The sequence below is a fragment of the Quercus suber genome, unplaced genomic scaffold (assembly GCF_002906115.3).
Source record: "Quercus suber isolate HL8 unplaced genomic scaffold, Cork oak 2.0 scaffold_302, whole genome shotgun sequence".
Classification (NCBI taxonomy): domain Eukaryota; kingdom Viridiplantae; phylum Streptophyta; class Magnoliopsida; order Fagales; family Fagaceae; genus Quercus; species Quercus suber.
In genome coordinates this window covers 461,114-533,202 of record NW_027069758.1, presented here as the reverse complement: position 1 = coordinate 533,202, position 72,089 = coordinate 461,114, and the positions used below count along the sequence as shown (strand labels likewise).

At 34.7% G+C, this 72,089-nt stretch overlaps 4 protein-coding genes and 3 long non-coding RNA genes across 9 annotated transcripts; 4 read left to right on the top strand and 3 right to left on the bottom strand.

Moving 5' to 3' along the window:
* Nucleotides 1-4,214: 4,214 nt before the first annotated feature.
* Nucleotides 4,215-7,041, bottom strand: LOC111986229 (uncharacterized). Its single transcript, XM_024017864.1, has 4 exons — nucleotides 7,009-7,041; nucleotides 6,510-6,935; nucleotides 4,911-5,483; nucleotides 4,215-4,856 (listed from the first exon to the last, which is right to left on the bottom strand). Exons 1-4 carry the CDS (start codon nucleotides 7,039-7,041, stop codon nucleotides 4,215-4,217), a joined length of 1,674 nt encoding a protein of 557 aa, XP_023873632.1.
* Nucleotides 7,042-21,799: 14,758 nt separating this feature from the next.
* On the top strand, nucleotides 21,800-22,285 carry LOC136071317 (secreted RxLR effector protein 161-like). The gene has a single exon (XM_065782433.1). It carries the CDS (start codon nucleotides 21,800-21,802, stop codon nucleotides 22,283-22,285), a length of 486 nt encoding a protein of 161 aa, XP_065638505.1.
* Nucleotides 22,286-35,292: 13,007 nt separating this feature from the next.
* LOC111986230 (UPF0481 protein At3g47200) lies at nucleotides 35,293-36,720 on the top strand. Its single transcript, XM_024017865.2, has one exon. The coding sequence runs from the start codon at nucleotides 35,293-35,295 to the stop codon at nucleotides 36,652-36,654; it is 1,362 nt and encodes a 453-aa protein (XP_023873633.1). The 3' UTR covers nucleotides 36,655-36,720.
* Nucleotides 36,721-37,784: 1,064 nt separating this feature from the next.
* LOC136071321 (uncharacterized) lies at nucleotides 37,785-39,921 on the bottom strand. 2 transcript variants are annotated; one of them, XR_010632600.1, is made up of 4 exons: nucleotides 39,663-39,919; nucleotides 38,803-39,122; nucleotides 38,049-38,120; nucleotides 37,785-37,871 (listed from the first exon to the last, which is right to left on the bottom strand). It is a non-coding gene; the product is annotated as an uncharacterized LOC136071321 (long non-coding RNA). The 2 variants fall into 2 exon arrangements; XR_010632599.1 differs by lacking the exon at nucleotides 37,785-37,871 and having other exon boundaries at nucleotides 37,909-38,120; nucleotides 39,663-39,921.
* A 5,499-nt stretch (nucleotides 39,922-45,420) lies between these two features.
* Nucleotides 45,421-48,106, top strand: LOC136071320 (uncharacterized). The gene is made up of 3 exons (XR_010632598.1): nucleotides 45,421-45,505; nucleotides 46,297-47,272; nucleotides 47,392-48,106. It is a non-coding gene; the product is annotated as an uncharacterized LOC136071320 (long non-coding RNA).
* Nucleotides 48,107-61,689: 13,583 nt separating this feature from the next.
* LOC112018573 (xyloglucan O-acetyltransferase 1) lies at nucleotides 61,690-63,881 on the bottom strand. Of its 2 annotated transcripts, none has more exons than XM_024051098.2 (2): nucleotides 63,404-63,881; nucleotides 61,690-63,272 (listed from the first exon to the last, which is right to left on the bottom strand). In XM_024051098.2, the coding sequence occupies exons 1-2, from the start codon at nucleotides 63,657-63,659 to the stop codon at nucleotides 62,167-62,169; spliced, it is 1,362 nt and encodes a 453-aa protein (XP_023906866.1). In that variant the 5' UTR covers nucleotides 63,660-63,881; the 3' UTR covers nucleotides 61,690-62,166. The 2 variants fall into 2 exon arrangements, with proteins under 2 accessions (XP_023906866.1, XP_023906867.1); XM_024051099.2 differs by having other exon boundaries at nucleotides 61,690-63,269; nucleotides 63,404-63,877.
* A 635-nt stretch (nucleotides 63,882-64,516) lies between these two features.
* LOC136071325 (uncharacterized) lies at nucleotides 64,517-65,312 on the top strand. Its single transcript, XR_010632613.1, has 2 exons — nucleotides 64,517-64,705; nucleotides 64,945-65,312. It is a non-coding gene; the product is annotated as an uncharacterized LOC136071325 (long non-coding RNA).
* Nucleotides 65,313-72,089: the final 6,777 nt, after the last annotated feature.

The window sequence follows — 72,089 nt, the reverse complement described above, 5'->3', positions numbered from 1 at the left end:
GATGTGGAAGATGCAGAGCATGCTTTATGGTTATGTTTGGAGTTAGATGTGGTGTGGGCTGATCAGGTACTATGGAGTTTCAGGCATGAAGTTGGGTTCTTAGGTGTGAAGGAGTTGCTGTCATGGATGGTTGACAAAGGAATGCCCCTAGAGCTACTTGCATTTACGACTTGGAGTGTTTGGAGTCAGCAGAATAAAGTCCAGTTGAACCTTCAGTCCAGTCTGCTTCATCAGGTGGCAGAACAATCAAGGACCATGTTGTTGCAATACCAGGTAACCACACGGATTGCAGAATTGCAGCTTGGGAGCAGTGGCATCAGAGGAACAAGGTGGAGACCTTCACACAAGCTGGTTTTGTCAAGGTTAATTTTGATGGCGTAATGTTCAAAAATTCAAACTCGTCGGGTGTTGGAACTATAATATGGATTCATAATGGAGATATTATGGCCCCTTGTGTAGAAAAATTAAACCAAGCTTACAAGGCAGAGGAGATAGAAGCGTTGGCAACACTTAAAGCATTACAGTTCGTGTACGACCTGGGTTTCCAAAAAGCCATACTCGAAGGGGTCCCGCTTGGTGTAATCAAAGCTTTAAAGGCAGAAGACCATAATATGTCCTCACTGGGTTTATTGGTAGAGGATGTGAAGTTGGTTGCATATAATTTTGTAAGTTTGTTGTATTCTCACATTAAGAGAAACGGAAATATTGTAGCTCATAATCTGGCGAAACATGCTATACACATACCAGATTTTCAAGTATGGATGGAAGATGCCCCATCACATGTTGTTTCATTTTTACATTCAGATGTAGTTCATTTACCTTAATAAAATCACACAAGTTCATTCTAAAAAAAAAAAAAAAAAAAAAAAAAAAAGAAAAAAAAAAAGAAAAAGAAAAAAAAAAGAAAGAAACGCATTACTTCCTAAAATAATAATAACTAAATAAATAAAATACATCACTTACTAAAATTTTATTAGCAAATATGGAAAAATAAATCCATGTATGTCGTTGACACACTTACAACAAATATAGAGGAGACTTGAACTGTTTCTATGAATTTTCGTCTTCTCCAAATTACTCTCTCTTTTGACATAAATTAAACTCTCCATGTAAGTAATTGTCTGCAGAGATTCAGGTACTTCATCAATTTGAAGATTAGTCATCTCTTAGGTAGTGGGGTCATACATGACCAATTGGCCCTCATCATTTCCCAAGAACATGATGTCATTCTTCCAAAATCCTAATGGTTTGTTGATTCCCATAAGAGGTCGTCCAATACAAAATTCAAGCAACGACCAAATATAAAACAAGTCTCCGACTTTTTTCTGTCTTTGATAAAATTAACCTTTGAAAATAATTCATTAAACTCAAAAAAACTTGTCCAATTATCATAAGATATGCTCATACTGTTATCATTTGGTAGATGTGTTGTTAGGAATACCTCATTGCGAATATCAAATGATAAAATGCTCTCGAGATCACCACAAACTGCCCACCAAGAAAACATCCCTTTTGTGTAAGTCTTGATGAAGTGCAGATTCATCAGTCGTTGTAAGTGCATCCAAATGGAGCCGAGTGTTCGTCCGTGTCGTTGTGAAAATGGTAAGATAGCTCCCTTAAGGTGGTCACCAGTGTGGTGCCTACCACAACGTCTCCGATGCCAAAGTTAGTATAAGAAAGCTTATAGGAAATAGTAGATTATGAGAATACTAGTAATGCTCTTTAGTGTGTCTATGTACCTTGTATTGGTGCTGCGAGAGCTTTATATATATTTCCATAGCTCCTAGCCATTGTGGTTGTTAATGTGGCTTTAATGTCTCTCTTGGTAACGCCTCATGCTCAATAATGTGCGCCTTAATGAGGCATCCAACGGTCTGTACAACTAGTCTTGTAACTGCTCGAGACATTATTAGCTGTATTAAATGGCTTCGCTATTCTCGTCAGTGATATGGACATGTGGTTAGCTCGTCTCAGAGGATGGCCTCGTCGGTCTTGACGAGATCATTCAGGGAGGTTGAATTCGTCAGTCCTATTAGCTGCCCGCAGATTCTGTGATCATCGTGATGTGTCATGACGATCATAGAAGATGAAAGGTTTTTGGGCTGTACATGACTCTTGGGATTTCACTCCGCATTAAATGCGTAGTGGCGGCGCCATACGTGTTGTGGCCACGTGGCACGTTATGATCAATGGAGTTAATGCTCCAATTGGTATGACTCTTGGGTTTCTCGCTGAATTTCAGTTTTTTGAGCCTTGGTTTTTAAACTTCTCATCTTCTCATTTTCCTTTTCACTTTTCCCAAACTCCCAATCATTGCTTTGAGTATTTTCTTCTCCAACCTTTCTCTGCAATTCTTCTTCAAGCTGGTGCGTGGCGTGGTTGAGCTTTCTATATTTCCCCTTTTTTGAGGTACGCTTCTCTCCCTCTTTCTTGCTTCTTTTTTCTTTTCGTCATAGTCATAAACTATGATAAGTTTCTGATTTTCTTTCCTTTTTCTTTTGTGTTTGTTTCTGGGTTTTGGGGTTTTTAGGATTCATCTTTTTCCCTTTGTTTTCTAGTTTTTCCATGGCTAGTGGCTCTGAGGTTAGGATAGCTTTCCCATTGGACCATTCTCTCGACTGCCTCAAGCTTGTTCATGGACTTCCTGATGGGTTGGTCTATGATTACCAGGATGGGGTTTGCCTGAAAGTATGGTCGTAGCTTGCGTGAAGCAACTATCAGCGCAAATGCGATATTTTCGATTCTGGGATACTTAGCTTCTGCCCCTTGGAAAGCTTGACTAACATAGTAAACTAGGAGTTGTTTCTTATCCTCTTCCCGAATTAGCACTACGCTCACGGTTGTGGTTGATATTGCCAGATACAAATATAGATTTTCTCCTTCCTTGGACGGACTTAGGAGGGGTGGATTACTTAGGTAGCGCTTGAGTTCTTGAAATGCTGCCTCACATTTGTTAGTCCAGGCAAAATCTTGCTTTAGTGTCTTGAAGAAGGGCAAGCATTTGTCCATCGCTTTAGAGACAAACTTGTTGAGTGTTGCTATCCTTCCTGTGAGCTTCTGGACATCTTTGACGGTTTTGGGTGATGCCATATCGAGTATGGCTTGTACCTTCTCCAGGTTTACTTCTATCCTCCTTTGGGATACCATAAATCTGAGGAACTTCCCCGAGGCTACTCAAAAGACGCACTTGCTGGGGTTCAATTTCATCTGGTACTGTCTGAGTGTGGCAAATGTTTCCTTGAGGTCTTCTAAATGGGCAGGCTCCTCCTTGCTCTTGACAAGCATGTCATCCATGTACACTTCCATATTTCTCTCGATCTGCTTGCTGAACATTTTATTCACTAACCTCTAGTAAGTTGCTCCTGCATTTTTCAGTTCGAAGGGCATTACTTTGTAGTAGTAGAGCCCCTAACTTGTGATGAAAGCGGTTTTCTCCTGGTCCTCTTCAACTATTTTTATCTGGTTGTACCCTGAGAAAGCATCCATGAACGTCAGTAACCTATGCTCAGCGGTAGAATCTACCAGTTGGTCTATCCTTGGCAGAGGGAAACTGTCTTTTAGACAGGCTTTGTTCATTTCACATTTGCTTTCTTCACTAGGACGACGTTAGCGAGCCACTTTGGATAGTAAACCTCTTGAATAAAGCCAACTGATAACAACTTGTTGACCTTGTTTGTAACTACTTGGTTCCGTTCTAGAGTGAAGACTCATCATTTTTGCTGGACGGGCTTCGCCTTCAGGTCCACACTTAGTTTATGTTGGATGACTTTTAGGGATATACCATGTTCTCGTGACTTCATGCGAAGACATCTAGGTTCTCTTTAAGGAGCTAGATGAGTCTAGTCCTCATCTCGGGACTTAGTGTCATCCCTATTTTGGTCGTCTTTTTTGTCTCACCTTCGACCAACTCCACTGTTTCTAGGGCTTCCACTTTATCTTCCTCATTCTCTTCGATCATCCATGTATGGTTTTCTTTTGCAGTTAACATTGCCTGGTAGCATTCTTTGGCCAATACTTGATCTCCTTTCACCTCGCCCACACTATTCTCTATCGGGAACTTTACCTTTAAGCAAAAAGTAGACGTGGCTACCTTCCAACAATTAAGAGTGTGTCTCTCAATGATAACATTGTATGATGAAGGAAGTCTACCACCAAAAGGTCCAGCTGACGAGTCAACTGTCTAGGGTGAGTCCCCACTGTCACCATCAGTGTCACTATGCCTTTAGGATACACTCTATCTCCACTGAAGTTGAAGAGGGAGAGTCAAATGGGCGTAGCCTTCCTGGATCTAGATTCAGCTGCTGGAAAGTAGAGAGGTAGATGATTTCTGCCAAGCTACCATTATCCACAAGGATTCTTCTGGTATTAAATCCTTCTATCACGAGCATCATGACCAAAGGATCATCATAAGGTTGCTTCACCCCTCTAGCATTTTCTTCTGAGAAACACATGTTTCGGTCCATCTGTCTTTGTTTAAATGGGGGCATCCTGTGGACGCTGTTCTCTTGCCTCTGATACACTTTCTTAAGAGATTTGAATGACCCACTTGTGGATGGACCACTTATGATCGTTTTAATCTCCCTGATCACATTTGGTGGGCGTTGGGACGTACAATCCTCGTTATTGGGTGAGAATTTGTGATGGTTTTTGTTATCATATCTAAATTTACTAGATTCCCCATTTTTCACATACTTCTGCAGTTTCCCTTTCTGTATAAGGTCCTCTATTTGTTCCTTTAGGTCCCTGCAATCCTCTGTGTAGTGGCCGTGATCCTTGTGGAATCGGCAGTACTTCTTCATGTCATGGACGTTGGAGGACGAATGTAATGGCCTTGGCCATTTGAGGTAATGCTCATCCTTAATTTACGCCAAAATTTTGTCAATAAGCATAACTAAAGGAGTGAATTTTACCATTCGAGGAGTTTTTTCATCTTTCCTTTTACCCCCATCGTTAGTTCGATGATCTGGATGCTCCCTTTTTTGTCCTCTATGATTGCCTTCCTTCCTTCCCATATCTCCCAGCTTTTCTACATCCTTTATGGCGGCTAATGCATCTTTAGCGTTCATGTACTTCTGTGCCTTCAAGAGCATCTCTGCTATCGTTTTAGGATGAATCTTCACGAGTGAAACCACGAACTCTTTGGACTTCAGCCCCGCTTTAAAGGTCGTTAACTGCACCTTGTTGTCAGCTTCGTCTACCTCCAAGGTCTCGCAAGTAAAGCGTTTCACGTACGACCTTAAGGTTTCTTTCTCCCTTTGTCTAATGGTGAGTAAGTGGTCCACGGGCCTCTTAGGGCGTTGTCCCCCGACGAAGTGGTGTAAAAAGGCGTTGCTCAACTGCTCGAAGTTATCGATGGACGAAGTTGGTAACTTTGTGAACCACTCCCTTGCAGCTCCTTTGAGAGTGGTGGTGAAGGAACGACACGATATCTTGGGAGGAGGTTGTTGAAGGCCTAGTATTGTCTTAAAGGTGTTAAGGTGGTCCTAGGGGTCCTTAAGTCCATTAAATGCTCAAGCTGTGGTAGACGAAACTTTAATGGCACAGGGCATTCCAAGACTATCGTGGTGAATGGCGAGTCTGTTGCCTTAACCATTCTATCTATACTTTAGTATGTTTTCTCCTTAATGGCATTCCTCAACTCATCCATTTCCTTTCTTATCTCCCGGAGAAGGTCTAAATTTTGTTCGTCTGGAGTAGTTGGACTTCGACGGTCACTCCTCCTATGGCTATCCCCCTCATCCTCTTGGTTGGCTTTGGAATGATTCTCCTCCTGTTGAAGCCGTAGCCTCATTTCTTGATTCTGTCTGGTAAGCTCTTCGACGGTGGCCTAAGAGCCTAGACTTGCTGAGCTAAGGCTGCTGAATCCTGGTTGGACTCCATCTGAATGTAAAGGTTGATTAGAAACTACATTTTTGAACTTGAGTATGAAAGAATGTCCTCTCCACAGACGGCGCCAAACTGATGAAATGCAGATTCGTTAGTCGTTGTAAGTGTGTCCAGATGGAGCCGAGAGTTCGTCCATGTCACTGTGAAAATGGTAAGATAGCTCCCTTAAGGTAGTCACTGGTGTGGTGCCTACCACAACATCTCCATTCCCAAAGTCAGTATAAGAAAGCTTATAGGAAATAACATATTATCAGAATAACTAGTAATGCTTTTTAGTGTGTCTATGTACCTTGTATTGGTGCTGCGACAGCTCTATATATGTTTCCACAGCTCCTAGCCGTTGTGGTTGTTAATGTGGCTTTAATGTCTCTTTTGGTAATGCCTCATGCTCCGTAATGTGTGCCTTAATGAGGCATCCAACGGTTTGTATAGCTGATCTTGTAACTGCTCGGGACATTATTAGCTATATTGAATGGCTTCGCTATTCTCGTCGGTTTTGACAAGATCGTTCAGGGAGGTTGAATTCATCAGTCCCATCAAGTCCTATTATAACTACATGAAACAGTATAACCGGCACCAAACTACTAACCTTTTCTCCATGAATCAATACTCAAACAATATACCTCAGCTTCGTAAAAAAATTCCAAATCATAATTGGTCAATTTAGGATTACGGTCATAGATTTCTAAGATCTTGACTACCTTGTACTCAGTAGTTTTGACTTCCAAACCAATCCCAAGATCTCGAATTTGAGCACCGCCTTGGGGGTTGGATACGTGGGACTCAGGAAAAACTTTTGCTTCTTTTGTTGCCAGGTTCCATATAGCAATATTCAAGGGGAAGAGACCAAGAAGACAAACAAGACCATTGGATGAGCCTACGATGTCAAATTTTACAAGATTATCAATACCAAAATACGGTGAAGAAACAGGTTGTGTTGATGATATTTCAAGAGTTTCATATAGAAGCCTGGAGAAAACATAATCATTGGAAGTTTTCTTGCATTGAAGAAGGAGGACACTGACGTTCTCGTTCTTGTTCAAGGTGGTCTGGTTATGGAGAAGGTGTTTATTGATGAAGTTTTGGCCATTAATGAGGACATACCATGATTTACAAACACACTTGAATCACAATAAAGACATCACCAGCAGCCATAGCAAAATTTGTATCTCCAAGTCTTTAGGCATTTCATTAGTCGTCAAATTGTGTTTCTTCCTTTCCTAGGTTATAAAGAGGAAAATTAACAATAAACAAACACAAAGATGAGAAACTATTTGGTCTTGGGGGAAAGCTAAAATCACTTGAAAACCATGATCAAAACAAGTTGTTTAGTCATGTTTAGACTTGCTCAAAATTGTATTATTTATGTAAAGTTGGAACAAGATGATTCAGGAATTAATAGTGCTTCTCAGCCTTGTTCGATCGATCGAAGCTTAGGTTCGATCAATTGAAAATCGGGTCAGATGCGTTTTTTCTGTAGAATTGTAACTCAGCCCTAACTCCTAAAATGTTTAGGGTTTTATGTTTTTGCTTTAGGTATATAAGGCAAACCCTAGCCATATTTTAGAGGTTGCTCATATTGCTATTTTGTGTAAATCTCTTGTGAGATCTAGAGGAGCTTTCCTTTACACAAAGTTTAGGGTTTTCAAGGAGGAGATGTTATCTACACCTTGATGATCAACTCAGTTGCTGCCATTGAAGTTTAAAGAACAACAAGCGTGGGTGCTTGTACTTGGTGGTGAATCCAAGAAAGAAGGAGTCCGTGGTCTCGGAGCTTGCATGTGGTCGTATTAGTAAGTTCTACTAGTGGGTAGCAATAAGAAGTCGAGTGTGGGGGCTTGTAAGTCTTATTGTATGAACTTTGATTCTTTCAAGATAGTGGATTCAAGTTTACCTTAAGGATAGCTAGGTTAAATCCTCCCTAGGTTTTTATCGTGTGGTTTCTTGGGTCATCATATCATTGTGTTATTTACTTTTCCGTTGCTATATACTTGATATGATTGTTTGATTGTGATAACCTAGATTTACATAATTTGACTAAGTTAATCACTTGGCTAATTAACTAGGTTAATCTTGTTGTGTTAAGGGGTCTAAAAACCGTTCAAGATTCATAGCTGGACCACCTTTGCCCAATTTGCTTGATAAAGTTTATACAGTGTCATGTAAAAAGAGAGGGTAATAGTGCAACTCACAACATTACTAGACATGCGAGACATGTTAGCGAATTATTGGTGTGGACATCCTCCACACCTCTCTGCTGTAATTCAAGCCGAATCAGCCTTTCGTTAAATAAAATTACAGTGCTCTTTCTCAAAAGAAAAAAAAATTTATACAGTGTCACATCCTTTTCATAAGAAGTTGTTAAACATTTTTTCTCAATGGTTTTAATAACTTGATTGGGAAGAATGAGCAAACTAGACCAATAAATTTGAATGCTAAAGACTAAAGAGGATTGACTTTAGTTGTGTAACTTGCCAGCAATGATAGGTGCTTGGAAGTCTAAGAGGCAATTATGTGATCTATCTTCCCAAGAAGAGGCTGACAATGCTTGGCTAAAAGTTTGCTAAAAATTAGGGGTACTCCCATGTAACTTGTAGGCAATTAACCTTAAATGCAGCAATGTGGAGATTTTTTTGTTCCTTTAATTCATCAACGAACCTAACATAGGAAATTTCACTCTTGTTGGAATGACTTTTAGATTGCAGAAATGATGAAAGTCTTGTAAAATCGATTATGTGATAATTGATAAAACCATTCATATGTATTATTAAAATAAGGCATATGACTAATCTATTAAGTTATGCGACTACAAGCACACGTGAATAGTATTATCAATTATCATTGTAAAGTTGTTATTTACAACTATGTATTTTTTTTGGCTTTTATTCCGTACCAAATTTGATTGTAATTATTATCAATCGTTTATACTCTATATATATTGTGGGATTTGTTGTAAGGGTTGTGTGATAGAGAGAGAGTGTGAAGACTCAACATTTGGAGGCTGAAGAATTCTCGCGGGTATGTCGCGACCTAGCTTCCCGCGAAATGAAATATGTGCCCTACACATGCTGGAATGCGAAGAGTCAGGCCAGGTGGAGACAGCTGTGTCTCGCGAGTATCTCGCGGGTAAGGCCTTCCCATGAGACACCCACAAGGCTATCTGTTCTGCCAGCTTGTACTGAATGACTCACACTTTTTGTGCCTATCCTATATATACCCTCTTTACCCACAATTTTTGAGGAGTGCTTCAGAGAGAAAAACCCTAGCCAAACACATTGTAAATTAGAGATTGTCATCCCCACCTTTCTCTATACACTTGCTTGTGGTATCTCCTCAACCCTTCCCTTTCCATTTCCACACCATTGAGAGATTGATAGCCCAAACACTTACCACACCCTTGAGAGTGCTGTGTGATGTTTTGATGCTGCTGGGAAGCATTGGAAGAAGCTTGGAATGGAAAATGCAACATGGAGCTTGTTGCGGGATCCGGGGTGCTAGACAAGACACGGTTCCGAGAAGTCTTGTTGGAGTAGGGGCTTAGAGGGCTTAGGTACATCGGGTAGATTAGGCTTGGAGGGTCTCTTGCTAACCCATGTATCCCAATTGATTGTCTAGTGGATCGATTTTCGCTTGGAGGGCAGCGAAGAGGTTTTTCGCCAAGTTCTTCGGTTTCCTCTTTGAGAACACGTCTCGATGTTTTCTATGTTTGCATCCTTCTTCCCTACTTTTGTTTATTCCATTATACTACTGTGTTGCTTAGTTTATGGATTAGAGTAGCTATTTTTTTTATCCGCTCGCTTTTACACTATTCTGTACTTAGTCTTAAGTTAGTGTAAAATCTATCGAGCCGTTAGTTTAATTGGGGGGTCTAAATTGCTCTTGTATTTTCAACACATTTTCGAGCTTTCAATTGGTATCAAAGCGTGTACACTTGCTGTGGTTTTAATACCTAAGTGTGATCCTAGACCTCTTGGTGTGTTTTGAAAAGTGTTTTAGTAAAAACCACCATGAAGGATTGTAAAAGTGTTTGTGAAAATGACTCAATGAGCATATTTGAGGACTGTTCTAGTAATGCGCTCTTAGAGTTATTTAAATCAAAGAAACATGCTAGAATTTTTATTCACATGCTGAAATCCTTAGTTCATAGGAACCATGATATACATAACAGCCTATGTGAGTCAAAGTTCTTAGTCTATGAATATGAGAGAAGAAATAGACAGTTATGTGATAAACTTGGTCGTTTAAAAAGGAAACTTCACTCATCCTTGAATGAAATAAGGAAAAATGATTCTTGCTTTGATGGTCAAGAATGTCTCTCTCATGCATGTCTTTTTGTTCATACTGCATTGAAAGTGTTTAACTCATGTTTGTGGTATCTTGACAGCAGGTGTTCAAGGCATATGACTGGAGAAAAATCTTTGTTCAAAACTCTTAAAGAGAAGGACGATGGATTTGTGACATTTAGAGATGGTAGTCATTCACAAGTTCTTGGAAAGGGAACGGTGGATATTCCGAGTCTGCCTTTGTTGACTGATGTGCTGTATATTAAGGGATTAAAAGTGAACTTGTTAAGTATCACTCAGATTTGTGATGAACATTTCTTAGTCCAATTTTCAAAGAAAGGGTGTCTAATCTTGAATGAAGAAGGTGTTCAAGTTCTAAAGGGACTAAGGACCACCTATAATTGTTATGGGGTTATTCCCAAACCCAGCATAGCATGTCGAAGTGCTCGGGTAAACCTCTTGGAGTTATGGCATCAATGGCTTGGACATGCAAATTACAAACAAGTGGCAAAAGTCTCAAAGCTTGAGGCTGTGGTTGGTCTACCTAAGTTTGGGAAAATTGAGAAGAATGTTTGTGGTCCATGTCAATTGGGAAAACAAACAAAGTCAAGTCATCCTAAAGTGAATGTGGTTGCAACTTCTCATCCGTTAGAATTACTGCATGTGGATTTAATGGGTCCTACAAAAACAGAAAGCATGGGTGGAAAGCGGTATATTATGGTGGTAGTTGATGATTTCTCAAGGTATTCTTGGGTGGACTCCCTTAGAGAGAAATCGGAAGCATGTGACAAGATAGAAAAATTATGCAAGAGACTGATGAATGAAAAGGGAGTACCTATCATCAAAATCAGGAGTGATCATGGGAAAGAGTTTGAAAATGCAAAGTTTGAAACATTTTGCAATGAACACGGTATCAAGAAGGAATTCTCAGCCCCAACGCCTCCACAACAGAATGGAGTAGTTGAAAGGAAGAACTGGGTGATTCAAGAAATGGCTCGAGTAATGTTACTCAACAAAAACCTTCCACAGAAGTTTTGGGCTAAAGCTGTGAACACTTCATGTCACATTGGGAATAGGATTTACTTCCGAGCAGGAATGAAGAAGACATCGTATGAAATTTGGAGAGAAAAGAAGCCGAAGGTGAAATATTTCCGAATATTTGGGAGCAAATGTTTTATTCTCAATGATAGAGAGAATCTCAAAAAATTTGATGCTAAAAGTGATGAAGGGATATTTCTAGGCTATTTATTAAGTAGCTGAGCGTATAGGGTGTTCAATAAGCGCACTAAGACGGTAATGGAGTCAATAAATGTGGTTATTGATGATACTATATCTGAAAAGGAAATGGATGATGGTGAAGGATTGAACCTGAAGAAGGGGGAGGTTGAGGACAACATGTCACAAGATGATGAGATTGAGAAAGAATCACCGGAAAAAGAGTCCACACCCCCTATACTAAGAAGGGAGACTAGATCAACACAAGGGCCTTCTAGCCCTCTCACCCCTCCGGAAGTTCAACCTCTGATCTCTTGAGATGAAGAACCTTCTTGTTAGGACATATGTGTTTTCACTTGTTAAGAACATATGTCACTTATTTATGTAAATTGGCTAATCCTTTGACAAAACGCACTCTACTTGTAATTGGGTAGTTCTAGGTGTTTTTAATACTTCAAGAAACAAGGTTTCAAGGTCAAGTGTTGAAGTCACCAAGTCTGTCCAAGAAAAAGCAAGCTGAAGTGCAAATTCATTAAAGCTCGACACCTGCTCGATAGCTACCTCAACACCTGCTATCTGTCGAGATTTATAATTTCAGATTTTCTAATCTGATTTTCTTGGGATCCGTGAATATGCTTTTGGGCCTTCTTTTCTTCTAACCCTAAACATATAAAAGGATTGTTTTAAGAGCCGTCAAGTGTGACACAAGTTGCAAAAACATTGAGCAATCTCTGTTTAAGCAAATTGTAATCAAAAGACGAAATTTTTGACTTAGTTCATATTCTCTGAAGAAGTTGCTGTGTATTTGCACCAAAGGGTTTTGTGACCAAGCATCTTCCTAATCTTCATCGTGTAGGATGAACTGAAGAACTTTGTAGCCAACCTCTCTTCCTTAAGTTGGTGTTTTGAAGTCGCGTACTGGGATCCGCGCATTGGTTAGTCACGTACTTGGGAGCCGTGCATCAAAGGTGGGAACTGTCACTACAGATCAAGTCTAATTGGGTATTGGGGTAAGGGTTCAACTGTAGGTTGGTAAGGTACTTGGGATTCCTTTACTTGTAACCGCTTGATTTGATAATAGTGGAGTTTCGGGAGTGGTGACCTGAAAATCACCCAGTGGGGTTTTTGTCGCGAGGTTTTTCCCCATTCGTAAACAAATTACCGTGTCAGTTAATTTCTGTTGCATATTTAGTTTTTGGTGATTTGTTTGTGCTTCCATGCAATTGTATAATGAATTGATTAATTAATAACTTGGCTAATTAATTAATTGGTTTAATCACAAGAGGCCATTCAGTTTGTGGCCTATCAAGTGGTATCAGAGCGGGCACACTCTGATTAGATTTAATCTTTGCTGTGTTGATCCATTGACCCTTGTTGTCATGGCTATAACCGACTTGAAAAGATCCTTGTTTTCAAATACATCTTGTTTTTCTAATCACTATTTGTTTGAGTGTCTCAAAAAATACAAGTCTAAAAGTTATTTGAATTCTTTTATAATGACTATTGGAAAGGATCTCAGTTTGGCTAAGAAGAAACTAGACTGTCTCAGAATAAAAATATGCAAAGGAGTTCGTCTGAGAAGAGTAAAAGTTAAAGGCTTAGCTCATCAAAGGCAGTTGAGTGAAAGAACCATTCCCTCTGATTTGTCATCCAAGCATGAAGTGTGTTTCATGATGAAGTCTGCTTTCAAAGTAATGGATACATGTCTATGGTATCTTGACAGTGGTTGCTCAAGACACATGACTGGAGATCGATCTCTCTTCAAGATCTGTAAGCCTAAAAAGGGTGGTAATGTGACTTTTGGTGATGGAAGCAAGTCACAAATTAAAGGGAAAGGAATCATATCTCTACCAGGACTGCCAGACATTGCAAATGTTCTTTATGTAAAAGGTCTAAGGGTGAACCTATTGAGCATAAGTCAGATATGTGATCAAGACTTTATGATGCTATTCTCAAAGGGAAAGTGTCTTGTCATGGATGAGTCTGGAAATAAGCTCATTAGTGGGGTTCGTACTCTGGACAACTACTATGGATTAGTTCTTGATGCCGATATAGTGTGCAATAGCATTTGTTTGCCTAATGAAGATCTATGGCATCAATGAATGGGACATGCTAGTTACAAGCATCTATCCATTGTATCTAAGCATGAATCAGTCTTGGGGATGCCAAAGCTTAGCAGAATAGGCAATGTGGTGTGTGGACCATGTCAGCTTGGGAAACAGACGAAGCTAAGCATTCAGGCACTCAGACTTCAACTACCTCAAGACCATTGGAGCTTTTGCATTTAGATCTTATGGGTCCAACCAGAACCGAGTCTCTTGGTGGTAAGAGATATATCATGGTTGTGGTAGACGACTTCACTAGATACACTTGGGTCATCTTACTTCGATCTAAGTCGATGCTCCTGAGCACATTTAGGCTTTGTGCACAAGACTGCAGAATGAAAAGAGCTTAAAGATTGATCGAATTCAAAGTGACCATGGTAAAGAATTTGAGAACTCATACATGGAGTCTTTTTGCATAAGATCAGGCATATCTCAAGAGTTCTCTTCTCCTATAATGCCTCAGCAGAATGGTGTGGTAAAAAAAAGAATAGGGTTATTCAAGAGATGGCCAGAGCTATGTTGCATAACAAAGATGTGGCTCGAAACTTATGGGGAGAAGCCGTAAACACTGCTTGTCATATGGTTAATAGGGTGTACTTCAGACCTGGTACCAAAAAGACTCTCTATGAGTTATGGAAAGGAAGAAAGCCAAATGTGAATTATTTCAGGATATTTGAAAGCACTTGCTTCATCCTTAAGGATAGAGAGAATGTGGGAAAGTTTGACTCTCGAAGCGATGAAGGCATATTTCTGGGATACTCATCCACAAGTAAGGCTTATCGGGTATACAACAAGAGAACTCTGAAGGTAATGGAAACAGTAAATGTGGTCATTGATGAGTCTTTTGATTCCAGTTCTGAGAAAGGCATTGAGGAACTTTCTAAAGAAATTCTTCCTCTTGAGCCTAGGGAAGTTCAAGATATTGCTAAACCAGAACCTGTGTCCCCAAGTACTTCTAGTATTGTGGAAGACTCTGCAGATGCTCCTACTTCACCAGATTCTGAGTCTCATGAAGAAAAAGGACCTTCCTCTAGAATCAAATTAAATCATCCTCCTAAAGTTATTGTAGGAAACATGAATGAACTCACATTAAGGACACGTACAGTCGATAAATTTTTTGCTAACTTTGTGTCTTATTCTTGTTATTTGTCATAGGTTGAACCCAAGAAAGTTGAGGTAGCACTATATGATCAAAGTTGGGTCGAAGCAATGCATGATGAACTACTTCAGTTTCAGAGGAATGATGTTTGGACTCTAGTACCTAGACCAGAAGGTGAGCACATCATCGGTACAAAGTGGATATTCTGCAACAAGACTAATGAAGAAGGCAATGTGATTCGCAACAAGGCTTGACCTGTGGCTCAAGGATACTCGCAAATGGAAGGAGTAGACTATGATGAAATATTTTCCCCAGTTGCTCGAATGGAGTCAATTAGAATTCTGCTTGCCTTAGCATGTTAGCTGAATTTCAAACTCTATCAGATGGATTTAAAGACTGCTTTCTTGAATGGGTTACTCAAAGAGGATGTCTATGTGGCTCAACCAAAAGGATTCATTGATCCACACTTCCCGGATCATGTGCTGTACCTTAAAAAGGCACTTTATGGGTTGAAGCAAGCTCCTAGAGCTTGGTATGATAGACTCACACAATATCTGGTGTCACATGGGTTCACAAGAGGAAAGGCTGATCAAACTCTCTTCGTCCAAAAGGAAGATAGTGAGCTTATAGTTGCTTAAGTCTATGTTGATGATATCATCTTTGGGTCGACTAAGGATGAACTTGCTCATGGCTTCTCAAAACTCATGCAAGCTGAGTTCGAGATGAGCATGATTGGAGAGCTGACTCACTTCCTAGGATTACAGATTTGCCAACAAGATTCATGTATATTCCTTTCTCAATCTAAATATGCTAAGAATCTTCTGAAAACGTTTGGTTTGGAATCTGCTAGTTCTGTTAGAACCCCTATGAGCCTAAATGTTAAACTCACTGTAGACTTGTTAGGTAAGAGTGTTAACCCCTCTCTTTATAGAAGCATGATAGGTAGTCTTCTTTACCTTACTACTAGTAGACTTGACATTAGTAACAGTGTTGGAGTGTGCGCTAGATATCAGGCTAATCCCAAGAAATCCCACATGACTACTTTAAAATGAATTATAAAGTATGTCAAAACTACTGCTAAGTTCGGTGTGTGGTATAGTAAGAACACTAAAGGTGTCTTAGCTAGGTACTCTGATGCTGATTGGGCTAGTAATGTTGATGATAGAAAGAGTACTTCGGGGGGTTGTTTTTATGTGGGTAACAATCTTGTCTCTTGGATGAGCAAAAAACAGAACTCCATCTCGTTATCCACTGCGGAAGTTGAATACATTGCTGCCAGTAGTTGCTGCACCCAACTCCTCTGGATGCAAAAACTCCTTCATGATTATGATATTTGTTAAGAGCATCTCACCATTTACTGTGACAATACCAGTGCCATAAATATCTCTAAAAACCAGGTTCAGCATTCTCGAACCAAACACATAGAGATTCGACATCACTTCATTAGAGAGCTTGTCGAAAATGATACTCTCACTCTTAAGTTTATCCACACTGATGATCAGAAGGCTGACTTGTTCACCAAACCTCTTGACAGCAAACATTTTGAATTCTTTTGTCAAAACATTGGTGTCATCTCCATGGATTGATCTCCTTCTCTTGTTCTTCTTCCTCATGCATTTGCATCTAGTTTTTATGCTTTGTTTTGTTTAACATGTTTTTGTGTGTTTACTTTCAGTTTTGTTTACTTTTATTTTTAATATAAAAATAAAAAATAAAATTGAAAAATCAGAAAAATACAAAAACAGTGTGTGTTTTGTGTACTTTGATACTTGTGTACCTTGGATGGCCATTGAAACAAAGTTTCTAAACTTTGTATCTTTTGTAACTTAGATGAGCATCTCTATGCACAACTAAGCAAGTGAGCTTTGTGGCTCTTATTTGTGATGAGTAAGATTAAGTTATCTTTTAAAACTTAACACTTATATCACTCTTTTTGACGGGTAGGACTAGAAAATCCTAAGAGAAAGGCATAAATAACCATCTCACCACTGTTGCCCACCAATCATAATATGACACTTGTATGCTTCGGCATAGCTAAAGTACAGTGTCAAAGACACCTGCATGCTTCAGCATAGCAAAAGTGCAGTGTTAAAGACATTCGTATGCTTCGCATAGCAAAAGTACGATTTCAAATGCTTAACATCTTGGGCATTTCTTTTCTCTCTTTTTATGCCTATGTATGATATGCTAAAAATAAAAGAAAATATGCAAAGAAAATAAAAAGCAAAAAGATAAAAAATTCCTTTAAATATGGTTGCAAGCGTGTATTCTAGGAGATGTGGGAGTTATAGGATGTACCTTGAAGGTGATAGTCCCCATCAAATAGTTATGATTGTGTGTGAGTTAAAGTTATTTTCTCATATCTCAGATCGTCATAACATGTATACATATATGCAATCTTGCGATATTTTTCACACACAATACGCAATATTCTTTACTACTTTTGATACATGTGCAGGTACAATGTGATTTGGCCATCACAAAGGTTTTACATGTGCTAATGTATACTCACTAAATTGTCTTAACTTGTTTTTGAAAAATAAAATTGGTTAGACTTGTTTAGTGTGTGTGTGTGTTTTTGAGGATCCATGTGCTAAATTTTTGATTGAGAGATGATTTTGAGAGCTTAAAATGTTGATTGGATCTTTGGTTGAGGTGTATGTTGGATTGCATTCATGTCTGTGTTTTTCTCTTCTCGAAAAACTGCTTTTAACTGCTGGCTTGACATCTCCTCGACACCTTCTCGATACCTTATCATCTGTCAAGCTTCTCAAGCCTTTTCTTATCGCAATCTCGACACCTGTCTCGACACCTGGTGGATCGATCGAGAAAGTTCCTGTCTCCTCGATACCTCCTCGACACCTTGTCGATCAATTGAGCTTCTGTTCTTTGAAATTGTTCTTGCACCTCGACACCTTTCGACACCTGAAGCTATTAAAGGCCAAATCCTCGACACCTTCCTTGACACCTTCCTCGATACATCTCGACACCTCAGCTGTCGAGATTTATTGAGGTGTCTATATAAGGCTCTGTCGCAATTTTTCTCTCATTCTCTCGATCTCTCTTGATCTATCCGAGGCGTTTCATCTCCCAACCACCGTTCTCTCACTCAAATCTTCAAACCTGCTTCATTTTCGGTCTTCCCTTGGTTTCAATCACTTGGTAAGTTCATTTTTCCCTCCCTTTCTTATGCATTTCATGTTTTGAAACCTAGTTTTTGGGATTTTTGAAAATTTTAGGGTTTTTCAAAATTGATGAGTTTTTCTTGAAATTTTGAGTTGGGTTTTCACTTAAATGCTTTCAAAATATCATACATTGCATTCCATGTGCATTAGAATGATATTTACATGCATTTAGATGTATGCTCTATGCTATGTGCTGGTAGGATTGGATTGGGCTGAGCCCATGATGCCTTTTGATTTGCATGTCACATGCTCATGCATTCCCATGCATACGTTCTTTTTGTTCAATATTTTTGATCTATTTGAACTGTGTTGGGACTTTTCTGATTGTCTTCCTCTCTATCTCTTTCTCATTCTTTTATGTTAGTAGTGTCTATGGCACCCAAACGTAAATCCATTCCTGCTCGGAACCCTCTGCGTTCTGGAGCTTCCTCTTCTTCTGACTTTACTCCTCTTAACCTTCGGTTCCGTGATGGAGATGCCCACAAGGCATTTTCAGAGAACTTTTCTTGACGAGGTGTTCATTCGGAACGCCAAGTCATTCTGGCGGACTTCACCGACATTGACCTTCCCTCTGTCATTCACAGTAGGGGATGGGAGTTACTATGTGACGTCCCAATCACTTGTCCTCTTATGCTGATTCAGGAGTTTTACTCCAATATGCACGGGATAGATTATTCAGTACCTCTATTTTTCACTTGCATTCGAGGTACGCGCATTCCTGTCACACCGCAGCTAGTTGCAGATGTGCTTAGGGTTCCTAGGATAAAGTTTCCTGACTATCCTTCTTGTGAGCATCTGAGGACTGTATCCAAATATGAGCTCATTTCTGCCTTTTGTCAGCGCCTTGCTGATTGGGGTGAGCATCAGTACACATCATGTAGGCCTTTTGCTAAAGGTCCTAGATTCCTAAACATGGTGATGACGTTTGTACTCCATCCTCTCTCTCACTACAACTCCATCACAGAGCCTCGTGCTCGATTTTTTTTTTATCTTTTTTAGAGCATATTACTATAGATTTTCCTTCTCACTTTATTCTTTCTATCATAGATGTTCATCTTGATTCGGCGTCCTGTGATAAGCTCATCTTTCCTTCTACTATCACGAGGATCTTACGCTATTTTTCTATTCCCTTTCCTGTGTTCGACCACTTCACACACATATGTGCCATAGATGCCGCTACCGTAAAACGTAGTGAGGCACAGTTTAGGTCGAGATAGACGGATTCCACTCCTCCCTCCCGTTCGGCTCCATCCAGATCAGCTCCATCTACATTTGGTCCTTCTTCCTCTACGGGCGATGTATCTCTAGGAGACATTATGGCGCAGCTACAGCGCATGGACACTCGCCTTGATACACTCTCCACTGAGTTGTATCAAGTTAATGTTCATGTTGGTCGTATTGCATGACGGCAGGTGACCATGGGTGGTTTTGCTTCTGAGGCTACTCCTTCACCACCTATTCCAGCAACTTTAGATTCTGAGGATGACGATGATGATGATGATGATGGAGATGCTAGCTCTACTGATGAGATGTCTACATGACACTCTACCCTTTGTCACTCATGACAAAAAGGGGAAGTAGTTTTGGGTTATGAGAGTAGTCATCTTAAGGGGAGAGTTAGTATAGGACATTTTTGATAGGGGAAGTGTTGATAATTTGAGGGATGTAGTGAGGTTTTGATGTATCTTTTCTTTTCTATTCTTTATAGATACATTGATCTTGTAAGTGAGGTCTTTGATCATTTTTACATACATTGTACTTATACTTCTTTATATATGTGGATGTATATTGCTTTCACCTCTCTTTTCATATGTTGTTTCTTCTCTATCTTTATACACATGTTCATTATACTTATATGCAATCTATTATTTCTGTTTCACACAAGATGCCTTGATGAGTTTTGTTTAAAATGTTTCAGAAATACAGGTTGTCAAAGTCTACTTGCCATAAACTCTTTTCTTGCAAAGTTTTTCAAGAGTTTATGTTAGGATAGATTTTATTGTATTAACAAGTGAATATGAGTTGAGTGATTTATGACTTCTCTCATATGTTCTTTTGTTTGTTGTGGTTTTGTTACGGATTACCAAAGGGAGAGATTGTTAGAACATATGTGTTTTCACTTGTTAAGAACATATGTCACTTATTTATGTAAATTGGCTAATCTTTTGACAAAACACACTCTACTTGAAATTGGGTAGTTCTAGGTGTTTTTAGTACTTCAAGAAATAAGGTTTCAAGGTCAAGTGTTGAAGTCATCAAGTCTGTCTAAGAAAAAGCAAGCTGAAGTACAAATTCATTAAAGCTCGACACCTGCTCGATAGCTATCTCGACACCTACTATCTGTCGAGATTTATAATTTCAGATTTTCTGATCTGATTTTCTTGGGATCTATGAATATGCTTTTAGGCCTTCTTTTCTTCTAACCCTAAACATATAAAAGGATTGTTTTAAGAGCCATCAAGTGTGATACAAGTTGCAAAAGCATTGAGCAATCTCTGTTCAAGCAAATTGTGATCAAAAGACGAAGTTCTTGACCTAGTTCATCTTCTCTGAAGAAGTTGCTGTGTATTTGCACCAAAGGGTTTTGTGACCAAGCATCTTCCTGATCTTCATCGTGTAGGATGAACTGAAGAACTTTGTAGCCAACCTCTCTTCCTTAAGTTGGTGTTTTGAAGTCGTGTACTGGGATTCGCGCATTGGTTAGTCATGTACTTGGGAGCCGTGCATCAAAGGTGGGAACTGTCACTACAGATTAAGTCCAATTGGGTATTGGGGTAAAGGTTTAATTGTAGGTTGGTAAGGTACTTGGGATTCCTTTACTTGTAACCGCTTGGTTTGATAATAGTGGAGTTTCAGGAGTGGTGACCTGAAAATCACCCGGTGGGGTTTTTGCCGCAAGGTTTTTCCCCATTCGTAAACAAATCACCGTGTCATTTAATTCCCGCTGCATATTTAGTTTGGTGATTTGTTTGTGCTTCCACGCAATTGCATGATAAATTGATTAATTAATAACTTGGCTAATTAATTAATTGGTTTAATCATAAGGGGTCACTCAGTTTGTGGCCTATCACTTCTACCTCTAAGAGACCGTCATCAAGGGTAATTCTCAATCATCCATCAAGTAATATCATTGGTGACGTAAATGAGGGGCTTCGGTTGAGAAAAGGACCAAAATACAGTGCGACTCATGTGACGTACAATTGTTATCTTGCTCAATTCGAACCCAAGAAGGTAGAGGAAGCTCTTAGAGACGAAAATTGGATAGAGTCTATGCCACCAAGAGTTATATCAGTTTGTCAAATGATGTATGAGAGTTGGTTCCAAAACCTAAAGATACCTATGTCATCGGCACCAAGTGGATCTTCAAGAACAAAACTGATGAAGACGGTAAGGTAGTTTGAAACAAGTCTAGGTTGGTAGCTCAAGGATATATTCAAATGGAAGGTATAGATTTTGATGATTCATTTACACCAGTAGCAAGATTAGAGTCGATTCAAATTCTACTATCCATAGCATGTGTTATGGATTTCAAACTGTACCAAATGGATGTGAAAAGTGCATTTCTGAATGGTTTTCTAAATGAAGAAGTATTTGTTGAGCAACCAAAGGGATTTCAAGATCCTCACTTTCCGGATCATGTGCTAAGGTTGAAGAAAGCACTATATGGTTTGAAGCAAGCACTAAGAGCATGGTATGATCGTCTCACAACATACTTGTTAGATCGTGGATTCAAAAGAAGCCAAGCTGATCGAACATTGTTTGTAAAGAGAGATGAGAAGTCTCTCCTAGTTGCTCAAGTATATGTGGATGATATTGTTTTTGGATCCACAATTGATCATTTGGCTCATGAATTCTCCGAAGAAATGAAAAGGGAGTTTGAGATGAGTATGGTGGGGGGAGCTGAACTATTTCCTAGGGCTTCAAGTGAAACAACGGAAAGATGGGATATTCATATCTCAAGAGAAATATGCCAAAAATCTTGTTAAAAGATTTGGTCTAGACTCTAAGAAACACACTTCCACTCCAATGAGATCCTCATCAAAGCTGAGTCGGGATGCAGCAGGTATAGAAGTGGATTCAACACTCTATCGAAGCATGATAGACAGTCTCTTATATCTCACTACTAGCAAACTAGACATTGCCTTCAGAGTAGGCGTATGTGCTCGATTTCAGGTAGCCCCCAAAGAGTCACATTTAACAGTAGTCAAAAGAATTATTCGCTACATAAATGGCACCTCTGATTATGGAATTTGGTACTCAAGAGATTCAAATGAATGCTTAGCCGGATATTCTGATGCTGATTGGGCCAGTTGCATTGATGATAGAAAAAGTACTTCCGGTGGATGCTATTATCTTGGAAATAACTTGGTGTCATGGATGAGCAAAAAGCAGAATTCAGTCTCTCTATCAACAGCTGAAGCTGAATACATTGCTGCTGCAAGTTGTTGTGCTCAATTATTATGGATGAAGAAGCTTCTTTATGATTATGGAATCACTCAAGACACGATTTGAGTATATTGTGATAATACAAGTGCCATAAATTTGTCAAAGAATCTAGTTCAACACTCGAAATCAAAATATATCGAGATTCGGTATCATTTCATTCGAGATTTGGTGGAGGAAAGGACTGTGTACTTAGAGTTCATCAACATTGAGAATCAGAAAGCAGACATATTTACTAAACCTCTAGATGGCCCAAAGTTTGAATCTTTGCTAAGACCATCAGTGTCGGTATCATTCCCTGAACTCTATCTCTTGTGTAAACCTATACTACTCTTTGTTGCATACTTGTCGTTGTGGTTCCACATGTTTAGTTTCTAGAAGTTTTTCTCTTATTTGTTTTGGTTTGTTCCAACTCTTTTTGTTGATCTTACTTTTCTTATTCTGTTTTTGGGTGTGTTCAAAAATTCAAAAACCCATAAAAATTGAAAAATCTCAAAAGTTTGATCACTTGTTTTGTGTATCTCACGTGTGAGTTTGGCCTAGTACCTTAGTACTAATGGCGTAGTGCATTTACGATCTTTGCTTGTTATGTATGTACTCATTTCTATGTGGAAGAAATCTTGAACACTATGTGTGACTGTTGTAAATAGATCTTCAAGCTTGTCATGAATGATTGGTCAATGATCTTGTTGGTCTTGATACTTGCATAGACTTGTGTCTATATCTCTTCCCACTTTATTTTTATGTTTCTGCAATAAGAGCTCACCAAATGTAAATCTCCAAATGAAAAGAGATATTAAACTGCAAAAGCCTGTCGCACACACTAGTATTCGACTAGGAAAAAGGGAAAGCGAGTCTCTTTAATGTTTTTTGTATGGTGCTCAAAAAGCCAAAGGCTAATAATCAATGTTGAAATATCATAAATTTCAAGCACAAATCTCAAAATGAGATATTTTTGTCCAAACAAAATAAAATGGACCAATTGTTATGCCTTTTGTAGAAGCCAAATGAAAAGTTTCTAAGTTTTATACTCAATGTGTGGGAGGTCATATATACTCATTTCTATAATGGAGATAGTCCACTTGATTTCGTATCAGTTGTGTATAACTCGATTGAATTGATCATTGAAGCTTCGCTCTGGTCTATAGACTATTCCACATTTGAATCTCACACACTACACACAAGACTTTGATTCAATCAATGCCTATCTCATTTGTGTGATTGTATATGTTAAAATGTGATGTGTATGCTTAAGAACTTGTTGATCAAACTCAAAAAGATTTTTAAGTATTTTATTTGTTTTTGAAAGTGATTTTATACTTTCTTGCCTTTTGTTTTTGTTCAAAATGCATTTTTGTGTTTTTCTTCAAAAACTGGTTCAGGGGTTGTTTCGCGAGAAGTTCGTGACTTAGAGCTTCCCGCGAAAAGGGATTGAGGGAAATATCTTTTCTCTTCATGTCACACAGAAACTCTCGCGACTATATCGCGACTGTCTCGCGACTAACAGCTTCTCGCAAAATGTTGTTTGGCTAAAAATTGGATTTTTCAAAATTCAAATAGAAGTTACCGCGATTGTCTCGTGACCTAGTGCTTCTCGCGAAAGTTTTGTGCTTCAGTGGCCATCTTCGCGACTGTCTCGCGACTGTCTTGCTACTCTTTAACCCGCGAAAAACGCATGTTTTTACTTTATATGTAGCAGATGTGACAGTTTCTCAAAAGAAAATTTTTTTTTCTCATTTCCCTCGCTCAACTTTTCTCGAACCCTTTTCAACCTAAATTCAATTTCTATCAAAACCCATCATTTTCAAGCATCTTTTCTGCATTGTCAACTTCAAGGTATGTCTTCTAAAGCATTTGCCTTCAAGTTTCTCTTAGTTTATGCAGAATTTTTGTTAGGGTTTCAAAAATTTGGGGATTTTCGAAAATTTGAATGTTTTTCTAAATTGGGTGAAAATTTTTCAAATTTTTTGATTGGGTTGTGTCCCATTTGATGTTTGTGCCTCTGTGTTGGCCCCTTGTGGCATTTTGACACGTATTTTAGGCATGATTTCACCATGTTCATGCATTGTTCATACTTAGAGTACATTTGTGCATGCTAGGTGTTTGACAAAATGTCCGAGTGACATTTTTGTGCCAATTGGAATCAAGTGATTTCAATCTATGGGTTTTCACTTGTTTGACCATGTTTCACTCAGTATGGACATTGGTCATATGTTTCATACTCTTTGCCCATATTGAACACACTAGGCACATACCTAGGCACCCCTCATGCATCTGATGCTGCACTCTCATGCATAAACACACACATCCACACACATTAGCACATGCACACATATGCACACACATGCACAGTTACTTAGTTTCTTGCATTGTGTTTATGCATTCAGCATATTGTTTGGAGTTGATTATGTCCTGTTCTATGCAGTTTTATTTTTGTTTTGAACTAACTTGAATCTAATCAAGTTCTGTGTTCTGTGATGTGTGTTGTGCACATGTTTCCTGTTTTTTTGTGTGATCTGTTGCACAGATGTCTCCATTCAAGACTTCAGCTGTGAAAGGTGGCAGCAACAAAGGGAAAGAGCTGATCATTGATGTTGATGCCGATTCACCTAGACCAAAGAGAGCTCGTTTTTCAACGGGAATTTTTGATCCTAACTTGTTTAGGTCTTATGCTGCTTTTGAATCCTATAAGAACCTCTTTTGGGATGCTCATTTGCTAGTTGAAAAGGGCGTTGATCAGCCATCACTCAGGGACACAAATATACCCATTTAGTTTGCCACGAAAGATTGGAACTATCTGTTTTCAACTTTTGAGGATACATACGAGAACATGGTTGAGGAATTCTATGCCAATGCCATTGTCGTCGGAGAAGAGATAAAATGTTGGGTTCGAGGAAAAAGTTTTTCTGTCACACCAATGTACTTGGCGGAAATTCTACACATTAACCGGCCAATACTCCCCATACCGCTGGTATATGATGAGCTGAACCCAGATGAAGTGTATCTCAAACAATCTTTAGGAGCCAATTTGGAATTCTCCTCCAATAAGAAGTCAATCAATGTGGCATCCCTTTCTCCTAAATTAAGACTTCTCTCAATGATCATGTGTAGCAATCTCTATCCCTTGTCCAGCACCGGATATATGAATCTTGGTCGAGTATTGTTTTTGAATGATTTGATCACTGACGTAGAGATTGATGTGTACTCTCATATTTTTCACATTTTGGCAAAAATAGTTTATCGGACTGCTTCAAGGAATTATCTTCCTTTTTGTCACCTTATTTCAAGGATTTTGAAGCTCAAAGGTGTTCGTCCATTGGAAGATGAACGTCCATATACAAGGCCAAGTCCAATTAACATTCGATCTCTCCATGCGAGTATGAGCCACACCAAGCAAGAAAGTCATGCATTGTCGGGAACCTCGAGCTCTACAACTCGTACCTATGATGAACAGTTCAACAATATCTCTACTGCTCTTCAAGAGATGAGTACAAAGATGTCCGGGCTGGCGACTATCATGTATGCTCACCATAGACATCTTGATTCATAGTTCACATCACTCCAAACTCAGTTGGACGAAATTCAACGGAAGCTAGAAGAGACTGACTAGCTATTCCATGACAAAAAAGGGGAGATGATGTCATTGATAGGGGGAGTATGGTGACCTATGATAGAGGGAGTATGGTGATAGGGGGAGAAGAAGCCACTAGTTCCTATGTTTGATGTTTTATGCTTACTGCTTATTTTTTAAGGCTTTGATACTCTGTTTTTATTTCAGTATAATTTCAGTAGTTCTTTTGTGATATTCTCTATGCTTTGTAGCATATCTTGCATGTACCCATGTTGCTTTTGTAAGCTTTAAGGGTTTGTTTCATTGCATGTTTGTAGGCTTTTATGGTTTGTGCCATGCATATGCAGTACATTGCTTATGCAACCTTTATGCTTGTGTACTTGATGTTTAATGTCATACATTTTACGTCAGTACGTCACTCTTGTGCCCTTGTAGGATTGTTCCTTGATGCATATACGTTCTATGCATTGGTTGAGTGATGAACACTTTTGTCCCTAGTAGGATTTTTTCTAGATGCAAATACTTCGTGTATTCTGTATTGGTTGAGTGCTGGATTTGCAAATGATACTCTTCAAATTAGCTTATCATCTTGCATGTCCGGATGTTCATTCCTTGTGTGAATGAGCATAGTTTGTATAGTGATTACTTGTTTGATCTTGCCATGGTATATTGTTTTATTCCATTTTGCTTGATCTCATTATATTTGCTCCATATGCATTTCAAGTTTTCTGCATACAATGATATTATTTTGTTATTGTTTTTAGAGATACTTTTTCATATGTTTCAAGAGCTTATCAAAATCTAGAATTAGGTGTGAGCGAGTTTTTCCTTTGTTCCTAAACTCACGTTTAAGTCTAGAGTCTGTTTTAGGGTTTTGTCATGGAATAGCCAAAGGGGGAGATTGTAAAGTTGTTATTTACAACTATGTATTTTGTTAGCTTTTATTCCGTGCCAAATTTGATTGTAATTATTATCAATCGTTTATACCCGGTATATATTGTGGGATTTGTTGTAAGGGTTGTGTGATAGAGAGAGAGTGTGAAGACTCAAGCATTCCGAGGTTGAAGAATTCTCGCGGGTATGTCGCAACCTAGCTTCTCGCGAAGTGAAACATGTGCCCTACATATGCTGAAATGTGAAGAGTCAGGCCAGGTGGAGACAACTGTGTCTCGCGAGTATCTCGCGGTTAAGGCCTTCCCGCGAGACACCCGCGAGGCTATCTGTTCTGCCAGCCTGTACTGAATGACTCACACTTTCTGTGCCTATCCTATATATACCCTCTTTACCCACAACTGTTGAAGACTGCTTCAGAGAGAAAACCCTAGCCAAACACATTGTGAATTAGAGATTGTCATCCCCACCTTTCTCTATACACTTGCTTGTGGTATCTCCTCAACCGTTCCCTCTCCATTTCCACACCATTGAGAGGTTGATAGCCCAAACACTTACCACACCCTCTGAGAGTGTTGTGTGACGTTTTGGTGCTGCTGGGAAGCATTGGAAGAAGCCTGGAATGGCAGATGCAACATGGAGCTTGTTGCGGGATCTAGGGTGCTAGACAAGACACGGTTCCGAGAAGTCTTGTTGGAGTAGGAGCTTGGAGGGCTTAGGTACATCAGGTATATTAGGCTTGGAGGGTCTCTTGCTAACCCATGTATCTCAACTGATTGTCTAGTGGATTGATTTCCGCTTGGAGGGCGGCGGAGAGGTTTTTCGTCGAGTTCTTCGGTTTCCTCTTCGAGAACACGTCTCGGTGTTTTCTGTGTTTGCATCCTTCTTCCCTACTCTTGTTTATTCCATTATACTCCTGTATTGCTTAGTTTATGGATTAGAGTAGCTTTTCTGTTTATCCGCTCGCTTTTACACTATTTCGCACTTAGTTTTAAGTTAGTGTAAAATCTATCGAGCCGTTAGTTTAATTTGGGGGTCTAAATTACTCTTGTGTTTTCAACACATTTTCAAGCTTTCAGTTATGTAGTGAGTTGGAGGAATTTTCCTCCAAACAGATAGTTCCATTAAATTTTTCAATTTTACTTAGGTTTTAACTTATAATAATCCTACTAACTATGGCTAATGTCTTCTCTAAAAAGAAAAAATTATGACTAATGCAACAAAAATTGAATTAAAATTAGTTTAAAATTATATCAAAATTCATTTATGTTATTTGACTATAGAAAAATTGCATTATTAGTTCAATTTATTGAAACTTACAAAAATTAATTAGTATTTTTTCTTGATGATAAAAATAATCATCATTAATCGAATACCTACCAAATATTTGGATTATATTGTATACTATATATTGGGATATATCTAATAATTTTTTTTTTAAAAGTTGTTTAATCAAATTCAAAACCAAGGATCCTAAAATAATTTAAGGATGATGTGGACGCAATAGGGCTCCCACCAACCCGTACGCGCAAAATAATGCAAAATTAGAGTCACCCTCAGAAAGCACCTTGGCAAAGAAAAGAATAATGCTTGTGCCACATAAAGTGGCACAACTTGCCTACGTGGCAAGTTGTGAGTGGTAGAGAGGTGATGGTGAGTCCATGTGGGGTCACCTCTCTATCACTCACAACTCGCCATGTAGGCGAGTTGGGGCACAAGTTGTGCCATTTTATGTGGCACTAGCCTAGCTCCAAAGAAAAAGTCCAAATACTTGTGGTGCTGAGCAATCCTCCAAGCACAAGAAAGCTGTTGAAAATTAATAATAATTTTTTTATAAACGCCACTACAAGTCCTGTTCTTATAAGGAACCTATTGCAACGTTTAACAAACGTCATTATAAGTCTACAAAAAAAAAAAAAAAAAATGAGGGACCTAGTGGCATTTTCAAATGCTACCATAGGTCCAACTCGAAAAAAAAAAAAAAAAAAATCAAATAGTGGCATATTCTTTTCATGAAAAGAATATGCCACTATTTGAATTAATTTGAAAGGTATACGAACTGATCATATTCAGTTATGAAAAAAAAAAAAAAAAAAAAAACTCTTTCAATCTCTCACATTCTCTCACAATCCACCATTTAACCCATAAAAAAAAATAAATAAATAAAAAACACTCTATTCCACGCTAACGTCAACCCACCATTAGACCCATGCTGCAGCCGACTCACGCTGTTGTCGACCCACGCCGCCGATCCATGCCCGAATGTGCTCATATAAAGAACTTCTAACATATTGTTGTGTAATGGAATTATGGCATCCCAAGGGCATCAGCTAGTTAATCATAAAATATAGGTCGACTGCTTTTATTTCTCATACATTACTTAGTTATGATTTTTTTTTTTTTTTTTGAGAATACAAAACTTTAACACACACGGGGAGAGAAGAAAGGTTTTAAAGAAATTGACAGTACGTGTAAATCCAAACAATAGGTTTCAAATCGAACTGTGCATTTATCATCCTACAATATTAGTAATAACTATAATATAGATGAAAATTATAGTAATTGAAAAGGAAGAAAGAGAGAGCGAAAAAGGGTGAATCACAACTTATTTCTCTTGCTAACCGTTAACTCTCCTATTACTAGCTTTCAGTATGTTATAACGGACATTTTGGGCTTTTGCCCCTAATTTTTTATTTATTTAGCAATTTGCCCCTATTTCGAAACTATATAGGGATACGCTCTTATTTCGATACTCGATTACCTTAAAATCGAGTTTCAATGAAATACTCGATTCCTAGAAATCGAGTTATGCCCGATCAAAATTAAAAAAAAAAAAGAATTGCATGGAACTCGAGTTTAGGGAAATCGAGTTCCATGCAAAAAAAATTTATAAGTCTGATAGTTCCATATTCAGGGAGACCTATAGTGGGGTTTTAAAGCCATATAGTGACGTTTTTAAGCCCTATAGCGGCATTTTCTTGTAAATATATTTTTTATAAGTCTGATTGCCCTATATTCTAGGTTTAGGAGCTCTATAGTGGCGTTTTTGAGCCCTATAGTGACGTTTTTAAGCCCTATAGCTGCGTTTTGCTGCAAATTTTTTTTTTATAAGTCTGATTGTCCTACATACCATGTTTAGGGAGCCCTATAGTGGCGTTTTTAAACGCTATAGTGTCGTTTTTAAGTCCTATAGCGGCGTTTTTCTGCAAATTTTTTTTTTATAAGTTTTATTGCCCTACATACCAGGTTTAGGGAGCCTATAGTGGCGTTTTAAAACATAGTGAAGTTTTAAAACTCGATTTCTGTGAAATCGAGTTCCATGCTTTTTTTTTTTTTTTTTTTTTTTTTTTTTTTTTTTTAAGTTTGATCAGGCATAACTCGATTTTCTAGGAATCAAGTATTTCATTGAAACTCGATTTTAGGTAATCGAGTATCGAAACAGGGGTAGATCCCTATGTATTTTTGAAATATGGGCAATTTGCTAAATAAAAAAAAAAAAAAATTAAGGGCAAAAGCCTAGAATGTCCATGTTATAACTGATTAATTAAATCCACTTTTCAGTTCAAAAACAAAAAAAAAAAAAAAAAAAAAAAATCCACTTTTCGCGCGACCAATAGTCTTATAATGTGTCTTATTTCTGTTAATCATGCAAGTTTAACCGCACTTATTAATACGGCACCGTTTGATTGAGATCTTGTTCTTAGATTTTTTTATAAGAAAAGTATAAATTGCATCCTCTTGCTCTTATACTTTTCAAAATTTGATTTCTAAACCGACAAAAAATTTTTTCTCATTGGGGGACCCAGAGCGTGATAAAGTTTATAAAATGATAGGAAAAGAGATGACGTAATGATGCTATAGAAATGTTGACGTCTATATCATGGCATGGTGGCACTTGCAGCACTCTTATTTTTATATATATCTTATAGGGTAGCTCATTTGAACTACATCAGAGAGTTAATACTTGATAGTTTGCACTTACAGAGTGTTACAGGCTCAATATTGTTTCCGCTGCTAAGTACCTACACAATTAATAACTGAGGTACGCTTTCATAACATTTCCAAAATTTAAGTTCCTTTGTCTATCTATATATATATATATATATATATTTTTTTTTTATGTTCTCGTTATAATTAGCAACCGAAATAATCTTTTTTATCCTAAATTTTTAATTTTTCAAATAGCACCATCCAACTATATATAGCCGCTGAACTTTAACGCGCGTGCAATATAGCATGTCTTGCCTCTCACAAACTATATAATAGATCCTGAGATTCTCAATCAATATTGAGCGTTGCGTTCATTTACTGTATTTTAATTCGTAATATATAATTTTTTTTTTTCCAGTGCCTGTCTTTTTCAATTCTTTGAATTAATTTTTAACTTTGATTTGGTTAAAATGTTGATATAAATATCACCGCCTTTCCCGAATTTAGGAGATGTTGTCCTAGTTTTAAATCTTCAATGCCAGTACCATGCAAGAATTATTTGCTGAATTTTCTGCCAATATTTATTAACGGACAATAACATGTGTTCCCCCTCACAAACTTTAATTATAATAGTTGCTCTGATTCTCAATTAAAATAATAATTTTAGCATGATAAACTCTCACACATTTTGCTACAAGTATCTTATAAGATAAACTGTAATTGATTGTTTGTTACTGTCACAAAAATTATAAATCCCCCAGTTTGTCACTGTCTTTTAATTCGTAATTTCTATTGTATTCTGTTTCCAGTGTTTGCCTTTTTCTTTCAATTAATTCTTAGCTTGAATTTGCATTGGAATGTTGATACAAATATCACAAATGAAAATCATTGGTCTCATTTTTAGTATTTCATTTTAAACTCCGTAATATGTCATGTATCTAGTCTCTATCTCTCTCTTTTCTAAATTTTTGTTATTTTATATTAAAAGATGTGTAACAATATGTGAATGGTGAAGTATAATGTGAGCACTCATGGTATAATAAAACAATTTTATACTCTCATTAAACAAAAAAAAAATTATTTATTCAGAATATCATCACCTTTCCCTTATCTAGGATAGATAGGAATTTTACCAATCTTTTCCCCCGTATTCTATTATTTGGAAGGCATTTGAGATGCAACTTAGAATTTGATTTTAGGAGAGACAAAATTATTGTTAATCTATTATAGGTTTTTTACACATGATAGTTATTTTATGATATGTTTTTTCAAGTCAAGTACAACTTATATAAATTATAATATTTTGGTTAATATAAATTGATAAAATGAAAAATTATGACATTTTAAAAATTATATATATATATATATATATAAATAATTGAAACTTGATAGTAACTAAACTTTTGAGTTTATTAGATAATCAATTTTATATTTACTATTTATATACATATCTAAATGTTAAAGAATAGGTAATCAGTTTGTTAGTTTTTATCATTTTTGAAAGGCAATGATAATTTTGAGATTAAAACTCAAACCATGACTTGTCACTTTTGGTGAAAGGAACTTGTTATCTCACCAAGGCCCTACATCTAACCCTATTTCAATTTATGTTTTTTTAATTTAATTTTATGTTTTTTTTATTTTTTAAATTTGTCTTCTTTTATTGGTGATTAAAGAAACTCACTGTTCATCACTTTTGGTGTGCCTATTCAAGTCTCTTTCTCTTGGAAATATCCACTCCTCTGCCATCTGTCACTTATGATCTTCTCATCTTCTCTGCTTTTCACATCTAAATGGCAGAACATTACATTAGATCAATCAATTTACTTTTATTGTATATTTCTCACTGACTAAACTCTTGAACTTCCTTGAATGCAATCTTGAGCTAACATGCTTTAGATATTCAAAAGATCTCTACAAAATAATTAACATCCATAATGAAAAAATAAAATTCACTTGCAATAAAATTCACATGTAAAATTTCTTTAAAATAAAGTTTGGGGTGTTACAATCTAGTCCATTGATAATATATTGGAAAGAATATTATTAATCTATACATAATTAAAGTGAAAGTTCAACAATTAAACTAATCCGTTTTAATTTTGTGTTACACTTTCTTAAATTAGATTGTAAAACTACTCTAATTTTATACCAAGTATCCATAGAATTTTAATACTTCCAATTCGCTTAGAGCATTCACATCATCAATTCATGCATAAAACTCTTTATTTTATTATAAGAACCTACTTTTACTATTTTACTTAATCACTTTTTAAAACACATCATTTTAGATGATTTATTCAACATTCTATTTTATTTATATAATCATTTCTCATTTTTCATATTATTTTTTTTTCTTTTACGTCTCTCTCTCTCTCCCCGTTTATTAGTAATTGTTTCTCTCCTCTCAACCCTCATGTCTCTCTCATCTTAGCTCTCTCTTCCAATGTCTCCCTCTAAGATCTCTCATCTTAGCTCTCTCTGTGGCAAACAAAGAAATCTCTCTCTATTGCACTTGTTAGAGAATATGAGACCTGAAGAAAACTGTGTGTGTATGTGTGTGTGTTTGTCTCGAAGCTCATCGTTGTCAAATCTCTCTCATCTAAGTTTAGATGTTCCACCACCATTGGGTTTGGGTCTCAAAGACAAGTGGATTGTTATGTTGTTGATTAGGTTTGGGTTGATGGATTTTTTTGTTGATGGTTTGATTTGTGTCTTAAGATGATGATAGGAGCAATTATCATAGAGTGAATGTCATAAGTTGGACTTTTATTGTAAACATAAAAGTTAAAATAAAAAACTATTATGGAATAAGTTTATGCTTTAATTTATACTAGTTTGTAGTTTCATGCATATGCACGGGTACAATTTTAAAAAATTACAATTATACAGTTTAGATTATACATTTTTTTTTTTAAAAGATGTTCAAATTGTACATGCTATTAGCTTACACTTTTTTTAAACCATACATTTCTAAAATATATAATAGTTTCTCATTATATATATAATTTAATTGGTTTTAGGCTTTTCGTTTTTGGCACATAATAATTCAAATACTTAAATGGACACGTAGCGGAAAATTGGACTCCAATCAAAATCCAATTTAGAATCTAATTGGATTTGGACTCTTCGATTTTTACACTTAATAATTCATTTGACATAAAATAAAAAATTAAATGAGGCACGTGGCTCAAAATTAAGAATCCAATTAAAATCTAATTTATTTTTCTCTAAGTTTTGGCTATTAATACATATAGACTAGTGTGTAATCCCGTGTATATGGATGGGTACTGTAGGGACTCAACCTGGATTGGACCCAGAGTATGAACGGGTTTTCAGCCCAACATGCCCAAACAATAAATTTGTAGAGAGTGGGTCGAAGGTTTAGGCGTTGGCCGGCGTTCACGAAGCACGAACTCTTTTCTTTTATAAAAGAAAATACTTAGAATTATTTACAACTGGGGGGTGCTCCTCAGCTCATGGCCGAGGAGGCATTTTCTTCTTTTTTCCTTTTTTCTTACCCCTCCCCCCCTTCTTACTTTACTCACTCCTCTTATATAGTCTTCATCGTCCTATCTCGTTCTTCCATCTGTTGATCATCCATTCGCCTTTCTTCTGACCGTCCGTCCTATCAGAGGCCTTATCAGCACTCAAGTGGTTCACACCGATCAATGTCGCCCTGCTAAGGGGTTATATCCCCATTAATGCGGCCAGAGGGGTTAGGTGAATGCATTAAGTGTGGAGGTGACAGCTTGCTCTGGGCTTGTCCCTTCCCAAAATTATCCTTAGTATGCCGAGCATGAAGAGATCCTCGGCGTGGATCTAAAAAAGAGTCTTTTCCTAATTTTAGCCTTGGATGGTCATCCTTCCTTGGCGTGGGCCTTGGGCCTACTACACGATGGGCTGAGGCTATCAGGCCCACTGGCCCCACAGGTACAATTAAAAAAAATCACAATTCTAAGGTTCAAATCATACATGGTAATAACTTACGCATTTTTTAAATCATACATTTCTAAATTATGTAATAGTTTCTTATATATATATATATATAATTTTATTAAGTTTAGACTCTTCGATTTTTGCATCCAATAATTCACTTGTCACAAAAATTAAAAAAATTAAATGGACACGTGGTGCATAATTTAACTCCAATTGAAATCCAATTTAGAATCTAATTGGATTTAGACTTTTTGATTTTTACACTTAATAATTCACTTGACACAAAAATTAAAAATTCAATAGGACACGTGGTGCAAAATTAATTGAGAATCTAATTGAAATCTATTTAGATTTTTTCTAATATATATATTTATAGAGAGAGAGAGAGAGAGAGAGAGAGAGAGAGAGAGAGAGATTATTTTATAAAAGTTTTATCAACTAAATAAAATATTATGCTTAAAAATTTACATTCCGATTTTCGTCTTCTTAATGACATGAATCTAAGTGAAATTAAGTCACTAGATATTAACATCAGTTTTCAAGAAACAAAAAGGCAACAACATCATATTATACCATAGATATCTATACATTACACGTGGATTACATAGAAAATTTCTTGTAAATGTTTTTAAAGCTAAATTAGCTATAGTGAGCTTGTGCATCACGCAATTCATCACCTAGTGTTTCCAATGGTAATGGCTAATTGTGTTTTTTATCAGGAAATTTAAGGAAGACAACTCTATAGATGGCAGAAGCAGTGAGTATAGAAATTCAACAGGAATTAAATGCTTCAAGAGAAATTGAAACTGAAAATACAGAAAGTCAAAAGGAAGCAAACATTTCAAATGAAAACAAAAGTCAATATGAAAGGTTGGTTAGTGCCCTCGGAAAAATGATTAGAAGGCCAGAGCCTTCATTTTCATTTGAGTATCGCATCAAAAGAATTCCAGATCACCTTCGCAAAGTGAATGAACGAGCCTACACTCCTATGATTATTTCAATTGGCCCTTCACACCACTTCGACAAAAAATTACAACTCATGGAAATGTTTAAAGTGAGGTATCTCAAGAGCTTCATTGCACGGGCTAACATAAACTTGGAGAATTTAGTAAGCACTATAAGGGAGACTGAAGAACGCATTTATTGTTGCTATGCAGAGGCTTCGCTTGACATGGACAGAGATGTTTTTTTGGAAGTAATTCTGGTGGATGCCATCTTCATTATTGAGCTTATCGTTAGAAGTGTTTTTGGATGTTCGGAAAGTAACAATCTTTTGATAGCAGACCAAATGATACCTATCGTATATGACTTGGTATTACTTGAAAACCAGCTTCCATTCTTTGTCCTTGAGAAACTATTCAACCTTAATCCCAAATTGTCAAACATCTCTTCTTTAATTGATCTAACTTTCAAATTCTTTGAGCCTTTCAATGTTCGAGAAATTCCCCCCAAGAATGTGAAAATAGAACACTTCACCGATCTGATTAGAATCTTTCAGCTACCACAACCCCAGAACCTACCGAAAAGACGAACTGGATCTGAAATTGTTACACTTATGTACTCTGCAACACAACTGCATGAGGCAGGAGTAAAGTTTCAGGTGAATTCAAGCAAATGTTTACTTGACATAACATTTAACTTCAAAAACGGAGTGTTAAAAATGCCATGCTTAGAGTTATATGATGGGACCGAAGCTCTTATTCGAAATGTAATGGCATTTGAGCAGTATTGTTTTGGGCAAAAAATATACATTATGGATTACTATTATTTTTTGGATTGCCTTGTCAATACTACCAGAGATATAGATTTACTTTGCGATAATGGAATTATACGAAATTATCTGGGAGACAACGAAACAGCAACATCTTTGGTCAACAAGCTTAACATCCATGTCTCATTGTCAGGCATAAACCCAAATCACAACTGTATCTTCAAAGAATTGAACGACTTCTATAAGAAACCTTGGCACAAATGGAAGGCAACATTAAGGCATCAATATTTCAGCACTCCTTGGAGAATTGCTTCTACCATCGCTGCTATCATCCTGCTGATGTTCACATTCATACAAACAGTATGTTCTATCATCCAAATAGTGCCTATTGTTTGATTGCTTCTCAATAAATTTGTGCAAGTGCAGTGTATGCAATGTGTGGTTAGTACGTGGACTCATGAAGAGTTTAGATTGCTGCAGATTTCATATCTTCCCTGATTGTCATCTACTTTTTATCTAAATAAAGCTTGGATAGGATTGTTATCTGCTTTAGTTTGGATACGATTCATTGTATAAGTGTGATGAGAAATTTTACTTCTATGGCATTTCCATTTTCATTGTCTATCGCATTTCTTTTTCAATTTTTGTAAGGCGATATATATGAACATTGATGGAGTTAATAAAAGCTATCAGATATATTTACCAAAACTTAGCAAGTAATTATTGCTGTGAGAGGATTGGTTTTCGCTCAAAGTAGACCAACGTTGTTTCATACCATTTTCTATACAAACCAAGCAAGAGGGTTTGAGATGTGGAAGAGCAATGGTCATGATATAATTAATATGAACAAATCAATATCAATATATTATCTAATCTAATCTAATCTAATCTAATCTAATCTAATACTATATATAATAGCAGAAGCTTTTAATAAGGTGCTGACACGTTAGCAAAATGACACCCTTAAAAAATCAACACGTGTACAATTTTTTCTTTAAAATTTCGCACGGTGCGTCTGTAAGACTCACTTTCAAATAAAGCAGCCGCACGTTACAACGTTTGGCCTTTTAAAATCTGTCACGCTTAAAAAAAAAAAAAAAAAAAGATTCACTTTGTGAAAACACTGTTTGGGAGCCTCTTGGTATAAAAAGAAACCAACCGCTTAAAACACAAAAAAAGAAAAGAAAAGAAAGATTCTTCACGGAGAAAGGGGAGAGAGAGAAAAGAGAGACAGAGAAATAGAGAGGCAGAGAGAGTTCTCCGTTCCCTCGCCAGACTTAGAGCACCGGTGCAAGCAGAAAGAAAAATCTATGGGCATCAACACCGTTAGGCTATATATCTGCCACCATCAGATCGTCGAAACCGGCTCCGGTACGTTTTTCTCTATTTTTTTAGATTTGGGTATGAAATATTACTTTTTATTGAGTTTTTTTGTTGGAAAGGTTTAGATTTGATTTTGGTTTTGATTCCTTTTTGTTTCGGGCTTTTCAATCAACAAAATGTAATCCAAAATATCAGATAAATAGAGGATAGTAAGGCCGTCCTAAGGTGAAACAAAGTCTACAAAAAGAAGCTGAAGTAATCATTATAAGGAAGTTGATCACAAAGCATGACTGCAACAAAAAAACACATAACAATTTTACAGGTTAGTTGAAAAAGAATCATGGAATGCATTTTTTTTTTAATAGAAAAAGCTGTCTAAAATATGCAAAAACAGAAGAAATTCAAACAACGAATACATAATAGACAGAATTATCAGATAAACAAAGGAAAAATTAGGCTTTCCTAACCTATCAGTTTGTTCCAGCAACTCTGCTTGCAGATTACTCAAGTTTTGTACTTGACAGAGAAATGCAGCAAATCTGAATTTCAACAAAATGACAGGGTAAGAAGGTTTTCTATAATTTCAATAACACAGTGTCTAACAATCTGTTGGAAGGTGTATAGTAATCAGTTGGTTATCAATTAATTTATTTATTTTTCAAAAACCCAGTAATTAATCCAAAAAACCATAATTTCACTTAGAAAAAAATTATAAATTACTATACACTCTAAACTTTCAGATTTAAAGATCCAAGTATTAAAATCAAGGGCGAAATCCCTAATGTTACTAAAACTTAAAACCAAAAATAATAATTTCAGACCAAATCATCCATAGAGAGAGAATAAACCCATCATTACACACTCTAAACTTTCAGACTTATAACCATCCAAGTTGAAATTGGCCATTAAAATCAAGGCAGAATCCCTTATGTTACCAGTACTTAAAACCGGAAATTATAATTTTTCCATAGAAAGAGAGATAAACCCATCTATATTTCAAAAGGAGTCAAAGAAGAACCCTAGAAAATTCGGTATGGAGAAAATTTTGAAATACAGATATATTGAAAAGGAAGATGGTAATTCTTGTAGTACAAACATCTGGTTTTAAACTAAAAACATATACATATTGGAGATTTAATATGCTAATTCGAAAAGGAAAAGCAATAGTGAAAAGTTTCAGAAAACCAAAACAGTATTTGAAGAAGAAAAGAGTACGCTAACCTTTAGAAAAATTTTGTTGCAGAGGAGAGATGAGGCAGAGCAGCAGATCAGATGGCGATGGCCAGCCATCCTCTGTAACGCAGTAGCGCTAAACATCTTAAAAAAAAAAAAAAAAAAAAAAAAAGCACCCAAAAACATTTAATCTACTAAAGAGCATATTTAAGAATTATAACCTCCTCAAAAATTTCTGTCTCCTAAATAGGCCTCCGCCATCCCCTTCATCGCCATCATCAAAGTAGATCATCTTCATCGCCATCGACATCACCACCACCATGATTTATTTTCTTTCCAATATCTCCACTACCTTCGCCAATTGCAGTCTGGAATTCCAAAAGTATTAGTCATGTTGCCCAAGACAATAAACAATTCACATCGCAATATGTTTAAACCAAATTGAAGCAGTAACTTTCAGTTAATTGGTTAAAGGTGTTTTAACGCTGCCAAACAGATCAAAAGTGTTTTCCAAATCAAAACCGGTTTTCCAAATCAAAACCCCCCCAAAAAAAAAAAAAAAAAAAAAAAAAAACTATGAACGTAGATATTAGAAAACAGGGAAAGGCTTAGTGATATCAAAATAAATCGAAAAATTGAGAAAACAAACATTTTCATGGAGAACCCANAAAAAAAAAAAAAAAAAAAAAAAAAAAAAAACTATGAACGTAGATATTAGAAAACAGGGAAAGGCTTAGTGATATCAAAATAAATCGAAAAATTGAGAAAACAAACATTTTCATGGAGAACCCAAAAGCCCGAAACAAAAAGGAATCAAAACCAAAATCAAATCTAAACCTTTCCAACAAAAAAACTCAATAAAAAGTAATATTTCATGCCCAAATCTAAAAAAATAGAGAAAAACGTACCGGAGCCGGTTCCGACGATCTGATGGTGGCAAATATATAGCCTAACGGTGTTGATGCCCATAGATTTTTCTTTCTGCTTGCACCGGTGCTCTAAGTCTGGCGAGGGAATGGAGAACTCTCTCTGCCTCTCTATTTCTCTGTCTCTCTTTTCTCTCTCTCCCCTTTCTCCGTGAAGAATCTTTCTTTTCTTTTCTTTTTTTGTGTTTTAAGCGGTTGGTTTCTTTTTATACCAAGAGGCTCCCAAACAGTGTTTTAACAAAGTGAATTTTTTTTTTTTGGTTTTAAGCGTGGCAGATTTTAAAAGGGATTTTTAAAAAAATAACTACAAAACCCAAACAATATTATTAGTTAGACAAAGTTTCAAATATATTGCATTTTTAACAATTCGACTTCAGAGGAGTCGATTTTACTGTTCATATGCCTATTTTTTGCGATTTTTTTTACACAGAAATCGACTTCAGCGAAGTCGATTTCTTCACAAAGAAATCGACTTCAGTGAAGTCGTTTTCTATACAGAGAAAACGACTTCACTGAAGTCGATTTCTTTGATATGCCCAGCCCAAAAACTTACCGATTTTTTGTGTTCTTCCTTTCCTGCGCCTGGGTTTCTCCACTTCCAAGCCCCAAAAACCCATGAAGAACGAAGAACGAAGTCCCCATCGGTCACGAACGAAGAACCCAGGCGAAGAAGAACGAAGAACCCAGCGAAGAAGAACGAACCCAGGCGAATGAAGAACGACGGTGTTGCTGGGTTCGTCGGTCAGAATCGGCGTTCGTCGGCAAGAAACCCAGGCGCCTGGGTTCGTTAGTTCTTCGTTCTTCATTCGCCTGGGTTCGTTCTTCTTCGCCTGGGTTCTTCGTTCTTCTTCGCCTGGGTTCGTTCTTCATTCGCCTGGGTTCTTCGTTCTTCGTTCTTCGTTCGTGATCGACGGGGACTTCGGTCAGACTTCGTTCTTCATCACACAAAAATCATTCGCCTGGGTTCTTCGTTCTTCGTTCGTGACCGACGGCGCCTGGGTTCTTCGGTCTTCATCACACAAAAAGCTTCGTTCTTCATGGGTTTTTGGGGCTTGGAAGTGGAGAAACCCAGGCACAGGAAAGGAAGAACACGAAAAAATCGTGTAAGTTTTTGGGCTGGGCATATCAAAGAAATCGACTTCAGTGAAGTCGTTTTCTGTGTATAGAAGACGACTTCACTGAAGTCGATTTCTTTGTAGAGAAAGCGACTTCGCTGAAGTCGATTTCTGTGTAAAAAAAATCGCAAAAAATAGGCATATGAACAGTAAAATCGACTCCTCTGAAGTCGAATTGTTAAAAATGCAATATGTTTGAAACGTTGTCTAACTAATAATATTGTTTGGGTTTTGTAGTTATTTTTTAAAAAATCCCATTTTAAAAGGCCAAACGTTGTAACGTGCGGCTGTTTTATTTGAAAGCTGTATACGTGTCAGCACGTCCTTAATTGTAGGCGCTCACTTTCTCTCAGCTTCGTCTATTATATATATATAGATTTTAATTTAGTGTAATGTTAAAATAGAATATCTGATATATAGCGTATTGTAAAATGAATAATTAAAATTGATAAAGTGGGTTTTGATGTGGTAAAATGGTATTTGGCATAGCACACATGATGTGAATGCTCTTAAAACTCCCATTATCGGCCTCCATCATGCTTAGGTCCACACAGGTAGTGCGAGCTATTGCATCGGAACCCACTTTTCATTTTCCATAACTCAAACAACTCAAGATTTGGATTAAGGATGGTGGTGAGAGTGGGTTTGCAAACATGAAGGTAAAACTAGTTCGACCATCTGTTTCCTCTGGTTGTGATATGGGATTTAGATCTGGGTTAATACAACAATTAATTATCATAGAAAAATCAAAACACAAAATCAAAGATCAAATTGGACCTACTTGACTTATAAATGGTTTCTTAGAGATTTTATCGTAACACACGGTCATGAGCCAACAATCCAAAGATGCGAAAAAGCTAAACCTCTGCACCACCAAACCAATGCTTCATACTGTTACCAAATCCACAAAGACAAAAACAGAATGTGATCGCATTCGATGGCTCTTGTTGCTGTGTTTTACCTTGCGATCTTGGTTTCTTGGATTTTCGTTTAATTTCTAAAATAATTTTTCATCGATGTGGTGGCGGTGAGATTGGTTTCTGATTTTGGGATTTCTAAAATTTCTAATTTTCTTAAAACAACAAATAAATAAATAAATGTTAAGTTTTGGCAAGTCATATGTTGAGACCTGATGTGTCAATCTATTTTTCTCCAATAACTGACATGGCACCTTAATTTTAATATTTTTATTAGTGAATTAATGACTTGGTATAATTTGAACCACTTATATCAAAATGAAAGATTAAGATTAAAATAACTTTACGTAGTAGAGTACGCTAGGAATTCTAGAGGATTTTGATTTGTCTTTTAATTGTTGTTTTAACTTTCAAATCGTTCAGGATAAGGATTAAAATTTAGACCGTTTTGCTTAAATGGTGTTTAAAGTTTAAACTATATTTCAGGGAAAAATGCCAAAAGACCTCCTAAACTTTGGAGTAGTAGCCAAAACCCAAAAGACCTCCTAAACTTTTATTTTAGCCAATTTACACCTTAAACTTTACTTAAAAATAAAAAATAAAATAACTTACTAAGTCAAGAAAAACAACAACCTTACAAATATACTAGTGCAGCCAACCCATATCCTGGAGGTGTTTGAAAAAATAAAAAATAAAAAATATCCTCTAGACTCTAGTATGGACAAAACAGACTTCTACTTCTACTTACATAATCCATGCCTTACTCTTAATGCGGGCCTTGCTTTGTAAAGCATTTTGATCAAATCTAAACTTATGGAAATCCATGGCTTTGTCGCCCAGATTGTTATGATCTTTTCGATGTACCATTTCCTTGTTGGGTTACACTTACACATGCATCGACTTCAATTTACAACAGAAACACATGCAGGGTTAAGCAAATTTAGGGTGACCATTGTGTCATCCCACCGGTGGATCAAATGGATCCATGATAATATTTGAAGTGACTAACCCATTTCACTACCCAAAAAAAAAAAAAATTGGTCTACAACCCGTTTTTAAAACACGGCTATAACTCCTAAAAACACAACTATAGCCGCATTTTGTAGCGTTGCCTATACACCATGGCAATAGACAGACTTGGAGACCTCGAGTCGAGTGGAGTCTACAGCCTTGCCCAGTAGCGGAATTACACATACAAGGATCCTTTATAATATTTATAATTATTAAATATTTTTTAAGATATAACTTATAAAATTAGGAGTTGGCACCTCAGCACCGAAAATTCTTAGTTCTGGCCTCGTCCATCAACTTGTGGATTTGGATTCAATATCATGTGTTCTCGTGTAAGATTTATGTTCCAACATCAATTATAACATACCATGTATTTATGTTTATTCTCTTTATAAAAAATTAAAGTTTAAAAATTTATAAAAATAAAAATTAGACATATGACATACCATAATTAGAGTATAAAATGAGATTGAAGATTTGTGTTATGAACTTAGTATGTCAAATGAGAACCAAGCCAAGAAAGTCATCATTGACTCCAATATAACCATCCATGCATGCACCTAATTACCAAACCAGTAATTCTAAAGAATATCCACTTGTCCGTTCGTAGTTCTTCTTGCCTTGGAACAAAGACAATGTTGCTAATAAAATAGAGGTATAAAAGGTTGATGCTTAGGGGTGAAGCTAGGATTTTTTGTTTGGGGGGCCAAATTTTGGTATTAATATATTAGTTTCGAGTCAAGATAAAACATCCTACACATGCGTAAACGTATATACACAAATATAAACTTTAATATTTTGAACTTAGAGTAAATCATAATTTATAAATTGTATATAAAATTAACAACTTTCAAATATATATATTCACAAGATAATTTTTTAGAAGAACTTATCATCTTTTAAACTTCAATTAGTATACAAAAGCTGTCTAATTTGATATTAAACATGTACAAAAAACGAATTAGAGAAAACAAAAACTACATTGTTTTTATAACTACTAGACCAATTGACAAATTCTATTGATTTTTAGGAGTATTATCGGATTAACTCAAACATTTGGGGGGCCAACTTCAATTTTTGTAGCTAAATATTTAAAGTTTTAACAATTATACATAATATAAAATAATTTTTTAAAATTTTCGGGGGCTATAGCTCCGCCCCTAGATGTCTTGCTCATATAAAGTTAATTTAACATTTTCACGCATATGGGGAATTGAGAAAGCATTTCTGCATTTAAAAAATAATAGCCATCTTGTTTCTGGCAGACCTTTGAAGAGTCCAAATTGATTATAAATTTTAACCCCTAAATGACTAAATCCTGATTTCATCGTCACTGTCTAACATATATTATTATTTAGTCCACTTGTTGTTTGCCTCATGTGAAAGGGAGGGTGGACACGTTACCTTGCTTGTAGACTGGAATATGGATGACTAGCCCAAAATCCAAGTGAAATCATTATCGAGGCATGTTTGAATGTATGAAAAACTAATGTTTTATGTGAAATTCGCCATTTTTTTTTTTTTTTGAGATCGTAATCATCTTACGTAGAAAACTTATTATTTTATATAATAATCCTACTATTGCAACTAAAAATTTTATTATTTTATGCAAAATGAAGTCATTCATATATGATGCAAGATCATATTTGCAACAATTAACGTAAAATCCTAACTTGATTTATGGTAATAAAGACCTTAAATTTATTAATACCATATTAATAAAAAGTTAGGTTTTAGAAGTTGTGGTTGATCCTACTCCTCCAAGTGAAAATTATATTAATTATCTCATGGAGATTGCAACATTGTTTCAAGTAAATATCATATTTAATTACCAAATATACTATTGACACCTCCTCATACACAAAGTGTTTGGGGGTCTAGGAGAGAAAGGGTTTGAGTTGCCGGGTTAGCAGCATTTATAATTATTTCTCAAATAAAATAAAAAAAAGATAGAAATAACAATTTAATCGTTCTTATCAACTTTTCATTTATGGCTTCATCATTTTTTTTTTAAAGGTTTAATTGTTGCTATCAACATTTTTGTCTTTTCATCAAGTTGAATGATTTTTCCCTGCTCACACTCTTGATTTACACATTTATAATCACCATGATTATCAAGTCAAGTCGAAGTCTTGATATATTAGTCAAATATTCTAAATATTTTTATTTGAAATTCTAATATTCAAGTGACGGAATGCATGTATTTTGAAAACTTATATTTTCCATTATTTAAAACTTCTACCAAAAATAATTATTGTGTATGTGTAATTACACTTTTTTTTTTTTTTGAATATGTAATTGCATTTGATTAGGAATTTCATTTTCTTCCAGTGCATTTGTTTTGTATCTCCACGCTTAATCTGAGATTTTATTTTTTTTTGTAAGAAAAAAAAAAATTCCTTCTAGACATTTTTAATTGAAAAACTTATATCACGAACCTTTTTGTACAACAAACTCTAGTAAGCTTCCAATCAGATTGACAGAATCTGATTGATGGATCATGCGAACCCAAGAAAAGTCATCATTGACGTTGGAGTTGATGGTCGATACAACCATCCACGAATCTAAATCCTCTTTCCTTAAGAACAAAGGCATAGTCGGTATTAAAAAAAATGTATATAAGGTTTTTTTTTATAAATAATATATTTTAATGTTGATATCATGTTCATGATAAACTTAATTTAACATTTGCATGCATNGGGAGGACCAGCAGAACATTAACAAGTTTGGAAGATTAAACAACCGCTTTCACGAGCTTGAGGTTGAAATCAAAGTTGCCAAGGTATTGTTATGATATGGGTTTTGCTCCATTTTCTTATTTATTTATGATTTTAGCATACGAGGTTGTTAAAATAGGTTTGGATTAAACTTGATGTGCTTTCATTTTGTGTTTTTTTTAAATGGTTTGGACTGTCTTTATTTTTACTATTTTGGGAATAGAACATTGTCACTTTCTATTTGGAAATGTTAGTCACCGACTTTGTTGCATAATTTGAGGTGGGTTTCGAGAAATATTTAAAACCCAACTCTAAATTTTGGTTTAATCTTGATGGGTACTGATTTGACTTTTTATTGTGATCTGGGATTTTAGTTATTGAGATTTTTGTGTCATTTTAGCTGGGTTTTGGATTGATTGTGTTTGAAACTTAAAATTTTGTTATTTTAAAATTGTTGCTTTGATTTGATATCAGACTGAAAGTTAAGAGGATTTGAGATCAGATTGTGATTGATGGCTTTGTGGAATCACCCTGCTTTTTATAGCAGAAACTGGAATAATTTATAGTGCCTAATATCATGCCAATATTGAAAATTTATCCTTTCTTCTTTTGTCACAAATAATGTGCTGCATTCTGTTATTTTCGAACCCTGTAGATGGACATGCAAAGTTGTTCATGTATTTTCTTAAGTTCATAATAATATAAGTTTTAATTTCCCTTTCAGTTTCAATTGTGCAGGATCACTTTTATTAAGTTTTCCAAAAAAAAGAAATCCTAATAATGTAATTTCTTCTATTAAATTTGACTTCTATTAAATGACTTGTTTATTATTGATTTTTCCCCCTTGGTGCTGTAGGTGGAAAATATTGGAGCAACTTTCAGTCTGGAGTTTGGAAATGGAAGCTCTTTTGTAATTACTTTAGTTGTACATAGAGTTTTTCAATGCTTATTGGGAAAGAAAAAACTTTAGCCCAAGAGGCGTGATGTAATGATCTATAGGGGTCTTCTTTTGCTATTAGAAAGACTCCAGCCACTTCACTTTCATGTTATTCCCCCAGTTATCACTAGGATGAAAATGGTAGTGGCTTTAGAAGGCTCCAAAAACTACTTGTTTTCTACGTGGCTTCTAAGGCACAATGAGTGTAACTAATCTGATAATTGGGAAACATTCACTCATTCATACTCGGCGAAAAGGTTGGAAAATATTAAAGAACTTAATCCAATTGAACTCAAACTCCTATTCCTCAAAACAATTCATTACATAGAGTTTCTATTAATGGAGTCAAGTTCTTTTCTATGCCACTACCATATTTGACAATGTTTTTTGTAATTTAGCACGCAAAGCCAAAAACCATGAAGCTAAATGATGAACAGAACACGGATAAACTTAAGAACAAACCGGGACCCGACCCGAGACCCGGAAAACCGACCCGATTTTTCGGGTCGGGTGGGTTTTCAGACAGTGAGACCCGATTTTTGTCGGGTCGGGTTTCGGGTCACAGTAAACCCAACCTGACCCGACCCAGTATCAGTCCTACTATGTAGTGATCGTAATATGCCCATGTAATAATTTTAGAACACATTTTGAGCCACACCAAATCCACAAGAACCCAAACCAAGGCCCTTTATAAATGTAATCCTTAAACCCATAAAAAGAATATTCCTTAGTAAGTGGCACGAAGGACAATAAAATAAAACCCAAAATTACAAGAGGCCTGGCTACTACTATAGTATAGAAACATCCTTCAACTAAAGTGATATTGTTTGCAGAAGTTGCACACCGTAATTAATCAAGGTCCTGATCCTGGTCCTAGTTCGACTTCTTGACATTGGTTCGTTCCAATAATATCATAGTTATAAGTTATAAAATATATAATTTATTTTATTTATAAACTGCAGTGCACTAGAATGAAATTCTAATCCTAATTGTGGTCTCAATTACTTGTTGTAGATGCTCATCTTAGGTGGGTCAGACACTACATCTATTAACTTGACTTGGCTCCTGTCTTTATTATTAAACAACCAACATGCTTTAAAGCATGCCCAAGAAGAGCTCGATCTCAAAGTAGGAAGAGAAAGATGGGTGGAAGAGCATGATATAAATGACCTTGTTTACCTCCAAGCCATAATCAAGGAATCCCTGCGCTTATACCCACCAGTCCCTCTGTCTGTCCCACATGAGGCAATGGAAGATTGTCATGTTTGTGGCTATTACATTCCAAAGGGTACTCATTTTTTTTGTAAATGTGTGGAAGTTGCATTGAGACCCAACAATTTGGGAGAACCCTGAAGAGTTTTTGCCAGAGAGGTTCCTCACAAGCCATGCAAATGTAGATGCTTCAGGTCAACATTTTGAGTTCATACCATTTGGTTCTGCGAGACGATCCTGCCCGGGTTCAAAATTTGCTTTCATGTGTCACACTTGACACTAGCTCGCTTGCTTCAGGGATTTGAGTTTCAAACACCATTGAATATGCCAGTGGACATGATTGAAGGCCTAAGCATTAACTTGCCCAGGGCAACTCCTCTTGAAGTTCTCCTGACTCCACTCCTTTCCTCCAAACTCTATCAAACCTAGACAAATATACAAACAATGCTTGCCCAAAGTATCTGTAGTGTGCACCTTATTTTGAAATTAGTTTACCTTTACATCTTTCTATTTTTCTTGTTTACAATCAATAAAGTGGGTTTGCTTCATGAAATGCTATAAATTTTATTACAAAAACCTCATAAACTAATGTAATAATTATTAGATGTGATTGATGAAACTTTCCTTTCAATAACATAGTAATAAATAAATAAATGTTGATTTCCTTTTTTTTTTAATATAATTGGTGACACATTAGTTTGTATTTCTTCTCTACTATCAATGGGGACAAACAATTCAAATTTCAAAACATTCACAATATCAAGCCAAAGCAAAAATCAATCTTAGACCTATCTATATTTATAATATATTATATGCAAACTATATAATAAAATTTGGATATCACAAATTGTGTGGAGCCAAATGGATATACTCTCCTTATCATGTGAACAAACTCTCTACTCCTTAGTTTATTGAAAGTGATACTCTCAATTTGGAATGGATTCATTTTATAAAGTTGTTTTTTACAACTATATTTTTATGTTGGCTTTAATTTCATATCAAATTTTATTGTATTTTTGTTCAATCATTTCTCTATATTTTTTGTGGGATTTAACGTAAGGATTGTGTGTGAGAGTTTGGTGAAGATCTATGAAAAAGGAGATTTTATGAGTAGCTCACGACTAGCTCGCGAGTGCCAAACCACGAAAGGCCATGTGAAAAGCACATGTTAGAATCTAAAAAGTCTCATGCCAAATTGGATTTCGCAAGTCACTTTGCAACTCAGGCCAAGTCGCGAGTAACCCGCAAAACTCACTACCTGAAGCTTTTTAAAGTGTGTATATCTCATACCTTTATCAACTTTATATAAGCCCTCATTACCCACAAAATTTTATGGAGTTTTTCCAAGGAACTTTTGAGAGAGAAAACACTAGCTACACACTTGAGAGTTAGAGATTGTATACCCACAATCATCTACACTATTTCTCTAAAGTTTTCCTCTACTCCTACATCTCCATCTTAGCCCAAACATTTACCTCACCCAATCTGAGTGTTGAGAGAAGTTTTGGTGCATATGAGAAGTATTGGAAGAAGCCATCAATTAGCGGATGCAATTTGGAGCTAATTGCAGGATCCAGATAACTAGTGAAAACATGGCTCCATAAAGTTCGTTGGTAGTTGGAACTTGGAGGGTTTAGGTACATTAGGTAGATTAGGCTTGAAGGGTCTTTTTGATTTTTGTGTACTCCAACTTTATTCATTGGTGGATCAATTTCAGCCTGAAGGACCATAGAGAGGTTTTTCATCAAGTACTTCGGTTTCCTCTTCGATAATACGTCTCAGTATTATCTTATATTTGCATCTCTCTTCCCTTACTCTTTAAGCTTTATATTTATTGTTGTTGCTTGTAGTTATGGCTTAAAGAGTAGTTTTGGTTATTGCGTATCATTTACTCTTGTTCTGTACTTAAATAAATTAGAGTAATAGCAATCAAGCCGTGTTTTTAAAATTTGGGATCTAAATAAGTTATAGTATTTTACACTATTTGAGTCTTCATATTTTATTGTTCAAATTAAATTTACAAATCTAAAAAAGTACAGAGTGTCACATCATTACAATTTAAAATGATATGACAGTTTATACAATATTATATCTACAAAATAAAATTTTAATCGTAAAATTAATGAAATGGAGAAAAATTCAAATGGAAAGGATTATGTTCCTTACTTTACATACTTAACATTGTCATACAGTGTGCTTCATCATGTGTCTCACTCTACAAGTATATTAAAATTACTATGATAGTCGACTATAAGTGATACAGCATTAATAAAGTTTCAAAAATTCTAAAAATTAAAATTCTATTACTACAATTGAATAGACCCCATATTTGAGTGTCAAATTACAATTTATCATGTTATTTAATCTATTCATCAAATAGACATACTATGGTAGTATGGTGTGCTTCGTCATGTTTCTCACTCTAACACTATCATACAATGTGCTTATATGTAATATATTAAAACAAAGAAGTTCAATAAAGGATTCAAATCAAATTCTAATTAGACTCTTATTTTGTTTCAAATGCTAGCTATTCTAATTAAATTTTGCAAGAATTCTAATTTTGCACCAAGTGTCCCTACCCATCTATTTCAATTTTGCAAGCACTCTAGTTCAACAAAGAAGTTTATTACGCTTGTTTCCAACTTATTTAAGTTTTGGATGTATTCCAACCATTTTAGAAGTTTTGGAATATTTTGAAAATTTTAGAGGTTTCAAGGATATTTTGGCCAATTTGGTGGATTTGGGCATATTTCAATCATCCTAGAGGTTTTTAAAGGATATTTTTGTCATTTTGGAGGTTTATGGTGTATTTCATTCATCTTTTTGAAATTTTAGGGATCTTTTAGTCATTTTAGAGGTTTTTGGTATAGTTCAATAATTATAAATGAATGTATTTTGACATTTAAAGGTTTTAATGATATTTCGATCATTTAGAAGATTTTAGGTATATTTTGTCATATTGGAGGTTTTAGAACTATTTTGGTCATTTTGAAGGTTTTGCGTGTATTTTGATCATTTTAAAGGTTTTATAGATATTTGGGTCATTTTGGAAGTTCTAGGTATATTTTGATTATTGTCAATGTTTATGGAGGTATTTTGGTTGTTTAGAGGTTTGAGGAGTATTGGAAGGTTTTGATGTATTTAGGGCAATGTCGATTTTTTTTTTTTTTTTAAAGGTGTATTTTGGCTATTTTAAAAGTTTTTAAAGTATTTTTGTCATTTTAGAAGTTCTAATGTATTCAGCTATTGTTGTGATGGTTGTGAATTTTGGTCATACATACATAATTGATTAGATAAAAATGTCTGTTGGGTTTTATCTTAAATAATTGGGCTGCATTGTGTATGGGTAATTAATAGTATATAGCTTTTTTTTTTTTTACCAAAATGTAAAACTGACCCTTTAAATTTTATCTTTTGTCAATTTAGTCTTTTAAATTTCAATTTTGTCATTTCAGTCCTTTATAAGTTTCAAATACAATTAATTCAGTCCTCTGTTAAGTGCTGCCGTCTACTAACTGTGAGAGTGCTTTTTTTTTTAGCACTATGGCCCAAGGATCCTAGGTCGTGTGAGAGGTTCTTGGTGGACTGGGATCAATTCTCCGCAGCTAACAGGCTGTTTTAAGAATAGATTGGTGCACAGAACAAACTTCCTACAATTACAAACAACTAAAAAAAATATTCGTATTGAATGACATTTAACAGTAAAGGAAATGCATAATAAATAAAATATAATGCAAAGAACACGTTAGGGATCCTTTAATTAGTGAGGTATGTTTCATTAGTTTCTTTTTAATTGTGATTACAAAAGCTCACTAAGACATGATGCAAGGTTCAAATGAGTTCAAAAATTACAGACTTTGATAGCCATTCAAGCTTCAAAGACTTGCAAAGTTTGAATTCGTTGAATCCGAGTGTGTACTGTAGTGGCTGCCTCTGGGATACCGGGAACAGATTCCTCTGTTTTCCCTTTAGTTTTACAGAGTCTCTTCTCAATCTTTTGAAACTTTTGAGAAATGACTTTGAATGCCTTGACGAATGACCTAAGCATCCAGAATCGAATGCCCTATCCTTTTCCTTTCCCCCCCTTTTTATAGCACAGCTTTGGGCTCCTGGGGGTACTACCGATTTTTCTTTTTGCCCTTTGAAGTCAGTTCAGTGCCTGGTTGCTTCAGGATCATGTCGTTTCCTTTTTCTCATAGTTCTTTCTTTTTGCTGCGACCGGATGAAAGTCTCCCAACTAGCTTCCCATTTCCAGATTTTCCCGTTGGTTGACCTGAGGCGTTTTGGCTTTGCTCCAGCTTTCCCAGCTTTCCCAGTTGTACTTTTCCTTGTCTCTTTCTTCAAATGGTTGAAACCAAATCTCCTGCATCTTTGCTTTGTACTTCCACTGTGTGCCTGGTTCATAAGGTCCGCGTGCCTTTTGTCTTTTTTCTCTCTTCAAATCTGCTTTAGTTTCCTCACGCGTCCGGGGATCCTCTGCCTCTGGTATTGCTTTTGGGCGTCCCGACCCAATTCTTCCTTCTGGGCTTGCTTTGGCTTGCTGTTTCCTTTATCTGTTTTCTTGGGCCCTTTTCTTCGTGGACCTCTAGATCAGATCCTCTGGCCTCCTTTCCTTTTCTTTCTTTTCTCCTTCCTTTCCTTTATTGTGAGAGCCCACCCTTTATTTTCTCTCTCTCTCTCTTTTTTTTTTTTTTGTGTGAAATGGGCCCAAAGTCTTTTCCATCTCTTTTTTGGGCCTATTTGTGGCTATTTAATTATTTTGCACCTCAACAGAAGTCCAAGGAGAAAAGGCTAACTAGCCTGTCGACTAAGGATCCCGAGGAGTAGAGATACCTCGAGAGTACTATATCTAACTCCTTACATCGGAAAGTAAAGATTTAAGGAAGACAACAGAGTCGTGTAAGCAACGGAAGAGGAAAATATATGGGAAGGTGACTACCACCTTCACATTTAATGCTTTGCACCAACTGAACTGGCTGCGTTTATAAGGAAAAGACACCTAAACAGTAGCTACACAGCTCATAGCTCTCTCTCTACCACCTCCAAAAGGGTTTTGATGGGACAAGCATCCAAATGGCTTCCTTGAGAAGTACAAATAGAGTGCTAAGATGCAACGTAAAGGACTATATAAGGAAATGAATCCCTTTGAAAAATGGATGAACATTCTACGAGAGAGAGAAAACTGTATCTAATTGTAAAAATATCAGCCTTGACTGTTAATAAGAAATCCCTCCTTGGATCTACCAGAGGAAGAGCTTATATTGAATCTTTGTTTCTTTCATTTACGTTAGTCCTGTCAACACTGTTTTTCCATAGCTTGTAACCACCACCTTGGCATTGCGGTTGACTTGTAAGCCCATTTTCTTACAAATTTAATGTACTAGGCTTGAAGAGGTAGGAACTATTATACTAGTTGGGCCTGGGCCTTTATTCTAGTCTTTACAAAATGTATTTGGAAAAGATTTAGTTTTTTATTTATTTAACCAAGATTTGTTATATTCTAAATTTAAACATCATTATGATTGTTTTTAGTGTTATCTCTCAATTATACTCTTTCATTATCTTCAATGTATTTTATTATGAATTTCTTGTTAATTTGTGAATTTTTATGTAAAAATTTTATTATATACTTTTCATTTTCATAGCAATAACTTTATCTACAAATTTTATTTTTTGAGTCAATCAATTTTTGAGTTAGTAAAATTAAATGTACATATAAAAATAAAAAATAAAAATAATAAAGTTGAGTACATGCATTAGCATAAGTCTCAGTTAATCTTTAATCTTCATTAATTAAGTTTCACAATGCCCACGCTTTTGCTTACTCACATCACATCCCCTCTTTCTTCTAGTTTCGCCGAAATTTTCTTGTTTTTCTTTAGCTACCATTTCCTTGTTTTTGAAATAATGGCTTCAAAAAGAAGTATTGAAGTTCATAAGAAAGCCTTTGCTTCCAAGATATCAGATATTTGAAAGGTTTTAAAAAATTAAAAAAAAAAAAAAAAAAAACAATGTAGGTTCACATCATTTTGTCACTTCTGATTGCAAGCCCTTTGTGAGAGTGTCTTCCATCTCAGACCTTTATGGTGTTTCATAACTCAATTTGGTATATGACACTGCCAACCTCTTACAAGAATTGTGACAAAAGTCGAGACAGATTCTTTGATTTAATAAAGTGAAAAACTATATCCAAGAACGAATCAGTTGAGCTATCATTTTCATCTTCACGTTCCAAAGAACCAAAGTGGTGGAGATATGTCAAAAGATTTTAGCATGGAATTTGATTCCATGTTGGCCCTTGGCAAGAGATGTAAAGGGATGGAATCATAACTCGAGTGGCCCATTGTTGGAAGGATAGTTGGATTCTGTGAGGTGATGTTCATCCCTAAAACCAAATTTTATGAAGAGATCAATTACTAAGATTTCAAGCGAAGGACAAAAAGATTTCACTTTTTATATTGGTTTCCATATTGCCCCTTGGCAAGAGAGGTTCGAACGTATGAAATTGTAAAAGAGTAGGATATCATAGCAACACAATTGTAATTGCATGGGTGATTAGCTTTTGTAAAGTCATGGTATTCCCGAGACCAAAACTCATTAGAAGATAGGATATTATGAGTTTTTATATGGTAACATTTCTTTTCTTTTTTTAAGAGTTGTTAGTTTTTTCCAATATTCCAACGACAGTACTCAATGAATAGTTTTTTGCAAAAAGTCATCAATTTAATATATATTTTTTAACCAATTTTAGATTCGATTGAATCAGTTTTTTTTTTTTTTTTGGTATTAATACCACTATGATCTTAAAAAAACTATGCATTGTTAACCATGTTATTGGCATGTTAAATGCCTTTCAAGCAAAATATGGTCACATTTTTATGAAGATTTTTCATATGGGTAGGGTATTTATAACAATAAAAAAATAAAAGTTTTAAAATTTTGTAAATTTTAAATAGTATCGTTTCTATTAGATACTTCAATTTAGCTTCTAACAGATTCTTTTCCTCCCTCATTCAAATTCATGGTCCGCAAAAATAAGGCCTAATCTAGGTCCAATTCAACACATTTACTTAAAAGTTTATATGCTATACATGAATTAGAAAAAAGAATCCAACCTTTTTATATAATTTAAATATTAATTGGACTATTTTCATATATTTATAAAATATATTTTAAAACTTTTAATTCTAAAAAAATTGAAATAATTAGTATCAGAATACATATCATATTTTAAATGGTCACTATTTCTTTTGGCAATGTTAGACTTTAGTTATTGAACAATAAATTTTTAGTAATAAATTTGTCTCGAAAACTATTAATTATAATTTTAATTTTGATAGAAAGAGAAATGAAGAGTGAAATTTTTGGAAGACTAAAAATTTTTACACTCTTAAACTATCGCAAATATGGTAAAACATATTAATAAAATGTTAAACATTCAGAAAGAATATAATATTTTAAAATTAATTTATATTTATTAAATTTTTTGGCCTTAATTAAAAAATTTCACAACAAATAGTCAAGACATTCTGTCAGCCAATAGAAGATGTCTTTTTTCTTTTATCCTTATAAACGAGATGCATTAATATTTTATTATTATTTTGTGTGCAATACAATAAGACAAATAGATATAATATATTCTATTTTAAGATCCTTCATCAATTTGGGGCCTAAGTCATTGCTTAAAAGACCTAATAGTTGAGGCACCCCGGTCATTTATGTTTTAAAAGATAGTCTTAACTCTTGATAATGCAAGTTTCAACAAATGCACCTTTCTTGATTCAAAAACTGTTATTCCAAAAATATTATTTTGGTTTTTGTATTTGTATTTTTTTTTTTTTTGATCATCTTGTTTTTCTTTCTTTTTTCGGTTTGATTTCTTGAAAATGGGCAAAATATATTCCGAAGGTTCTTCTTCTTCGGGCTTCCTAGTGCCATTTTGCTTTTTCAATGGATTACGGCTTTTTTTCAATGGTAGGTATTGTGATGCCACCTGGCCCACCTCAACAAAAACTAAACACCTAACCTATTTCCGCATGGACAGCAAAACCATGAATGTACACACATAGGGTATAGGCGGATGCGGTCCTCATCTAAGGCTCAAATAAAAAAAGACCTCAAATTTTAATTAATAGGGTTAATTCTTTTATTGTAATAGTTGTAATTATACAAAAATATTAGCTAATAAATAAAATAATATTTTTTATTAATAGAAAAAAAAAAAGAGAAAGAAATGATAGGTCAACAACATTTTTTACAATAGATTCTAAGTGTCTGGTTGTTATAGCTGTTATTGGTAGGCAAAAAAAAAAAAAAAAAAAAATTCAGTAATGGATTCAAATTAGAAATAATAATAACTTAACATCTAAAATTTGTTATAAAAATTTTGTGAACGTAACATTTCTCAAAAAAGAAAAGAAAAGAGCAATACACAAAAAATTTCACAACATTTTTCACAACAATTAGCAAACTTTTATTAGTTTTCATCTAGATTCACTATTAACATCACATTTTTACTTACCACTATCAATCTGTCACATCAACATATGTGAAAAGATTTGATAAATTTTTTAAAAAGAATTAGATGTGGTTAATTAGTAATCTTACATCTAAAACAAGATAATAGAGTTTAATATTTAATTTTTTTATAGTCATATTTAAATATATAAATGGCCTCAATTCAATTTTTGCTTAAGGCCTCAAAATGTATTAAGCCACCCCATATATATATATATATATATATTCTGAGCCCTATCTACAAAGTCTTTCCTTTTTCATCTACTTATGGTATAATTTTACACTGTAATGGATTTGCTTTCACAGTTCTACATAATTTTTAGCAACCATTAGGGTGGTGTAAATTCTGAAGAAATTGTTAAGTTCTTGAAACTAGGCTAGTAATGGAAGAATAGTAGAGAGAAAGATTTATAGAGCGAGAGAGAAGATATTTTCTTATACAAAATGTAATATGAACTCAAAAGAATAATCTACAACCCATTTGTGACTATTTATACATATCTTAAGCCTTCTACCATGTGATCTAATTCACCTAAAATTGATTTTGTTAGTAATAGAAAATGGCAGCTACGCTAACAGATATTGGTACCAAAATCTAGAGGGAAAATCAGTTATTCCAAACAAAATCGTATCAAAGACTATGCGTTCTTCATTAAACCAAACGCACAGTTTTGAGCAATCCGTTTGTCATACATGATGTCGTGTTTGTGTGTCTTCTTGCTCAGATGAACAATCTACGGTAAAGTCCTCAGGGGTGTTGTTACTTGTTGGTGCTACCATGATACCATCAATGGCCATGAGTACAACTACTCATTCTCTCTGTCTAACAGAGCTGAAACCTGAAAGTGCTGTTTAAGTAAGGGTTTTTGGGACTTGGGCTTTTTTTGGTTTTGAATGGACTGAGATGTCCTAATTCGGTTCAATTGCAAATCATATATTTATATAAAGACCAAACGATGAGATAATTCAATTATGTTCTAAAATTGAAGTCTAATTTTGTGTGATGTGTCAAATTAGTTTATTAATATTGGTGAAAATATTTACCACTCATTGCAACAATCTAGGAATTTTTTTTTTAGAATCATCAAGGATTTTGTTAGTTTTATATTAACACTCCGTTTGTTTAGATGAAAAACTTTGTTTAAAGATAGGTTAAAAAAAAAAAAAAAAAAAAAAAAAAAAAAAAAAAAAAAAAAAAAAAAAATTTTTTTTTTGCATCAGAAACAATGAATCAAAGGAAAACAACCTCTAGTCAATAGAAAAAGTATAACTTATTTTTAGAGATCGTTTTCCACTAAATTTTTTTGGAAAACAACTATATCTTATAACAAACTAAATAATGGAAGTTAGAAAATTATTTTTCAACTCATTTAAAGTTGCTACCAAACATAGAAAAATGAAATAATTTTTTAGAAAATATTTTTTGAAAAAATTATTTGTTTTCTAGAAAATATTATTGCCAAAACAAATAGAGTGTAAAGGTGACACCACTTTTAATAAGAATTGTTTTTTAAATATAAGAATTTTATAGCATATATTGAACTTTACGTTTGATTTTTTTTTTATTAATTTAAGACAACCAAACAACTCTTTTTTAAAAGAAAAAAATAACTTATAAAAAAATTATCATTTGAAAGAGGGAGTATTATTTTGAATCTAAATTGAGTAAGATAGTTAAAGAATAAAATCTTTCTAAAACTATAATTAAAAAAATTAAATCTTAATTATAATTAACATAACAAATCATTTATGGAAAATTGAACTTTAAAAATAAAATTTAAAAGGAAAAATGGTTAGCCTTTAAAAATTGAACTCTTAATTTTTTTTTCCCTCAATGCTCCTACTAGGAATAAAAATATAATGTTTAAAACCATAATTTATAAAATTGACTCTAAAATATAACACAAAGACCAAAATTGTAAAGTAGACATAATAAAAGAAAACCAAATAATACCACAACAAAGGCCATACTATGGTAGTCCAAAAACCCAAAAAAATGAAAAAATAAAACGGAAATTTTCAAAACAAAATATAAGGATATAGTAATACTAATAATCTACTACCAAATAGCTAGAGGTAGATCTACATGATATCAAATTTGATATGCGAACGGTACAATAAAAGAGTCATTTGATGCCAAGTGACTCTATATTTGCTTCTCAAAAAAAAAAAAAAAAAAAAGTCTCTATATTTTAAATCGGCTTCAATTTGTGTTAAGTTTCAATTATAAAGTTTTGAACGTATAAAACTTCAATACTATGTAAAACTATTTTAAGTCCATCTAAAAATTTAATCGAAAACTACTAATTCATTCTATTTAGGTTCTGTAGGGATAAGGGCCCAGAATCATATATTAGGTCTTGGACTTGGTCCAAAGACATTAAATGGTCCAAGAAGGGACAAATAGTTATAAGGGGTTCTAATTTTAAAGTCTCATAAGTAGGAAACGAATGGAGGGTGGTCCGAGGAGGGACTCCTCCTAGGATATGATGAATGCAGCTCAAATCTATATTCCAACAATTAAGGTGACCTTCCAGGAGGCTCCAGCGATAAAAACATGCATCATACACATATAAGAGTGATGGGAACTCAAAAATATATAAGGAAAAGCCACTACCACTGCATTAAATACATTGTAGTTACTTTTCTAGTCACATTTATGTGGAGAAGACCCCTGAACAGTACTGTCTTAGCTACCACGACTCACAGAAAGCCAAAGAGAGTGTTTGATGGGATAGACACTCAAGTAAGAGCTCAGATGATCAACAAGTGTAGGATCAAAACAGTTTAAAGGGAGTTATATAAGGTGAGAGACACTCCATAAGAGAGGGATTGGAAAAATAATGAGAGAGTATTGTAGCAATCAAAATTGTAGTTGTTCCCCATTGTTATTGATTTATATAAAAAATATCGCTTCGGATAGTTAATAGATCTAGCTCTATTTTCCTTGTTTTTGCTTGATCATCTTTTAAATCTATACTAGCAATTATCAAATTCATTAGGGCCTAGTTCTCCAACTCACTCTCTACAAATTTATTGTACTGGGCTCACTGGACTAAGATCTCATACATCTTATGCTTGGGCTGCAAAACGTGTCCCTATAGGTTCCATTTGAAATTTCTTCCAATTCCTACATAAGCTAAATATGGTCATAATATATTTTATCAACTCTTAAAAAAGCTTTGTAAGAATATTCTTTTGTAAAAAATGTACCCATGTATACGCATGAGATTACAAACTAGTGAGTATATGGTAGGGTTGGATTTGAACTTATTATTTAGGAGTCTTTTTTTTCTTTTTTTTGTTATTTGTTTTAACCAATTCAAAAAATAATAATAAGTGTTCCTTAGGAGGCCAAGGTAACAATGGTTTTTCTTTTTGTGTAAGCAGTAAGCAAGATTTAATTAAGTCTCTCATTTGATAATTATAGATTTTATTAGTTAAAGTAATTGGAACTCACAAGTCTCTAACCCACCCATTTACCACCCTACGCAACACTAATTACTAATTAGTGCTAGCACAATTAGGAAAGCAATAATGCTAGCATCACACACTTTCATACACATTTTGTCACCACTACTATATTGACAGCTAGTGATTGACTGTTTGTTATTATCATAGGAACCCATAATTTTTTTTTCTACCACTTACAACTTGCCACGTAAGACGATCATTACAAAATATATAATGATTATGTTGAGAATGTGAAATAATTGTTAATGAAGTAGTTTTTCTTTTTAAACAAATCACTCCCCCCAAAGCATCATCGAAGTTGACCGAATGAACTGAAGTAGACCAAATTGAATGAAATGAACTAAGTGGATGGAAGTGGACCAGAATGAACCAAATGAAACGAAATGGTTGAAATGAACCGAACTGGACTAAAATAGACCGAATGGACCAAAATGGGCGAAAGTGGACCAAGCTGGACTAAAATGGACCCAGTAAACCACATTAGATCGAAATAGATAGAAGTGGAATAAAGTGACCAAAATAGACTTTAATACTATGTTGGTGAGCATGGTAACAATAAATGTTACGCTTTTAACTGTTTAATATTCCCTCCGTCCCACTTTGTTTATCCTCTATTCTATTTTGAGATGTCTCAAAATATTGTCCTGTTTCTAAAAATAAAAATCATTAATTTACTAATGTTCTTATTATACCCCTACTTTATTTTCAAAACTATTTGAAAAGAAAACTAACAAATATTTGAAAAATCAATCTAATTGGGGAATCTTTTTAATTGCCTCATTAAGAATAACTCTTTTATAATAAAAAAGCTGATAAATTTATTTAAGGATAGTTTCGTAAATTTATACATTTTTATAAGGTAGACAAAATAATAAATGATGTTCTCTTAAAAATGTTGACTTTTTAAATAGGATAAACAAATTAGGACGGAGGGAGTATTATATATATATATATATAGAGAGAGAGAGAGAGAGAGAGCGATGTTTTGGGCCCGTTTGATAGAAGAGATTGAGTAATATTGATTGTAATTTTTTGAAATACGTATGAATAAAAAAGTTTGTAAAAAAGTATGAAATATTGTTTGAAAACTGAAAATGAATTGTTTAACAATTCACCCATGTACGTGCTTCAAACCCCTTCATTGTCTACCTACTTTTTCCTACTTTTTAGTTATTTGGGAAATTACTTTCTACCTATCTCAAACAAAAACATAGGCAGACTTACATACCTGACCTGGGAATCGAAAACTAGTCTAACCCGTCCATTTGCCTCCCTACTTAACAGTAATTACTAATTAGTGCCAAAGGAATGTATTCTGATTGGAGTATTGTCGGTATAGCCTAATTATAAAATTGTACTGAAGCCAATCGCTTTATTGTCCCTTTCAAAAGAGGGACCAAAACCCATCTACATAAATGTGGACTCTTCCTTGTTAAGCGAAATAAAGTTGCTTTGGATCCTAGAGCCAAGTCTCAACAACTTATGAAATAACGACTTGACCCCACAAAGATTAGAATAGAATATAGAAAACAAAAGGGTGTTTTGTTTTGATTTATGAGAGTTTTTAACTCCCAAGTTTCATTGGTACAAATGCGAAAGCTACCCATTAGCTATGCTTAACTCACTTTATAATTCCATAAATAAATTTAAAAAAAAACTCACTTTATAATTTTTTTTTTCAAAAGAAAAAAGAAGAAGAAGAAGAAGTAAATTCACAAAGGGTCATTCCAAGAAGGCTTAAAACTCACAAGTCACAGCAGAAGAGTTGGTAAATATTCCTTAAAAAAAAATGGTAAATTACCACTCAAGCAAAATTCTAGCAAGAAAAATAAGCCATTTACTCCTTGTATTTATCTTTTCTTGGGGGTGGGTGGACGTCAAACATTCTCTGGTTTTATGATAAAATTCAATTATTAAGATTTCAAATCAGGCTAACATCACCACGAAACTTGTTTGAATTTAATCATTTTTAATGAAGGACCACACCTACTCTTGATTTGATCAATTCAATTCACCTATTATAGCAGGGAATTGTCAAAATTGAATGCTTTTCAAAGTTTTCTTATTGTAAAGAATAGTAAAAGATTGTATCCAATCCCACCAAAAAAAAAAAAAAAAGATTGTATCCAAATGAAATAGAGGATCTGAGGCTTGATGATTCAACAGCCCAGCAGCTAACAAAACGATAAAAAGTTGAGACACAAGATAGAAACTTTAAATACAAAACGAACTCCTTGGAAAATAAAATTGAAGGGTGCAAGGCTAGCATGTTGCTGGGGATTGTCGCCAAACTTTACTTTATGGATCCATATAAAAACAATAGAACATCCAATTGTCTTTAAAAATTCCTCTACAACTTTGCATTTAAAACATTTGTACAAAAATTAACTATCTTCCAAAAAAAATCGTTTTCCTTTGACACCATTACATGTATCTTCTTCTCAATTCACCTCACCAATTCTCTCTCCTAGTCTTCCCATTTTCTTTCTTTTTACCAAAAGTAACAAAACCAATAAATTATTTCTCTATTCTTCTGTCAGATCTCTTCTAGAGCAACAACCACCACCCAATTTGATATACAACTCATTCAACTCTCTCTGATGGACCCTCCCATTTCTTCACTACTTGTAGCAAAATTTCATTCCATGTGTCAATAGGCCCAGGCAAGCACCAATGCACACAATCATTCTGCACTCGATCCGTAACCCCATTAGCAAATGGAAAAGGATGCATATATGGCCCCGGGTGCCCATCTGGCCTCATCAATGATAATTTGGTCACATCTAATGCCTCGAGTCTAAATTTTGCAAATTGCTTAGCATTGTCCTTTGCTGCATTCACTTCTTCTACCTCAATTTTTCTCATATCAGCATCCATTCCTTCAAGCTGCTTCTCACTCTCATTATAAGGCTTTTTCTTGGGACAAGCCCCGGCCTTATCCCAATCGCCTTCAAAATGTGAAGGCGAAAATGTAGTCACAACTACATCAATTGCATTACCATTAGACCCTCTCCTTTCAATTATGGTCTTAAGGGTAGTTCTAAGAGCCTTTCTTAAAACATCATAAAATCCAATCTCAGTGTGATTGAGACCAGGACAGTAATGACAGCCTAACACTAAATCACCCTCATAGTACACCGCTGGGTGTAGAAACCAATGCCCAATTGATAAAACAATCATGCTTATATGGTCTAAATCACTTGCCCACCTTTCATCAACATGATCTAAATACAACTTGTTATAATCAGGCCCCAATTTTGACTTTTCAATACCCTTAACTAGAAATGGTGACCAATACACTGAGACATTAGCATTGTGAGAAGGAAAATGCCACCTACGAAACTTGTTCTCCTCCCCATCCTTGTAAACAAGTTCAGGAACAGAGGCAGTGGATAACATGCAAAGAAGGGACTCTAATTGGTTCCTAGCCATGGAATCACCCACAAATGCAATATGCTTGTTCCTAATGAGTTGAAGAAAAGTGTTTGGTTCAAACCTTGGTAGTTCACATTGCTTGGGTTTCCACCTCCAATAGAGGTAGTCAAAGTCCGGCCTGCCATGATTGATACAATTCTGGCCATCTTTTATGGTACCACAGGTTGTACCATTGTATAAAGGTCCCGACTTGTCGGGGACCCATTTGCCTGAAGTGTAGTCACATGGAGTCTCATCAGCTCTTTCCTCTTCTGCTACAAAGAACAACATCGTATGGAGTCTTTGTTAGTCATAAAATCCCAATTCCAAAACACAAAAACAAAGCAAAACCCAACAAAAATTTCAATAGTTTAAACTCAAAAACAAAAATGAAGAATGCATGTACCTTTATAAGGAGAAAAATGAGGAGGAGGAGAAAGACGAGGAGGTGGGGCAAGAGAAAGAGTAGAAGAGGATGTGATGATTATGGGAGTGGTATTGGAGAACCGATCTCTTGAAGATTGAGGGAGTTGAAGAGGGTAAAAGTAAAGGCGAAAGATAACTATTGGGAAGAAGGCATAGATAGTCCAAGGTAAGAGCTTCTTGGCAAAGGAGTAGTGAGTTTGGTCTTTGAACGGAGTTGTTAACGTTGTACTACCCATTTCATAGCTTTCTTTTCTCTTGCTTTTTCTCAACTCTGCTGTCCCTTTTTTCTTAGTTGTTTTAAGAAATGAGCAAGCTAGCTGAGCAAGACATGAAAAATATAGTCTCTTTTTTGGTTGGGTTGGCAGAGAAAGAGACAGAGAGAGAGAGACAGAGAGAGAGAGAGAGAGGGAAGGCTTTTATTTCTAACTATTCCCTCTGGCAAAAATTATTTTATAACTTTTTTTTGTTATAATTCTGACGGATCATGTTGTTAGTAATTAACCATTTTAGTTAATCATCATTTATATATAAATGGACTATTTTTTCTTCACTCATCATACTTTGTTAGGTTACAGTTGTATAAGAAGTTGTAAAAAATTGTGGTTCTAAATTTTTCCTTTCTTTGTTTGTGGGGGCAGGTGAGTGAGTCAAAATCACAGAGAGAAGCCAAATTATCTTTATGGTTGGCCAACTAATATTAATAATAATCAAACACAGCCTTGGTTTATGAACTTATATGACTGTTGTCTTTTGGAACATGTGGCACTTTGGCAGAATTGCCTTATCTTAACTTCTTGTTTTTTTTCTTTTTTGTACTTGCTAGTTATGGCTCCCCTCTAATCAGTGGGGCTAGCATGTCAAAACCCAAAAGTACCCTTTTGTTATATGGGACATAAATCATGTAACTCTCATTGCAAGGATAAAATAGTCTATAAACCTAAAATTTGTACTCCACAAACATGGCAATTACTTCTGTCAACCTCTAATCAACTCTCAAGGAAAAAGAAGTCCAATTCGAAAGAGCTACGTGGACATCAAAGGACAACCCAATTAATTAAAAATACATACATAGTCGGCAAGCTGTGAAAATTAGGCCACCTCATGTCTTGAGACTTGAATGGTGATTGATCATTGAGGACCGAAATGGCAGCAACAAAGTCATCAACACAGCCTTGCTTGTTTCTTGAACAAAAGAAGAGAAAAAAGCCTTGCTTGTTTCGGCACGACATTTTTTCCCCCTGGGTTAGATAAAGATTTATAAATTCGAACTACTCTTTTGTCGGTAAGTTCTAAGTTTTAAATTACCAATCATCTCTTGGACCACACAGTGCAAAAAACTAGTTATCAGTATGATGATTCAATTCAATCTTTACATCATTAGAGGCGCAGTAAAAGCTTTTCCAAATGCAACTTTCTTGACATAACATGCGAATAGCATTAAGTAGACGCTAACAAATCATGTTTTTTTTTCTTTTTTTCATCATGCCATATGATAACGTCTCGGTGATTCATCATCTATAGGTTTCCTTCATACTCAAAATGAATGATTAAAGGACTTTGGTGGCGCTGATGTGATGCTGTCTTATGTTTCTCCAATACTTTGAGTCAAATCTGTAGCATCTTTATAAAGTAATTCACTTGTACCTGTTATGACTGGAGGAGCTTGGTATATATGGTGATGAATTGAGTAGTCGAGATCTTGCTAGTCTTTGATTCTTCGCTAATTCATGATCAGCTCAGGTGAAGAGATCACATATATGCATTGTCGTGAGGGGATCGTGTTTATCATGGTACCCTATCATGTGATTGGGGTAATATGTTCTCAATTAAGGAGTTATTTGTCTTGGAATCATCAATATATATAAAAGCAGTGAAGTTATGCTAGAGAATATGAAGTTTTGTCATGTTAGATACTCTTTTAAAAGAGAATTGAAATGTTATTAAACTACAAGATAAGAACAAAAAAAAAAAGGAACTTTTTTGATTTTTTAATTCAATGTTTCGAGACTTTTCCTATTTAAAGAATAAAGATTCTTTGAAAAACTTTTTGTTTTTGGTTTAATATTTCAAGATAAACTTCTTGTACTTCTACCCTTTTATATATGAGAAATGTTATCTTTACAACATTCTCACAACAAATCTTAATTAGTTGGTTGTTGGATGTTGGATGTTATAGGTGGGCAAAAAAGTTATTTAAGTTGTAAATTCAATTAGAGTCAATAACAACTTATCACATATGATTTGTTGTGAAAATATTGTGGATGTAAGACTTTTTTTATATATAGCCCACATTTTTTTATGCCATGTCATCTCAAGCACATCCCAACCAAAAATGATATCATTTATCTTTAACCTTTCAATGACAACTGCCTAGCTCCAAATTCATCGTTTCATCTAATTTTAACCCGTATGAGTTGGCTACAGCCAAGAAATAGGGTTTATTTTATTTTATTTTATTGAGTGACGCTTGTTTATGGTTTTGATGTTGAGGTCAGATGTTATGGGTTTTGTAAAGGCTATGATTGAATTTGGATCATTAGATGTTTGGTGTGAGAAATCCATAAATGTTTTTTTTAGAACTAAAAAGAAATAGAAAGAAACCTTCCAATTGATTATCAATAAGATTAGTTGTTTTTTTTTTAATTATGTTTTAGAACTCGAAATTTATAGGTTTCTTTGTAGTTTTTTTTACTTCTATGTAGTGCAATATCAATATGAGTCACGATGATAAAAGTAAAAGTTAACGATGATTTTAGAGTGTTTTTCATGTTTTTTTTTTAATATGTGGAAGCCTTGCTAAAGGCAATTAAATCTTGATAAATGAAAAAGTTTCTAACCATTTTTCTTTATATTATCACATTCTCTATATGCCAGTACTTACAAATGATTTCCTTTTGTTAAGATAATGAAATAAGTGAAAATGAAGTATTTGAGGAAGTGTTTGAGAGGTTGCTTGAATTTTTATAATTTTATGATATGAAAGTATTTTTTTTTTTTTTTACTTTGAATTTCAATTTATAAATTTCAAATTTCAAAATCATTTAATCAATTTAAAAAATAAATTTTACAAATAATATATTATGTTTGTCTCCTACAAAAGTAAAAAAACTCGACTATTCCAACCTCAAAAATTTAGATTAGTAAAGCAAATCCACTCAATCTTTGAAAACCAATTTTATGAAAAAAAAATTTTTATTACAAAATATGAATTAAGAAAATTGAGTTTCAAAAAGCTGAGCAATATTGTTGTAAACATAAATATTATACAGCAAAATGAGTATTATAAATGGGTTTTAAAAAACATAAAAATTATTTCAAATGAATTTGCAAATCATCCACTCATCACGCAAAAAATTATCTAATTTCTTCTTAAGGAAAGATGATTACTAGCGCATCATTATATAACCTAAATGTGATATTTAGGAAGTTATTTGTAATAAGTGAATATTTGTTCCAAGGGTTAAAAAATGGGAGATTTGAACTAATATCCTTCCCTTCCTAAAGCATTATCCCAAGTGGATTGTGCTGCCTTTCAGGGTTAACACTTAAAAATTTATATATCCAAAAAAAAAAAAAAAAACTCAATTCAGATTAGCTCTAATTCATTTAGGGCTAATCATTAGAGGAACTATATTTATATAAGTGAAGCAATTAGGCAATTTAATTGATTTAGAATAGACAGCACATGGCCAGAGTAATGAGAGTGCTTGAAATCAAAGTGCAAGACCAAAGGGTACTAATAGAACCCATTGGAGCGATAGTGTCGAAATTGCATAAATTTTGGCTGGTTAAAGGGAAACAATCTTTTGATTGAAATTCATCAGTTTGCCATGAGCTGCACTTTAATTTTGGTGAATTCCTTCATTAAGGCTTCAGAAGTAGCGAATTTGCCCTTTTGCATAACTTTTTGCTCAAAAGTTAAAATAAGGTCTTACTTGTTTTGGATGACCCTTAATGTCGGCAGTTTATGATTTTGCATTTAACCCAAAATTTTCATTTTTGGCAAAAATCAGTATTATGCCACCTAATCTCTTGATTAGCGCAAATTTGGGTTTTACATGTTTTTCTCATCGTCCTAGGGTTTTGTCTTTTAAATATTTATATGCTATGCAACTTTTAGGGGCAATCATACTATTATTTGGATCAATAGAATTCAAAAATTTCTCTATTGTTTTTCTAGCAGATTCCAAACCGATTACCTTGTAAACTCAAGGAACCTCTTGTGAATTCAAGATTCACTACCAGAAGCAAATAATTTAGTATCTATTCCATCAAAGAGAGTATCATGTATGTTTTCTTCAAACTTTCACGACATCATTTATGGCCTAAACTAAATTCACTACAACAGTATTCATAGGCTAATTATGTGTTTTTGTATTCCATATTGTTTGATTAGCTTCTAAATAGGTATTATAAGCTCTAAAATTTATGCAAATTACACTAATATAGGAATCGTAACCAATTTTCAAATGAAAGCAAGCCATATATGCACTTTACCAATTTGTACTCCAGTAGTAAAGGTAAGTGGGTAACAAATTATTCTCATGATTCTAGTAATAAGTCACTCTTTGCTAATTGCTAATGATCCAAAATGCTTGTGATGCAGGGGGAGTTTGCATGTGATGATATGATGCTAGGGTAGTCTATTGGTTGGGTTAACGCTTGGCAACCATTCTTTTCGTCGACATTAATAAATGATGATATAAGCGGCATGATTTTGGCCTTTAGTAGTTACTTCATTCATAATACAGAGATGTATATGCATAGAAGGCCACGGAATGCTTACTCTTATAAGACGTCCCACTCACTCCCACCTAAAAAAGGCACAAGGAAAAGCTAATAAAGTCAAGCAAACCACTCATAATCATGTGAAAGTTTTTTTTTTTTTAGAAAGAAATCATGTGAAAGTGAGAGGCCAAGAAATATATATATTTATATATATATATATATATGAAAAATAATGATTGTGCAGTGCACTTTAAAATTATACACAAAATGCTTTTTTGTGTGTGTAATTTTAGTTTTATTAATTAAGCTATTAAATAAGTTAAAAATGTTCTCATATTAGATATTAAAGTGAAAAACATAGATTAAAAATTTCTTTTTACACTTTATTAAAAATAAAATAAAATGAAAAAAAAGAAGAAGAAGAAAAATTGTTTTCTTTTTTAATGAAAACTAATTTAAATAAGCTATGGCTGAACCTACCTTAAGGAGCGTTTGCGGTCATCCCCATTATAAGATTTGTGCCACTGACCACCCTTTTATCCTTTCATTCAAGGGGGTGTAAAAGTGAATTTCTTTTAGCTTATATATGTTACTAAATATTCATTGTGTGAAAATAAATATATAAAATCATTATTAATAAAAATATAATATTATTAAGTTTCACCAAGATTTGTTTTTATCCTACCTATATCATGTCTATACTTAATCACAATGTTGGATTCTTAAAAGAGAAATGTATTCATGTAGAGTTTTATTCCATTAAGAATATGATGGTAGAGTTTTATTCGATAAAAAAAAAAGTTTCTCTCCAAACTTCAACATACTTTTATATCTTTTTATTAAATGTAAATTTTGATAAATTCATTATTAGATTATATTTTTTTATTATCTCCTTCATGCTTGCAAAATTTCAAGAAAATCAAATATTAATAGTTATGTCATCAATCAAATATTTTAATTTTAAGCTTTTGTAGTCTTAAATTTTGAATAAAAAATAATTTTATGAATCGAATGGTAAATAATATATGATTTGAATGAAATTTGACATGCATATTAAGAATATTAAAAAAAACATACAATTAATCCGATTGTTAGATTTTAAAATTATTAAGAATATAAAAAACAAGCAATTAATCCAACTATTAAAATTTTAAAATATGTAGTTAAGTTAATTTTTTTAGTAAGAATTTGAAAAGTTTCGATAGAAGTTTTATCCTTCAATAAAACATGTTTATTTTGATAAGTTGCCGCTTTGATTGTAGTAAACAATGGGGAAAACCCTTTGGACTTGCTTATCATTTATGTAGTCATTCACATGTGAAAAATTGTTTCATGAAATGATAGGTGCATTGGTAATAATTATGAGAGTGCGAAGGTTGATTAAAAAACTGAATAGCTAAAATGAAGTTGAGACTTGAGATAGATCTTGGTACTTGTTATAAGTATTCAAGCCATTGAGATACTACAAGAGCCGGTGACTTGGGATAGATCTAAGATTGAGAGATACTCATAATATTTAATAAGATTCTCCAAAAAAAAAAAAAAAAGGAAGAAGTAGAAGAAGAAGAAGAAGAAGAAGATAAGATTTAATAAAAAATATATTATTAGTTTAGGGATAGAAACAGTTTATGGATGGTAAGTGATGAGTTGAAAAAGAAGTACGGAGTAATAAAAAGCACCACAATCTTTTTTTCTAACTTAATATTAACACGATATATATAGCTAGGTAACTTTATCTTATATAATTAGCAAGCTCTTATTTATTTTTTATTTTTTTTTTATGGTAATGGGAGGTCTTATTTATATAAGATAAAGTTTATACATCACCAACATCCGATCCTCAGGCACATAGTCTATTAACCCCAAGGACGGCCAAATCCTTTTCATAGTACAAATATACAAAACTGGGATAGTTACTATATACAAACAAAAGGTTCTATTGATGAGTTCTCCGCTTCACCAGAGCGTCTGTACATTCATTAGCTTCACGGTAAATGTGTTGTACTTGCACCTCCCAGTCTTGATCCATGAGACACCTGCAATCACAAATTAAAGGCACCATATTGGTAGGGTAACTCGCGTTGTTATTTGTTAACCATGCTATAACTACTTTAAAGTCAAGTTCAAGCTGTATAAACTTAAAACTATTATTTGGAAGGCGATATAAACAAAATAATATTATGTTTTGAGCGTGTACACCTAGCTTCTAATAACACGTGAGACTCAATTGTAGGTTTAATGTGTTGTAAAAGACTGGATATATACACTCAAAACATCATACACAGTCTGGTGATATAGAACTTTTAATTTTGATCACGTGTAAACTGTAATGATGCCTTTTAGTATTAATAAATCTGGCTTGGCCTTGAACTTTTCTGCAAAACCATCACAAGTTGTCTTTGGATTCTCATCCAAATTTTACGTTTTGGAACAATTACATTGGTTATCGAGCATTATTTTCTTAGTATTTACCTGACAAGTTAGCCGATTGATCACATGGTAATCTCTAAGCATCAACGTATATTCAATTAGTTTTTTCTTTTTTTGAGAGAACATATTCAATTAGTTTATGCAGGTAAAAAGTAAAAACATAAAATTTAATAATGTAGCTACTACTCCTACACATAATATAGCATCCAAATCTTGCTGGAGAGAGCTTGCAGATCTCTGAGCATGTGACATTATTGAATCTATAATGATTCATGGATGTTTGAATAACACATGCTTAGTACAACTAATTTTCAAACAAAATTAACCTTAAATTATATCCTAATGGGTCATATAATTAATAACTCAATTTTGACTAAAATACTTCTAAAAACTTAATAAACAAGAAGATAAAACACTCTTTAAAAAAAATGACAATTACAACAATAAAAAATAAAAGGACATGTGCCACGCCCTTGGCCAAACCTTAAATAGATAATAAAAATATAGAAGTGATATACTAAAATAAAAAGTCTACTATTTTTTTTTTTTTTCATAACATGAACTTCTAAGGTAGGATTCTTTAAACTCACCCTAGAGTAAACTTTGGATACATAATATCACGCCCAAGAATCATGTCTTGCGCGAATGAGGACTCGAACCGGCCAGTATATTTGATTTGATGAGTTAAATTTCACAAATCAATCCCTATAAAAATGTAGTATATAATCCTGTGTTTCCAAGCAATGAATCGCACACCTTTAATGCGATGGTCACTCTACAGGTATAAGTACTTGTGGAGTGTGAAGGGCAAGGGCCGGGGTTCAAGTCTCCAGGAGGGAGTTTCACACACATATACACTTAAATTAGGCTAGAATAGAATTCTATCTTGTATTAAAAAAAAAAAAAAAAAACTTTACATTTTAGTAAGACTAGAGATCGTAATTAAATTTATTTCACAAAGAGTCGTATAAGAGTATGGGATTAATTATGGGACATCTAGGAATGAGTTTTACACACATATACACTTAAATTATGTTAAAGTAGAATTCTATCTTGTATAAAAAATAAAAAATAAAAACTTTATATTTTAGTAGGACTAGAGATCGTGATTAAATTTATTTCATAAAGAGTCGTATAAGAGTATGGGATTAATTATGGGACACCACCCTAATTATATATTGGATAAAAATGTATTGCGAAAAAGTCTATACTAGATAGTCCCATGAACATGTTGACTATAAAATTTGCTTAAATGTTATCAAAAGTCTTGAAGGTTCCAGGAAAAAAAAAAAAAAAAAAAGTAATCATAGAACAGCATAATATTTTAAAAGTTTTAGTGGGTTTATAAATTTGTGTCGTCCGTACATTGAACCTAGAAGATAACATGGCCACCTGGATACACAGAATGCTTGACCAGTGAACATGATGACCAGAATGAGTGGTCACCAGCTCACCTCCCAGAATGGAATAATAATGAGGTTTAGGGGACCATTTTGGGTCTTCTTCTA

Coding starts and splice junctions, on each gene's coding strand:
- LOC111986229 (XM_024017864.1), bottom strand. CDS start 7,041: ATGGCTGCTGGTGATGTCTTTATTGTGATTCAA. Junction 6,936..7,008: donor ATGTCTTTATTGTGATTCAA/GTGTGTTTGTAA, acceptor CTCCATAACCAG/ACCACCTTGAACAAGAACGA. Junction 5,484..6,509: donor AATTTTTTTACGAAGCTGAG/GTATATTGTTTG, acceptor AAGGACCCCTAG/GACCACCTTAACACCTTTAA.
- LOC111986230 (XM_024017865.2), top strand. CDS start 35,293: ATGGCAGAAGCAGTGAGTATAGAAATTCAACAGGAATTAAATGCTTCA.
- LOC112018573 (XM_024051098.2), bottom strand. CDS start 63,659: ATGGGTAGTACAACGTTAACAACTCCGTTCAAAGACCAAACTCACTAC. Junction 63,273..63,403: donor TCATTTTTCTCCTTATAAAG/GTACATGCATTC, acceptor TGTTCTTTGTAG/CAGAAGAGGAAAGAGCTGAT.
- LOC136071317 (XM_065782433.1), top strand. CDS start 21,800: ATGAGATCCTCATCAAAGCTGAGTCGGGATGCAGCAGGTATAGAAGTG.